At 49.4% G+C, this 70,829-nt stretch overlaps 1 protein-coding gene across 1 annotated transcript; it reads left to right on the top strand.

The window, feature by feature from the left end:
* Positions 1-21,477: 21,477 nt before the first annotated feature.
* On the top strand, positions 21,478-50,143 carry DRGX (dorsal root ganglia homeobox). Its single transcript, XM_044236609.1, has 6 exons — positions 21,478-21,511; positions 25,658-25,755; positions 26,682-26,783; positions 29,674-29,852; positions 29,939-30,051; positions 49,878-50,143. The coding sequence occupies exons 1-6, from the start codon at positions 21,478-21,480 to the stop codon at positions 50,141-50,143; spliced, it is 792 nt and encodes a 263-aa protein (XP_044092544.1).
* Positions 50,144-70,829: the final 20,686 nt, after the last annotated feature.

The raw sequence follows: 70,829 nt of genomic DNA, 5'->3' as shown, positions 1-70,829 counted from the left end.
GGGGGTGCCAGGTCACGGGTGCTGGGCCGCAGGGTGCCTGTCAGCCATACCCCCTTTTCATTCTTTCAAGGGTGCCCCACGCAGAGAATCCGGGTCAGTACATAAATACCTTTAATTTAAAAATATTTCTGTTTTGGGGATCTTGGGTGGCTCAGTTGTTAAGTGTCTGCCTTTGGCTCAGGTCATGATCCCAGGGTCCTGGGATCGAGCCCTGCATTGGGCTCCCTGCTCAGCAGCAAGCCTGCTTCTCCCTCCCCTTCTTCCCTGGCTTGTGTTCCCTCTCTCACTGTCTCTCGCTCAGTTGGTTGGACGACTGCCTTCGGCTCAGGGCGTGATCCTGGAGTCCCGGGATCGAGTCCCGCATCAGGCTCCCAGCTCCATGGGGAGTCTGCTTTGCTCTCTGACCTTCTCCTCGCTCGTGCTCTCTCTCACTGTCTCTCTCTCTCAAATAAATAAATAAAATCTTTAAAAAAAAATTCTGTTTTGAAATAATTTCCAGCTGACTGAAAAGTTATGAGAATGACAGAAAACTCCCATGGACCTTTGACCCAGATTCACCAACTGTTGACATTTTGGACCCATTTGCTATGTGCACTCTCCGCACGTGGGTACGTGCACGCGTGCGAGCACACACACACACACACACACACACACACTTTTGCTCCTGAACATTTGAGAGCAAGTTGCAGGCTCATGCCTCTTTACCCCTAAATACATCTGTGTGTTTTTCCCAGGGAAAAGGAAAATCTCTCAGTTATCCTCAGTATACTTATCAAGGTCAAGAAGTGTCCTTTTGATAGACACTTCCCTTTCACCCAAGGGAAAGTTCATCTTCAAATCTTGTCGGCTGCCCTGCACTGTCCCCCGCAGCTTCCCTGCCCACCTGTCCAGGACCATACCCTGCCCTAGGTCCTCCAGCCTTTTAATTTCCTTCAACTGGGAAGTCCTGTTTTTCCTCTGCCTCCGTGACCTCCCCAGCCCGAACTCTGCAGGGCTTCTCTCCATTGGAGCCTGTGGGGTATTTCCTCACGGTTAGGGGCAGGTGAAACACTATTAGTCGAGCTGGTGTGGTGTCCTCTCAGGGGACAGCAGGGGCGAGCACAAGGAGCCTCTGGCCCCACGGGGGTTGTGCTGACCTTGACCGCCTTGGGGCAGTGGGCTCCTCCATTCTGCTTTACTCTTTCTTTCCCTCTTTGGGCTCAGTAAGTAATTTGTGAAGAAATTCTTTCAGATTATGCAGCCGTTTCTCATCAAATTTGGCCCTGTATTTTTACTCTTCATTGATGGCATTTGCATGGGTCCATGCTGGCTCTGACGGTTGCCAGATGTTCTAACTCTGCCATTCCCTCCGCGTTTGTTACTGGCATTTACTGGAAGGAAGAACTGTCACTGTTTACGTATTTATTCACTGGAGAACAGATTCCTAGAGTTTTACTTCGTTCAGTAGATTATTAGTATCCTCATTTAGTTTGATGCTCAGGTAGTCCCTATCCTGGCCAGCAGCTGCCCTAAGTGAGGTTGTGTGGCCTTTTGAAATGCTCCCAACATTTCTGGCCAATTCCTTACCTCCTGGCACAACGAGATGGTTCAGGCTCACTGTGTGCTCCCCCTGCCTAGCTGGGACCAGCCATTTCTCTGAGGAGATCTGCTCCTCTCTCTTTTTCTCTGGTTCTTTCCTTCTTTCTCTCTATCTTTTCAGAGAGAGAGTGAGAGAGAGAGCACATGAGCATGAGGGGGGTTGTTGGGCTGATGAGCTGATGAGCGAGGCTTGATCTCACAACCCTGAGATCATGACCTCAGCTGAAATCAAGAGTCGGACGCTTACCTGACTGAACCATCCAGGCGCCTCTCTCTTTCTCTCTTTTATTTTTTACTTTTTATTCTGAAATAACTTCAGACTTACATAAGCATTTGCAAGTCGGAATGCTATTTAGAAACCAAGTACTATATTTGCATATTGCTATTGGAATATTGTTTTTATTCTGTATTAAGGCTGTCCTCATGAACAGAAAGATAATGGGTTTAGGATAGTGCTTTAAAATGTTCAATGAAAATAAATTTTGGGTTACCACTATAAGGCAATTTATAGGGAAAAAAAAAGTCAATAGTAAGCCCTGTATTTGTTGTGCCACATTGTAAAGGTGGAATATGAATCAGTGAAGTTAGGAACACCCAAGACCGCCTTGCCATGGACCTGGCTTTGAACACCAAGGGACACTTTGGAGTACAACCCCCCGCAAAAAAAAAACACTGAATACCGAGAAGGCCCCACTCAAGGGAAAGTTGGCTTAGGCTAAGAAAATCAGCTCCTTTATACCAAGTCATATGAGTTAATTCTCTTAACAGACCGTTAATGCCTACACCATTCTTATTGCTATTGTACAGATGGAAAAACTGAGGCACGCAAGGCTACTCAGTGAAGCAGGGTTCCTTGGTGCTGCAGTAATTCAAGTCTATAATGGTGACCAGGGATGCTGAACTCCACTTTCCTAACCTGGGGTGTCGGATGTATGACTGCGTGAAATTTAAGGTCTCTTTTGTTGCTCATATTCAAAGATAAAATGTTCATTGGGATTGTTTTTCCATTAAAAACACATGCTGGCTTGGGTCTGTGTAAGCAGAAAACTATGACTTGCCTTCTTGGTTTGTCTTAAGGGGAATTGGTACATAATAAGGACTTTTTACTTATCTCTGCATACCTTGTAAGTCTCAGCTTCTTCATATATAAAATGGGGATAAATATAGTTCCTACTTCTGAGGTTATTGGGGGAGGTTGGTTTCAGATAATGCACATAAAATACCAAGTGTCTGACACATAGTCAGTTCTCAGTAAATGTTAGTTATTAAAAAAAAAAATCACTCTGCTAATAAGGGCCAGAGTTAGAGTTTGGACCCCGAGCAGTGTGGCTGAAGGACCATCTTGTTTAACTCCTACCTGTGTGGCCCCTGGCACTTGGACGTTGACCCCTGGAGACTGCCTGGACAGAGCGGAAAGCCTCGGCCAGGAGCTCTCTGGTCCTGGGCACAAAGAATGTGCAAGCTGCAGGGCAGCGAAGGCGAGATTGACCAGGAGGGACAGGAAAGGGAATGGGGCTTTTTTGCATGCCACCTATACCAAGAGTAGGGGCAAGAAGCCCCTCGGGGGAGACTGCCAGTCCCTGCCCCTGCTGGCTAGTGAGGACAAACCATGCTCAGCCTGAGCTAGGGAGCATTCCGTTGACATCACTTTGGGTGTCTTGGGGCCCCTCTGACAGGGGAGAAATCCGATGGGAAGGGCCCTGGGTGGGCCAGGAAGGGGGCCACGCGATGCTGTCCGGCCGCGGTCCGTGGGCCGCAATGCACATTCACGAGGCCCTTCAAGAACCCCTCTTGGATCACGCCAGCATGGAAACTGCCAAGAGGTGGTGCTGTCTGCATTTTACACATCTGAAGCAGAGGCACCAGGAGGCCAGTGGGAGGACGGAGTGGTCAGGAACATGGGGTCTGAAGCTTCACTGCCTAGGTTCAAGTTCTAGCTCTGCCATTGACCTCCTGACGATATGGTTAATCTACTTACCTGCTCTAACCTTCATTTCTTTTTGCATAAACTGGGGTCAGGTTGGGGTCCTGTAGGGTTGAAGGAGTTATTTAATTAAGCTCACCCATACCAAGTCAAGTGACTTTAACGTTCTTGGCAGGCAGTATGTTATTATTATTCCTATTGTACAGTGGGGGAAACTGAGGCACAAAACACCACTCAGTTAGTAAGATCCAGAGCCAGAATGTGAACCCAGGCTGTGTGGCTGTAGGAAGAGCCCATTTAACTCCTACCCAGCTGGACCCCAGCATGTGGGTCAAGCACAGGGATCATGCCTGACACTTGACTGTTGTTCATGGCTGCCCAGCCAGCAAGAGGTGGGCCAGCACCTCGGTGGGGGTCCCAGGTAAAGCCCTGCCTGTACTTACCAACCCTGGTGAACAGAGGTGTAGGCTGAGGAGTAGGTGCAGGGAGGTGGCTCACACCTCCATCTCTTGGCTGGTGCCCAGTGGGAGCCACCGTCTCAGGTCACCAGCGGCTACCTGGGTAGCTGTGGAGTGTGAGGAGCAGCTCAGAGGGACCTGTGGCCTGCCAGAAACCCCTCCTCCACATGGGCCCCCAGGATGTCAGGGATGTAGGGGCTGAATCATGCTGCCCTCCGGCTACCAGGTCAACTACTGCAAGGGACAGTCCCTACCAAGATGAATGCGTCTCATCACTCCGCCTTCATGTCCTTCCCCTCCTGTTATAAGGTGAACCCCGATGCCTCCAGCCCCTTCTGTGTCTCCCACAAGCTCAATGCTGTCAGATTCCTCTGTCTCAAGGAGCAGAAGACACAGGTGTGCTGCGGCAGTACACAGACATGCTGGTGGAGACTTGTGGTTGCCAGTAAGACAGGCGTGGGTGGCAGTTCTTCCTGGGGTCTTGCCCTGGCACAAACTTGGCTCCATGGAGTACAGGGAGCAGGAAGCTGGGAGGGGAAGAAAAAAAATCCACTTGGAAGCCCAGAGCATCAGATCTTGTCTAAGGATACATCGAACTCCCTTTGTGACCGATGAGGCCCAGACGCTTCCTAGGCTTCGGTTTCTCCAACAGCAAAGTGATGCTGAATCTTGATTGACCTCACAGGCTGAGCGGAGGACTTGGGAATGGCACTAGCTGGGGAGGAAAGCGTAGCTGGTTCCATTCTGCGAGGGGCTGTTACTGCTCGTGTCATCCTCTCCAGCAGGGTCATTTGCTGCTGGGTCCCTGGGGACCACACAGGCTGGGCACAAAGTCAGCCCTTGATAGTGCCGAATCAATAATAAATGAACTAGAAGCTTCTGTAGTCATTCTTCTCACAAGGCCACGTCTGGAAGAAGAGTTTCACGTCTTCCATCTCCCCCACAGCTTGGGTCTTGAGTCTCAGTTTGGGGCTTTGCCTTCTCCCAGCTGGCTGGACAGTGGATGGTGGCAGCAGTCAGCCTTAGGAGGTGACTGAGCAGTGGTGCTGACCAACCTCAGGGAGGTAGGTTCCTGGCACACCTGCGACCTTACATAGCTGGCGAACCAGGGGCACCTGCATCCTTGTGCAGCTGAGACACTGTGGTAAAGCAGAAGGTATCTCTGATCCTCCCTCTTCTCCTTGACACACTCACCTGGATCCCAGGTGAGATCACCAGAGGTGTAATGAAATCAGAACAAGAACTTTGCCTTGCTAGTAAGCTCCCACTGTCAAGCAGGTAATGGAAAGAGAAGGAAGTCTTCTGTGGTCCACCTTTGATGCATTATGCTGCCTAGATAAAATTGAACCAAACAAGAAAGAAGAGATTCCTGCCAGCGAGTTTTTTAGTGTGTTGTCAAGGAGAAATCATTTATTTGAAAATTTAAGAGTAGGTATGAACTAGATGTCCATCTATAGGGAACTAATGGGTGAAGGGATGACCTTCTTTCCTTCCTTCCTTCCTTTCTTGCTCCCTCCCTCCCTCCCTCCCTTTTTTCCTTCCTTCCTCCATCCACCCATCTTCCATCCATTTTTCTGTTTAAGTTATGGAGAAGACATTGAAGATGATGCCCATAGCAAGATGTTCACAACATCATTGGATGAAAAAGAATTGCTTATAAAACTGGTTACAAAAATTGTTTACAAAATTGGTTCATGAGATCTTGTGGGCTTTTTGTTTTCTTTTCACATATGTTTTCTACCTTTGCTACAATGAAGATATTTGCTACAATAAAGATATTAATCTTTATTAGAAATAAAGATGTCTACCTTTGTTACAATGAAGATATAAGAAAAAAATAACTATTCTTAAAACAAAGCAAATATGCTGTCGATTCGGGCAGCCTGGAACACTGACCAGGGGAGATGCGTGTCTTGGCAGGGAGAAGCTGGGAGGGCCGGGGAAACAGCGACATCCTAAGGCCTTGCCTACAAGCCTGTTGTGGGCTCCTGCCTGGTACAGATAAGGTTCTGGTAACCTCCGAGGTCTGTCACAACTTGGGGTTCCCAGATCAAATTAAGATCCCATTCAAGGATTATTTCTCAGTGACCTGCAGACTTACAGATGAAGGAAGGCTGTTGGCTTCCAGTCCTTTGCACACTGAGAATGTGGTCAAAGTCCCATGTTTGAACCCGGGTTTACCCCTGGCCAGCTGGCTGTGTGACTTTAAGAGAGTCCTCCAAGTTTTCTGAATGGCAGACTCCTTATCCGTAAAAAGCAGAACTGCTACATCTCTCAGGGTCAGTGGAGGAGTAAATGCACTGTAAGGAAGTTAAAAGTAGAGAGACGCTCTAGCGAGGGAGCTGAAATAAACACTATTCACATAAAAGGTGGCAGAGAAGATGGTGCTGGGCCAGGCTAGAAGCATCTAGCTCTTTCCCTGGGCCCTCTTCTGAAGGACCAAGCCTGGCCCAGACCTGGGGTTTGGGATATGTCTGCTACTTAATGAAGATGTGGGGAGACCATGGGATGGAGAGGAGAAAGCGACGGCACCTCTGTGTGCCTGGGGGAAGGGAGGCTCTTCAACAGAGGGGTCATTAAGGCTGTCCCTCTTAGCACTCGGTGACTACGTAGATGCTGGAGGAAGGGATGGATGGGTGAGCAAGCTGAGTCTGGAACAGGGTTTCTCAATTTCAGTACTGTTGACCCTTGCGGCCAGATGGATGATTTTTGGTTGTGTGTTGGGGGGAGTCCTCTGCATCATAGGAAGTTTAACAGTAGCTTTGGCCTCTCCCGCTAGATGCCAGCAGCAACCTTGCCCCCCAACAGGTTGCGACAACCAGAATCATCTCCAGAGGTTTCCAAATGACCCCTGGGGGTAAAGTTGCCCCAGTTGAAAACTACAGGTCTAGAGGGATGAAGAGGAGCTCCCAGAGGTGAGAGGGGAGTGGGTGCCGTGGAAGGAGTGCTCGGAGTCTTCCTCCCACAACCCTGGGCTTGGTCCCTCTCTGCTCTCCCAATCACCCCCACCCCCCACCCTACTCAGTCCTACCTACAGGGCCCACTGGAGAGCCAGCGTTCCATCCCCGGCTGCTTTCCTGCCAGTCCATCCTGATGGGGTTGGAGGCCACTGGCAGTGCCTCACCCTGGCCCAGCTCGGTCTGTCCCTCCCTAGTCCTGTGCTTTTACCCTCCTGTCCTGCCTTCTGTGAGTCTGGGGCCAACCACCAGTGTCCCTGAGCCCCCATCCCAAACAGAAGCTTCATGATCCTGCAGCAAAAGCCCAGCTGCTTGGAAGGGAGTCTTGGGGCTCACTGGCCATTTGCAGAACACGATGGGGATGGACCTCCAGAGTCTGCTGCTGCTTCATCCCACTGGTACCAGGACAGTGGGACACCTCTGGGCACGTCTCAGACCCTCTGGCTTGGTCCAGATATTCAACTGGTTGGATGGCAGGACTCATACCACCCGCTGTCTTCAAATAATTCCCTGGCTGTGGTTGGAAGCCGGACAAGCCCCCAACTTGCCTCAGTGCCCCTTCAAGGTTTTGGGTGCTCTGGACCAGTGGAGGGCTGTCCCTGGAAATCCTGTGTGTGGGGGCCTGCCCTTTCCTCTAGGACTCCAGCTCCAGGACCTGGTGTGGCTCTGGAGATCCCAGTGTCCCCTGAGGCCTTGGTTGTTTCCACAGTTTCCCCAGCTCCTCTGCAGCTGGTGCCCCCACACCTGCACTCAGATCTCACCTTTGAACACTGTCTTGTGGGATGGCAAGGACGGAAAGGGGGCCCCATTCTTCCATTTGCTGACGGGCTGCAGGGTGGGGAGAAATCTTTCTGTGAGCACACAGCGAGGACCAGCCATCATCTTTCAGAGTGCTTCCAGGGCTCCTTGCTCTCCTTTTTCTGGGTGTTTCCTTTCCCCCCTAATTCTCTCACTGAGCAGTTGGTTGGGATTGTGAGTGGACACACGGCCTGCCACTGGCTCATGATAAACAAAGAAAAATGTTTGCATAGTGGATACTGAAGAGAAGAGTAAAATCTTAATTGCATCTAGAGTTCTTACAAATCGTTAATCCTCCAGGACAAATTATGAGCCCTCCAACAGAAAAACAGACACCTATGAGAAGACCCCCTATAAAAAGAACCCCAAAAGAAATACAATAGAATAGAAGTGATATGGGTATGGTAAATTGTTTAACCCCATAAAATGATTAAGAGAGAGAGAGAGGGACGCCTGGGTGTCTCAGTCAGCTAAGTGTCTGGCTTCTTCTCAGGTCGTGACCTTAGGGTCCTGGGATCGATCCCTGCATCAGGCTCCCTGCTCACCGAGGATTCTGCTTTTCCCTCTGCCTGCAGTTCCCCCTGCTTGTGCTCTCTCTCTCTCTCCCTGACGAATAAATAAAATCTTTAAAAAGAAAGAGAGAGAGAGAGAGAGAGAGAGAACACAGAAAAAGATGTCTTTTGTGTGTGGCTTGTCAGACTGTCAGAAATTATTTTGAGAGTTGCCTGCTGCCTCCCTGAGTATGGGGGACACGCCCAGGCACCCGGCCCAGGGTGAACTTCCATTGTGCCCTTGGTCCCCGTGTTCCTGGTTGCTCTCCACGAGGGCGGACATCCTGCTGGGGTGGCGGGCTCAGAGCCAAAGGCAGAGAGGGATGAATAAGTGATGGGTTTCTGGGCATAGGGAGGCGGTCGGGATTACAGTAAATGAAGTCGGAGCAGCAAGGCCCTCACTCCCCAGCAGCTTGGTCCCGGCGCCTGTTCTAAATGATCTCTTTTCGTGCACCCTCGCCATGGTTTCATTATGGCCCATTAAACAGCAATAATTAAAACAAAATATATTGGATTTGTTTATCTTGGACTTCATACGGCTCTGAGGTTTGCCATGGTGGTGGTGCAGAGCTAGGCCTGCAAGGGCTTATCATTAGCAGGATAATTAAGGAGATGTTGTCTTTGCGGGAAGAAGGTACATTTCTCCAGGGCAACAAACTTCTGGTGGTGGGAAGTTCTGCCTGGGGGTGGCCGAGGGGCCCGGGAGCTGCCTGTGGCTGGTCCAGCCTGGGGACGAGCGGGGTTTGTTCAGTCGGCAAAGTGCTGTGTGCCCGGTCCTGTGCCAGAGGCTGGTGGTGCCATTAAGTTCGTGCGCTCTTAGGGAGAAGACACGAAGCACGTGCCATTAAAACTTGTGAGAAGGCGTTGATGGCTAAAGAAGGAAATTAAAGCGGGAGATGGGCAGAGAGTTGGGGAGAGTGGGGTGGGGGCACTCTGGTGGCCCTGGGCATCTCTTGAAGAGATGACTTTGAGTTGAAGATGGATGAAGTGTGGCTCAGAGTCCTAAGCCTTCCCACCCAGAGAGAAGGGCAATGACAAGGGCGGGAAGACGGCTGGCTAGGCTGGGGCTGGGAGGGTTTGGAAAGGGCTCTGCTGACGGACCAGGAAGCTGACTCCCACCCCCCACCCCCCGCCCCCGCCCTGAGGAAGGAGCTACCCTCCTCTGCGGTTTGGTGCCACCTGATGGCCACTGTTGGTTCTGGCTGACATGAACGGGCGATTCTGGGTTGGGGGGGGGCTCCATGTGACTTCAGGACAGCAGTCATTTCAGAAGTCGCCCAGTTGCTTGGTAACTCTTTCTCAAGGAAACCAGAAACTTGAGAAAATTGGGCTGGAAGAACTAGGCATGCAGAGAGAGCCCTTCCCCATCCCTTCCCTGCTTCCCAAAGTGGGCTGCCAGGATTTCCTCCACCCTCCTTCCTTCCACTTCCCCAGTCTTCTTTTGGGGCACCAGGAGCTAATCTGACTTTAGATTTTCGTAGAGTTTGCTGTGCTGACCAGTGACCCAGGATGTAGGGGTGCAAAATAGAGAGCCCCATCTGCTGGTGGCAGCCCCTCTAAGACCCACCAGAGTTGTGCAGTGGATTTAGGGGAAGTCCTCAGGACCACTGCTAGATGAACCTGTCTTGGGGAGAAATGGGACGGTGGCCTGGGATCTGGACTTCCCTGGTATTTGATCTTGTAAATATTTCTCGCCCCAGTCCTGGGAAAAAAATGCTCTAACTTCCTGCCTGTTTCAGGACCTGCCTCTCCAGCATTCTAGCCCACATCCCACTGTCCTTTTGCCTAAGGTTTCCTGCTTGTGACCTCTGCCTCCAACCAGCCTTTTTACCTAAGAGCCTGTCCAGAGGATCAGGGTCTCCATCCAGACTTCCATCCCTTGGCCTAGGACTTTTCACCAGGAGTGCCTGACATTCCAGACTGCCCCTGAGACCCTGTGGGCCTCCAACTTCACCACTCCCATCTAGAGGGGGCTGATGGATGTGGTTTTCAGTTGGGGGCTATGCTCACTGATGTTTACCACCCATGTAGGCTGGTCCCCTTTTAAAAGGTGGAGATCTGAAGTGTGCTCAAGGTCGAAGGGAAGCCAGAAAGCAAAATATTTATGAGTATGACCTTTTGCAGAAATGGGAAGAAGTGTGAATGGCTCTTATGAAATTTAAATATGCTTATTCTTTGATCAAAATAGTTTGTCTACTGAAAATTTATCATGGGTGTGGATATCCTGTAATAGTCCCCAAAGTAAAATAGTAGCAGTAATGGACAGTTGTCCCCCAATATCTATGCCCCATAATGATAGAACCCGTGATATTTATCTGGCACATAGATGTCAAGATAAGAACTGTTTCTAAGTCTCCAATCAGCAGGGCGTGGCCACAGTTCTGGCCAGTGGGTTGGGAGCAGAGGTAACAGGTGCAATCTGTAGGCCCTGAGCCTCCAGTGAAGGCTGGATTATCTGCTCTCCTTTTCTATCCTGCCTGGCGGCTGCACTGCTAATGTAGTGAGGGGTCCTCCTGGGCCATGTGGACAAAGGCCACACCAAAGTGACAGTGGAGAAAGCAGATTAAGGGAAGTCTTGCTTATCTCCTTGAGCACAGCCACTATACCAGACTGGCTGTCCACAAGGGAAAAAAAACTGTCTTGTTTCAGCCACTATTTTAGGTTTGTATTTCAGTACCTGGACATAAGTCCTAACTATGTATAGAACCTCAAAGAATATTGTGAAACATGCAGTGACATGGAAAGATATTCACAATAGATCTCTAAGTGAGTAAGACACTAAAAAACCAGATAATGGTATGATCCCATTTTTTTTTCTTTAAAAAGTATGCATACAGTAAATTCAGGTAAAATATCACAAGCTATAGAATGACATATTAATAATGGTTATGCTTAGATTGTGTGATTATTGATGGTTTGGGTTTATTGTCTTATGAGCTATTTAGAAAACATTTTAATATTTAATTTATTGATGGATTGATTTTTTTCCCCTTAGACAACTTTTTCTGAAGAATACAGTAAAAGGCAAGTCAGCCATAAGCCCACTATTTAAAAAAAAATTTATCCAGGGGTTTTAAATTCAGATGCCTTCAGAGGTCAGACAGAAATCATCACTGTGTGAAGGGGTGAGATGCTATGAAGGGGCAGGGTCTGGACCTTGGCCAGTTGGATTCTGTACAGTTGTTTTCACATTTTAAATAATATAAAATGTAATATAAAATAAAGCCAATATCAATACTGGTCAAATACAGAAACTCTTCCAGTGATAGACAGGTGGCAACCTCTGCATCATGTAAGACACCAGGGTTTCCCTCCCCTAAACTCATTCTCTATTTCCATCTCCCCCACCACACCACTCATTGCAGCTGAGGGAGGAGGAGGTAGGCATCCTTTCCTTGCACAGGGCAGGGTTCAGCCTCGGTATTGCCAGGGGGAGGCAGGACTTGGGGTGGGGGGCAGGAGGCGGGGGCAAAGTCATGCTGGGATCTTGGCAGAAGAGCAGGAGAGAAGGTTGTGACTCGCTCCCCCCCCCCTTTAGCTTAATGAGAGGGAGACCGTGTGTGCTGCCATCACCACATTCACAAGGCGCTTTACCCCTTCATAAATGGCTTCTTCTGCGATGGGAATCATTTTCTTTTGCAGATGAGAACATGTTCAAAAAGTTCAGGTGACTCCAGAGCTGGAAAGTAGCGGCAGGGATTTTGGACACAGAATGCCATGTCCCTTCTACTACCTCAGGCTGCATGGTGGGGAGACGGAAGGCTCTAGCAGCAGGGGTGTGAGTGAAGGTTGGCAACACAGCCTAGGAGAGCGCTCCCATACCGTCGTAGCCGCTTCTGCAAGACTGGACAAGGCATCCGCTTTGCCCTGCAAACTGTGAGCCACTCCTGACCACCTTGGAGGTGACCGCTGGGACTGCTGAGAGGTTTGCAGCATCATCTGGTAAGAGATACGAGAGAGAAGAGACGATTGATTGGCTCTTGACTCATGTACTTATTTATGCTCCGACTTGTCCCGGAGAGCATCGAAGGACATAAGACTGCACTGCAGGGAGAGGCATTGATCGCCAAACGTCTGTTCATGTCTCTGCCCTCTAGACTTGAGCCCGAAGATCTTGCCTTATTCATTTATGCACCCAACAGATCTTTCCTGCCTGTCTGCGGGGTGCCAGGCATTGGGCTAAGTGCTTAGGATATCATGACGAACCCACACTGACCTGCTCTCTACCTTCACGGCATCTACTTGATTACTATATTACTATTACTATATTAGCAAATAAAACAGCGACCACCACCACCACATACATCATATTAAAAGTTTTTAAGAATGGTGAAAGAAAAGACATTTATTTTCTCTCATTCCTAGCATCAGGCTGACACAAGCATGGATTTCAGTGAGCATCTGTTGGAGGAGAACAGGAATGTTCGGGCTATAGGAGGGACACTGGGAGGTGAAGAGCTGTACTGGGGACCACCACCTTCCCAGCAAAGGGGACGCCTGTCCGTCTCTGCACCAGTTGCCCTTCTGCAGCTGCCTGAGCTCATTCCTCCTGGCTGGGACTTTCTGGACTGAGCTGCTGGAGATGGTGCGGGCAGTTGTGGGCACCTGGGGTCCCTTTTCAGGGGTGCAGCCTGTCTCCTGGAGACCTGGCTTTGGCAAGCTCTGCTATAGGGCTTATGAGAGGCTTTGCTGACATGCTAATCTCCTAGGTCTCTGGGGTCTTGTTTTCAGGTGCCTTCCCTGAAGGCTACTTGGCACAAAACTGGTGCTCTACAGTTATTCGTGGGATGAATGAAGAAATGAGTGTCTAGACAGGTAAATAAGGAAGGCTCCTAGTGTGTCTCAGTGTGTGGTGCTGAGCTTGGCCCCTTACCTGGTTGGTCTGCGGGGCGCTGTGGGCTACACTGGTCCCGAGGCTGAGAGGTGGAAACTGCCGGCACCAGCCTTGCTCAGACATCGGTCAATTTTATTCAATAAATATTTATGTTGGGATTGAAATATACCCTGAGAGCCTGCAGTTGGATGAAACTGAGGCCGGCAAGAGAAAAGGGAGGCAGTGAGTACCTCATTAGTGTGTGCAGAGAAGTGCACCAGCTTGTATACACATGGCCTGGCTGTGCTAGGCAAGGTGATGGCAAACCAAGTCACGAAGAGAGAACCAGAGAGCACAGATGGAACAGTGGGGCGGGCATGTTGGGGGACCAGCATCCTGGAGGCATGGGTTCTGATCGTGGGTAGGAGTGGGCTGGTCGAAGGGAAGAGGTAGGGTCCGACGAATCCAGGTTTGCAAAGGTATCACAGGGAAGTCACAATTATGAGGTACTTACTTTGTGTGTGTGGGTGGTGGAAAGTGGAGAAGAAGCTACAGATGGCTGGGACAAATTAACTGCAGGGTAGACCCGGTCAATCCCACTTTGTAGATGAGGAAAGAGGGACTTAGGAAGAAGCCAGATTTGACACCCGGTCCACCTGATCAAAAACCCACTCCCCTCCCACTGGAGATGTTTACATAATTCAAATCTTTCAGAAACTGGAAGGTTTTCATTGTGTTTACTAATCATTCATATAGCTAACTTATTTCATATCTTTGATATTACGCTACAGAATTACATTCTGCACATTTTTTGAGCGCTTAGCATGGCAGTTGACTGTGTGTTTTGTTTCAAGAGAAGCCTGTCTTTTTAAAGAGAATGTAGCGACCAGCGCTGGTGCTTGGGCTGGGAGGGTGGCCTCCAGTCGTGTTTCTGCTGGTTGCTACCTGCACGTTGTTCATGCTCTGCTCCCACTCTTCTTCTACAGCTCTGTTATTCATTCTTATGGGGAATTGTTTTGCACCAAAGAGCTGACCTTGAAAGTTATTTTTCCTAGGTTTATTGGTGAGATAATGTAGACTTGGAGACTGAGATCGTTCTTCTATTTTTGGCTGGATCTTATTTGAGATTTCCCTGGATTGGTTTCATTTTCTTGTTTGCAATTCATTATTACATTTTTAATAATAGTCAGCTAGGCTTACCAACCAAATGTTTATTAAATGATTTTGCTCCAAGCCAGGAACTCCAGGAGATCCATCAAAATAGTCTTGGATGTTGGGATCTTAAAAATTGAAACTGTAGGTGCACCTGTAGGACATATCCCAGACAGATGTGTGATCCAGTCCCCCAGGGTTCTCACTGCAGCTGGAACTGAGAAGCAGGGAGCTGGAGGCTGATGCTGAGGTTTGCCAAGACTTCTGGGTCCCCTGAGGACAGAGGGGAGATTATCTGTGGGCCTTGGGGGAAGGAGGGCACTTCTCCATCCGAAGCTGCATGAGGATACATGAATGTGAGGATCCTTCCCCCAGTGAGGGTTAGGTTTAGGGTTAGGGGGTAACCTGTATTCTGAGAGCTGCCCTTCCAGAAAGGTTTCTAAGGCAGGGGAAAGAGGGCCCAGGGAATCCAGTGGCTTTTCCTGTGGTACCATATAGTGTCAGATTCCTTTCTTCCTGCTATCTTATCTCCTTTCCTAGCCAGAATCTCTGGGGGCTGGCTCCCAAGGCCCCAAAAGTTCCTGTCTGTGTTGTCTGCGCCTAGCACAGAATAAATGCTAGATATAGGCTTGCTGAATTGTACTGAATTAAACTCTGGAACTCAAGAGGCTACGGACTTTGTGTCCCCTCCCATCCGAACACTCAACAAGAAGTCATCATCAGTCTGAAAATCATGATAGACTCATGCAGAATTTATGTGAGAAGTAAGAAAGTCAGATGCCTACAGGAACCAGGTGGGTCACACAAACGCAAAAAGTGACATGGAGGACATGTGGAAGAGTAGGGATTGTGGCTAAGTAGGGTTGACATGTTTAGTCTAAGGCAATCCACTGGAATTTCTTTTCTTTTCTTTTTTTTTTTTTAAAGATTTATTTATTTATTTATTTGACAGATAGAGATCACAAATAGGCAGAGAGGCAGGCAGAGGGAGAGGGGGAAACAGGCGTCCCACCGAACAGAGAGCCTGATGTGGGGCTTGATCCCAGAACCCTGAGACCATGACCTGAGCCAAAGGCAGAGGCTTAACCCACTTAGCTACCCAGGCGCCCTCCACTGGAATTTCTAAAAAAATTTCTGTTGGCCAAAGAAAATACCCTTGATCCAGTTAGGCCCTTGGCTTAAGTTTTCTAGTCAAATAGCTTTGTACTGAGTGCAACTCAACAAATCTGACAATGAGGAAGGAAGAAGGAAAAAATACAAGGAAGCAAGTGTGGCCGACTGCTAGGTAGGTAGGAAGGGGAGCTGCAGAGAAGCTCTCCCCAGGGTGGTGCCTTTTGGCCCAACGTGGACTCATCCTGGAGACAGCCAGAGAAGGCATGTGCCATCTATTAGTACTTAAAGCAGCACCGGCGTGTCCCTCTCCATGCACATGTCCCCTGCTAGGTATAAGGAGTGCCAGGGCAATAATAATAATGATAGTAGAACCATCATAGCTCGTGTTTACTGAGTGCTTACTACGTGGTGGGCATTGTTTTCAGCACTGTCTTTTTTTCCTTTTATTTAAAAAAATAGACTTTATTTTTTGGAGCAGTTTTCAATGTACAGCCAAAGTGAGTGGAAATTATAGAGAGTTCCCATCTATTCCTTGTCCTACAGGTGCACAGCCTCCCAACTATCAACACCCCTCACCAGAGCTGTGTATTGACATGTCATAATCGTCCAGAGCCTTAGTCTATATTAGGTTTCCTTGCTGGTGTTGTCCATTCGATGAGTTTTGACAAAAGTATAATAGCATGTACCCACTGCCACAGCATCACTCAGGATAGTTTCACTGTCCTGAACATCGTCTAGTGCTGTTTTGAACCCCCTCACCAGCACTTGATGTAGACATTTTCCAAGTCCTTTCTCAGAGGAGGTCACGGAGTTCCTGCAAGAATGAGCGGCCTTCTCAAGTGTGCCCTGTTTATGAAGCTAGTATGCAGGACTCTGCAGGGACCCCGTAGGTGTTGGGGTTGAGTCAGGTATGGTGCTTTGTTACCCTGGGAGGATTAGACTGCTTTGAGCTGAGCAGAAAGGCTCCCTGGAACCACATGGGAATATGCTTGGTCCTGTGGTCATTGTGGATGAAGCTATTGGAAGTTGGCTTGCATCTTAGTGGTTGCTATTACTTTTACATGACAGTAAAACTAATGAATGATAGGAAATTTCCAAGATAATAAATGCATATCTATCTCTTGTTGTATGTATATTTTTTCTGTTCATAGTTCCCTATTCATCTGGAATTTCAATTAGCTGCTGTTTTTCCCCCCTCCCCCCCACATATCCTATCATGTTTAGCTAACTCAAGTGTTCTTGGCAATTTCCAAAACTATAAAATGACAATAGATTAGCTGACAAGTAGAGAATATGTGATGTCCATACGGAGCACGCTTACGCTTCATGTTCTGCCTTGGGAGAGCTGGGTGACCACTGGGGATTACACCAGGGAGGCTTTAAAAAAATTTAATAATAAAACAACATTACAAATCACCCAGATCCTTCCAAATCACATAATTAGGAATTCAGTGTGGTTTTTTACCCCCTCCCTGAAAATAGAGATATTGTTATGGTTTTAAACCATGTTTACTGAGATTGTTTCTGCTAAACCAAATTTAAAAGGAAGGTTGGGGAAAATCTCTTCTGAGCATAACTGAGATGTCAAATCCAACATATGTTCATATATCCAGCTCAAAAGATGTTGACAGTGACATCTTGAAGTGTTTCTCCAGTTTCCCCAAAACAGAACAATGGTAAGAAATGAGTACCATGTGTGATGGTTGAGACATAACCTGGAGTCTCAAATCTCTGCATTTTCTAAGGATTTGGGATTCTTTTCAGGAATCAATTTAAAATAACTCATAATTGAACTGAAAGACAATTTAGGGCTTTCAGGTATAGATACTCCAATTTCTAACATTTTATTGCTGCTCTTAGTATTTTTGAGATGACAGTTTTCCCTTCACAGAACAAGCTTAAAATTAGAAAAATCAAACACCCATTAGAGAAAGCAGATTTACTCTGCTATTAATTGATGTAAAGATGTAAAATTTCCATCACCCAGGCGGGAGCCAAGCACATCCCCTGCAGACATTTTCAGGGGGCAGTGGGTCAGCAGCAGCCCACTCGGCCTAAAGGGGAGCTGTCTGCTTTTAGGAGTGGAGGCTTGAATTTTCAGTGGTAGAGACGCACTGGGAAGAGGGGTGCGGAAACCACATCTGCACACAGATCTTAGGGAGTGTGTGACACTCTCTTCCCACTTTGTTTTATTTTTTAAAAAGTGAACAACCTTCAAAGCTGAGCAATCCACCCTATTCTGGCTTCTCTGTGCTCTGCTGGACAGGAGTAGCTTGCCTGTTTAGTAACCAGAAAATGACTCAGAAGGAAGGGAGACTCTGTGGCTGTTGTGAATTAAATAGTGAGAAGAAGGAGCGTTGAAGACCAACCACAGAACTGTCTCCTTCCAGAGGCTGGAAGCAACCCAGGTGGGGGTGGGGAGGGCCAGCAGTGTAAGAATCTGTTGAAATATGACCCGTGGTTTTAACTTTAAATAAGCATTTCCGTCCTAATAGAAGCCCCATCTAATGTCTCCTGCAGCTTTGATTTTGGGACACGTCACATTCCTCATTAAAGCAATCACTGTTAAAACATAAAGCAACACAGGATTTATTTCTTCATTAAACTGATGATCCGTATATGAAGCCAATTAACATTATGAGTCTGGTGAACATCAAGTGTAAAGAGGTTAGAGAAAATTAAAAGCAGTCACCTTGGTCTTTAGATAAAGAAAGTACACTTTTAGGTTGTAAATCATCAGAGTGTCCAAGCGGGACAGATCGGTGAATTTGGTTAATTGAAAAATACATTTTACCGCACAAGAATTAAGGAAAAATAACCTTTTCGTTTCAAACGCCCTTTTTGGTGGGGGAGGGGGACCGTAGCGAATACATATTAGTCACCTTTGGAGGCCGAGTGTCGGAGACAATCGGAATCAAAAAGGGGGGTCGCGTCATCAAAGTTTGCAGTAGGCTTTCGTTTCTACCTTGCTTGGCTGTTTGTTTATTCGCTGTTTTGCCAACAGAAAGGAGCCGGTCTCGTGGCTCAGCAGAGGGAAGTTGGGCGAGGCGAGGCGGACGGTCCTGAGCTGACTACAAGTCCCGCGCGAGGTGGGTGTTTTCCCGCAGCCTGGCTAGTTGTCCCTCCAGGGGGACGACGGCCAGGCTCGCGTTGGGGACGCTCGTAAGGCTAGGGTCAGGCGGCGACCCGCGGCCGGCTCCTTCCCGGCTGGAGCCGCGGGGCAGGAGCAGCGCGTGGGGCTGCGGCGCCCAGAGTTCGGTCCTTCTCTGAGCGCGGTGAGCGCGTCCCAAGTTAACTTCCTCAGGTTTGACTCAGGACAGGATTGGGATCAGTCCCCCGAAGCCTGGGATCCGGCAGGGCGGGTCCCACTGCTGCGTAGCCCAGAGCCCCCGGGGCCTTGGGGACCCGCCTCTTTTCCCTCCGCCGCCCTGGAGGGTCCGGTGCCGCTGTCCAGGGTTCTGACTGGTCCGTAGGCGCGGGGAATGTGCTGCCCGTAGATCCAGGATGAGCGTGTCCAGTTTCCGGGACATCTCTGAGACTTGTTGGGCATCTGCTCCGGCGGATGTGAGGGATGGAGAGCTGAGACTGGGGCTTGGACTTCTTTAGCTTTGGGGGCCAATGCGGCGCCCCGGGCGCCTGGTGCTGCGGGTTCCCGCACAGATACCCAGGTGCGACTGGAGCATCTTGGCCAAGCCCTCCGGGATACCTTCCTCAATTTGCCTGACGAGCACCCGCTCTTGGAGCGCACAGGGTGCGCAGGCGGGGAGCTGCCGCCTAGGGCAGATGGGAACCTGAGGGAGATTTGGCAGACCCGGGCATGCCAGGGTAGCCTCAGGCTCTTTGAAATAGCTCCAGAGGATAGGGTCCTCTGAGTGACACAGGGAGGGACACAGATAGCGCGCGGAGCCTCTTGGCCTGGGTTGACACAGGGTCCGCACTTGGGGCTCCAGCTCTCTCTGGATGAAGTGGAAACGGCGCTCTCTGCTGCCCGACCAGCCCCTCCTGATACCGCACCGGCCTCCTAGACCTGCAGGCGTGTTCCCCGGGGCTCGCCGCCTGGACTGGCGGAGTCGGTGACCCTGGCGGAACTGGCAGTGCGGGCTCTCTCCGCCTTGAACTGAGCCAGAGTTTCCAGCGGTTTCTTCCCTATGTCGCCGCCGACTCCTCGCGCGGGGCTGGCTGAGCCCAGGAAGGACAGCTGAAGTGCCCCGGGCCCAAACTTGCCTCTGCTGGAGAAGTGCCCCGTCTTCCTCTCACTGGTTTCGGGAGGGCTGTCCATCGGCCGCCCAGTTCTGAGGCACTCTGCCTTTCAGCTCCACAAGCCTCGCCAGCGGCGGTGTCCACGTGTGGGCCCACCAGGCCTTTTGTTTCCAACACGCTGTGTCTTTAAGATCAAGGCTGGATCCCAGGCGGTGCAGGGACCCGACCCACCGCCTCGCCAGGGCTCCCGAACGCAGCATTAGAATGTTTATAAAATATTCAATTTATGCAGTCTGTCCAAGAAGCCATCGTCCCAAAATAAAATCAGCAGTCTAGACGGAACACAGACACCAGAACTTATCAACAGTTGTCTGACTTGCATCTTCTGATGCATCTTGAGTGGGTCATAATACCAACTTTATTTTCAGTGGTGCATAAATTAATTACACGCATTTAATAACCAAAATATCATTATATTCCCCCTTTAATATCATAAAGGCTTTCCGCCAGGGAAGCACTTAATAGTGCAGGGGGCCGTAACGGGCTATTATCCTGGTGTAATGCTATTACAGAACCAATTATGCGCCATTAGACTTGCTTTTTTTTGCAGTTTATGTGATTTGATCCAATCCCGCGCCCCTGACTTGAAAATTTCAGCCCGGTACTTTAGAGTTTAATTTTCACCCAGGCAGAGGGAAGGGCGGTCTCTCTCCGCTGAGTGTCTGCCTCGGATGCATTTTAAAAGTAATTGCGAAGGGTCCCACCGCATATCATTTGCATTGAGAAACGAACATAAATTCAGGGACCCCTTGCTGAGAACAAAATCAAACTTTCCTTTTGTACGGTCGCCTGGAAAGGGAAGCCGTGTGCAGAGTCCCCCCAAAAACCCATCCGCTGGCTACAATTAGCAGCGCTTTGTCAATTCGCAGCCCGAGAGACGCGGGGCCTTTGACAAGGGCGAGCCCAAATCCAAGCTTTCACCGAGAGAGAAGGTTTGAGTCAGATGGGACGAGGGGTGGGTGTGGGTGGCGTGTTGAAAAAATAACGCCTTTTTTGGGGTGGTGGCAATGGTGTTTGTTTCTATCCTCTTTTAAAAGAAGAAAAACATTTCTGATGTTTGCTGAGAAATGATGGATTTTTTTTTTACACCACGTGGGCCATTTGTAAGGCCCAATAGACCTATCCAAGTTACTCGCTGTAGACAGCGCTGGAAATAATCAGATTAAGGCCAATTATGCGTGAGATTATAAAGGCGAGTGCTGAGCGGCGGCGCGCGCTGTAGACAGACAGCAAGACATCTGGCCACTTCCCGAGTCACTTTCTGGTCCTGCGGGCGCCAGCCGCGCCGAGCCCCGCCCGCTTCCAGCCGATCCCGGCGTGAGGACCGGAGGCGGTCACGCTCTGGCCTTCCTCGTCCGCAGCCCGCCGAGGTACGCACGGCTCCCGACCCACTCACCCGGCCCAGCGCGCCCGGACTTCGGGCTCCGCTGCCTTCCCGGCCCCAGGCTGCCGCTCGCACAGATGGCCTGGCGCGCTCGCTGGACCCGGCTGCGGCGGCCTGGGTGCCGGGCTTGCGGCGGGGACCCCAGAGAGCGGGGAGCCAGATTGCCCGGGTTTGGTGTTGGGGCCAAGGTGGGGGCATCGCTATCTGGGAGGTGGACCCGAACCGATGGGCTGTCCCACGGGGACCGGGCTTGAGACGGCGTTGCCCTGTCGCCTCCAGTCCCCACAGTGGGTTTAAGGCATTGGGGGGAGGGTGGCTTCCGGGAGGAGGGCGCCCAGTGCTCACTAGGGCCAGTCTGGGGCGCGGGCAGAGGGAGACTTAGACTCTAATCGCTGTTTGTTTTGCAGTCAGGCCGGAGCTACGCGCGCCTTGTCGGTCTAGCGGGCACCCTCCCCAGGCCCGGCCGTCCAGCTGACCCGGCCGTCGGCGATGTTTTATTTCCACTGTCCGCCGCAGCTAGAGGGTGAGTAAGCGCCGCGCCTGGGGCTGCTCCGAACCGACCGGCGCTGGCCAGAAAGCTCCCGGGCGGCTGCGTGGCGGGTGGATGGTTGGGTTCCCGCTCCGCGAGGGTTGCAGCCGCGGGGCAGTGGACGGGTGCCCGTGGCCTCTTTCCTACATCCCACTCCAGCCTTCCGCCCTGTCGCCACCTGCCTCCCACCTCCCTCCCCGCCTGGGCCGGTTGGCCCCAGGCTATTTTCACAGCAGGGACCCGCCGGGTCCTCCCAGCACAGATGCTGGTGTCACGCCTCTAATCGGGTCTCCCCCGCCCTGGGGGCCGCATCAATCTTTCACGGTGTTTTGCAAACATCCAGAAAAGCCAAGGTGGACTAGGGAGTTGGGCCTCGTCGTCCTGTCACCAACCATGAACTATGAAGGACCCATGACTAGACTGCTCTGGCTTGGAGGACGGAGCTGTCCTGCTCAGGAAAGCTTTAACATCTGTTCTGGGCCACCACTGCCCTCTGGAACTAGGTGGCCCTGCCCACCACCACCCCCAAGTGCCCTGGCCTGGCTCCTCCCCTGTGACTCACTGGGTTTCTTGAGCCCAGTGGCCAACCACTCCCCGCTCCCAGGGGAAGCCCCATGGCCAGGGTTTGAGACTTTGAGGGTCCCCAGGCCTTAGAAGGCATTTTTGCCTCAAGATCCCTCATGTGGTGTTGGCACTGGATTGTTAGGGGGGAGTAGGTTTGTGAGAAGGGGACAGCTTGGCTCTCTGGTCTCCCCCACCCCAGGACCTGGAGGGACCCCTTGCATACGCACGCATCAGACAAATGCAAAACCACACCTTCCGGACTTTTAATAGCATCTTCCTCAGAGCAGGCATCTCAGCAGTGGGATATTAGAACTTTTATACCTGGGAGCCATACCAGGACTCGGCTTTGATAACCTACTCCTTTGATTTATTTGTGGGGTGGGAGAATTTGGGAGGCCAGGAAATTGAGGGAGGCATGTGGGGGGCAAAGGCGGTGAGGCACTGTCCACCTTGTCTCCATTTACCGGGAGTAGTCGCTGAGCCTCGGCTGGCCAGCATGCCCAGGGATCTCAGGAAGTTTGTTTTTGTCTTAACCATGGAAGCTTTTAAGAGTTCAGTAGAATTTTCTAAAGGAGGCTAAGGATCCGTGTTTAAGCCCTACTAGCTCAGTCAGCATTCTGAAGAAGGCAAGACCAGGTATTTGCCTGCACTTCACCTCCTTTAATCTTGAAGGACCCATGCTGCCCCGTTTTATGAGGCACCCCAGGCCCAGAGGGACCTTTGCATATGTGGAGGACACACCATCTCTGTGCTTCTGAACCCAGGGTTTGGACTGATGGGTACGACATAGCCCGCTCTTTAGGTTAAAGGGCTGGGGCGAGGCCAAGAAGTGAATATTTAGCAGGTGGTGGGCTGCTTAGATAACTTAGGGGAAAAGCCTGTTTGCAGGGTGGGTTTGCAGAAGTCACTTAGGATGAGTCCTGGCTTGGCTGATCATGGTCCCAGGGCACTGAGCTGTTGGCTGCCCACCTTTCCTTCCCACACCCCAGGCACCTTCCTCCCTCAGTGCTGATTCTGAGCGCTAGGACCAGAAGAGAAGGAGATGGATCTTTACGAACCTTTTTATCCCTCTGCAAATGTGTTTCTGAGCTAGTTTTGCAGAAAGGGTTTTTTTTGTTGCTGTTGTTGTTGTTTTGTATCAGTTTAGTGGTGCCGAGGAGGAGGTGGTCTGCTGCACATGGAAAGGCTGAGAACAGCCCTTTGGAATATGACATCTCCTTCAGCCCAGGAGCTTTTTAATTTTTATTCGTTATTAATCTAGAGAGGCATAAAGAAGAAAGCAAAGCATGGTTCATCATCTCACTTCTCAGATAATTTTACTAATATTGAATTAAAAAGTACTACCCATACCTGCTTAGGAAATTCAAATAGAACAGAGACCTCCACATTGAAAAGTGAAATCCTCCTTCCTTTCCCCCTTTTTTCTAAAGATATTCCCTATTTTTGGTTTCTTGTGATTCCTTCAAGAAAAACACACTTTTTCTTTCTATATATTATGCATTTTTTTCTGCTGAGATCATATGCCATGTCCTTTAGGACTTTGCTTTTTTTACCTTGTAACATAGGTTTTGGAAATTATTCCATATCAATATATATACACACAGATCTACTGATTTCTTTTAAACAGTTGTGTAATATTCCATTATATGTTGTACTGGTGGGAACTTCGGCTGTTTCCAGTTTTTTTCTTCTTATTATCATGTTGCCAGGAATGTTCTTTTTTTTTTATTTTGGCACACTTTATCTAATTCATAGATTAAATATGTATATGTGCACTTAAATCTTTGATGAATCCTGTCAAATTACCCTCTAATAAGGCTGCAGCCATTAATGTGCCTACAGAAGGTTAATGGACACACACATTTTCTTACACTCTTAACTGTATTAGGTATCATTATGTACCTTATTTACTTATTTATTTTTTGGTTAAAATGTTGAAAATAATAGTTCATTGTTCTGTTTAATTATTGGCAGGGTTTAACATTTTCATACTATCAACATTTCTACTTATTTTTTAATTTTTTAAAAATTCTACTTATTTTAAAGTAAAAAGCCTCTTGTCATTTTTTTTCTCTTTTCTGTTTGTTCTTATTAATTTGATGCCCTATCAGCCTTTTTTAGGATTCAATTTGGCTCACAGTGTTTCAATTACAGATATTATATTGACACATTGTAGAAAAATTTCGGACCAGCGGGTATAAGTTAGAAGGGTGAGGCAGATAGAATGTTTGGAGCATCTCAGAGTCTGCATTCCATCCTCACCAATCAAAGGGAGACAGTTTGGTTTCCTGCAAAATAATGGAAATAAGGCTGCTTTGAGGCCATCCCTTTGAAGTTGCCAACGAGCTGGAGAGAAATCTTTGTAACTAGGGTTTTGAAGAAAAGTGCAATTTGGACAAGAAGCTGGAGGGGAAGGCTTCAGGAGAGACTGGGGTATTGTGGCAAAAGATGGGGCAGTGGAGAGCAGAATAATAAGCAGGAGGGACCCCCTTATTCAACAGAATTTTTAAAAGCCCAGAGGACTCTGCTTCTTTGGGATGGAGGTCTTTCTGAGGGAGTTTGCCTGTGTGGCTTGCCAGGTCCTAATGCCGAACCTACGGTCCTTCTGAGACCAGAGCGCATGGCAGGTACAGCATTCACTGGTTAATGGGAACTTGCTCATTTGTTTTTCTAAGAAGCCATTGCACACTGTCGAGTAAATGGTGCATATTAGGAAAATGACCTGAATGCACATTTGGGGCCAAACTCTGTTCTGGCTTTATACCAGTTTTGGAGGCTGCTGGGGAGGATGGTGGAAAGGATGCCTTTCTTTTCAGGGAAGCGAGAGCAGTGGGTCCTTTATGAGCCTGGCCAGAGAGGGTGGGGTGCCCTTTGAGAGTGGCCCTGCCTAAGTCTACTTGGAATTCAGGACACTAGCTTCTCGGTGCAGACCTCTTGTTAATTGACATCTATATAACAGATCCACTATGGTGCTGATGAGCTGTGACCAACAGTAATTAATATTCATTTATAAACTTCTTACCTCCTTGTGTCCTGAAGTTCTAGGAGAAATGTACAGTGAAAGCTCTTGGCATTTTCTTTCCTCTCCCTCCCCCAGCCATTCAGCTTTGTTGTTTATAGAAACAAGGGAAAGCAAACGAACAGGTGAGCAAACAGGAGATGTGGAGGTTTCTATGAAAGAATCCGAGGCAGGGGATGGGATCAAGGCACACTGGACGCAGGTGCAGCTGGAAGTCAAAGGACAGGGGAACGCACTGCCCCAAGCCAGTGATGTTTCCTGGCCGAGAGCCCAGAATTTCACAAGAAGCAGATTTGGCCTTCTTGGGGGAGAAGGTTGCCACCTGCCCTACAAAATAAGCATAGTTGGGCCTAAAATCAAAGGTTACTGGGGGGGAGAGAGCATGAGAGAGTGGAAAAGGAGGGGCTCCCAGGACTGCAGCAGAGGAAGATGCTCTGGGAGAGGCAGGACTCTCCCTGGAGATGCTTCCCAACGAACGTGTGTGTCCATGTGTGTCCAGGGTCGGTGTGAGGCCAGGGAGGCCCTCTGGTCAGGCTGACTCAGTTTACTCCCAGTAGGCACTGCACCCTTTGGCAACCACTCTCCAGGAGATTTCGATGATGGGTTTCTGCGCAGAAAACAGCGCCGGAACCGGACGACGTTTACTCTTCAGCAGGTAATGACAGCGCTTCCTTTCTGAGAATCAGCTCCGTCCTGCCTCCCAAAATATCAGAGTTTGAGCAGCTCTTTTTGTCTTTTAAAATAAAGCCAACTATGGAAATTGGATCTTTCCATTTTCTTGCACACTGTATGTGTTAAGAAATCTATTTGGGGAGAGGGCAGATGACTTGGACCTTCTGATCCCAGATAGGAAGGGAAGGGGCAATAGTGATCGCTCACATTTGCCTTAGGTTGGTAGTTTGGGGGAACATTTCCACACCAGCAATATCATCTGAACCTTGGGAAATGCAGACAGGACATTCTTAATCCCAGTAGATAAATGGGAAGACTGGCGCCCAAGAAACTGACTGACTTGTAGAAGGTATTGCCATCCATAAATGGAAGGGCTACAAGGGGGACCCTCCTACCGTGTTTCCTGGACCTGGGCTCTTTCCCTTAGATCTGTGCAAACTAGAGGAGTCAGGAAGGTGGCCCAAATACCTCTTGGTAGTTTCTGTGGGACTGACACAGTGAGGGCGTCTGCAAGTTGTTTCTGTTCTCCTGCATTCTCTGGGGAAAGCTGTGTGGATTGCTCTGTCTCATAAGGCCACCCTGAGAGCCTTTGATTCCTAGGAATCTGTTTAAATGCAAAAGCACATAAATATTTGTGCTTCTCTTCTACTTCTCATTTCTTGGGGGAGCACCGATGTCGACGGATGTCTGAATATCGATGGCGTTAGCGAGTCTTAGCATCTGAGTCATCCGTGGTATAATTTGTATTCCGTGGGATCTTCTCAAAGAGCTCTCTTCTTCCTCTTCCTCCCCCATTTGATCTGTGAAGCTACTTCCTCAACTTCTGCTCATCGCAAATTTGAAATAGGCATCTGCTTCCTCTCACCTCACCGCAGCCTCTCACCAGTAAATATTTTTCCCTTTTACTAGCTGGAAGCTCTTGAGGCAGTCTTTGCCCAAACACACTATCCTGATGTCTTCACCAGAGAAGAGCTAGCCATGAAAATAAACCTCACAGAAGCCAGAGTGCAGGTAAACCTTCTTTTTAATTATTTAACTCTCTAATATTAAAACTGGCAAACTTTTTTTTTTTGACATCATGACTGCAGAGTGCACATTTGGCCAAAGAAAGCAAATGAAGACTATCTGTCATTTTCATGATGCACTTTAATAACATCAACATAATGTGGAATATTAGATTAGGTTGATTAATCGGTCATTCATAATTAACTAGTGATAATGTTCTACACTAATTTGTCCGCGTCTCTAAGGTACTAAATTACATCAATGCACATCCATTTCCTTGCTTTGGAAAAAAAAAAAAAAAAGAGCTGAGATGCTGTTCTCAAAGCAGCTCTGACCGCTCTGGGGTAAGGCCGGTCAATTGCAGAGAACTGTGTTTTCAGATGGGAACAGGGTAGGATCTGCTTTCCAGAAATTGCATCATGTCCAACTTTTCCCCTGGACGCGGACTCTTTCAGTGAAGTGGATCCGAAGAACATGCGCAATTTAAAAATCTTTAAAGGGCAGCGGCGAGAGGGCTGCCTCCGAGCCGAGCATGGCCCGCGGTGACCGTCTCTAAGCAGGAGTTCTTTTTAGAAGCCACACGGTGATTACGTTTAAGTGCACAAACCCGTCGAGCCCAGCAGATGTGCCCGAGTGTGGGAGGAACAGATTCATAGCACCGCCTCTCCGGGAGAGCTATTCTTTGAGCACAATTATATATTCATTTTATTTATGGGGTTTCCTCCATGCTGTTTCTGTTGTTTTTTATGTAGGGGCTTGGGGTTAAGACTATGCAAAGATCTAATTGTAGGAAATATAATAGTTTGCTTTCGGTTCCCCTGGGTCATGTTAGTATCTCTTAAAAACCAATGGCTGAAGAGAGATAATGGAATTCTGAGCAGTAAATTGGGGGTTGTAAACAAATTATTTCCCCTATAATCAGATTATGTGATCCTGATTATTAAATCTGAACATGAATCATTGGTCATATGCGGGCAAATTAAACTGATTATTATTTGGAAATGAAAATCTCCTTTGGCCAGGATGTTGTCTATCCCTTCTTTTTTTAATGCCAGCTTGCCAATAGCTGCCTAAAGACCGAACTGCAAATTGAGATAAATGACACAATTATTGAGCATTCAGAAGTGGAAGATCATAACTTCTCCCTGAAAGGTGCAAGGGTGAGATAGGGGTGGTAACAATTAAGTCTGGGAATTGTTGTTCAGGCTGTTGTTGGCTATTATGCAAACAGACAATGGCTGTGAAGCATTTGTTTAGTGAGCCTCCGTGTGGGGACGCGGGCTTCGGTGGCGGGAAGGGAGATGTGTTTACATTTATACCCCTTGCTCATTCAAATATGATTAATGTTCTATAAAGCAGGGTCTTAATCGAAGCTGATGTTGTCAAACAATAACTAAATAGGGAAATAAACGACTCCATCATGCTCTTTCCTCAGAAGCAGGCGAACTGTCAGTGCAAAGTCATTAAAATATGATAATGAAAAATAGCTCAATTAAATGTTGTTATAGCTGTGACCTTCATTCAATTAAGACACAAGAAAGTGTCTGCATTTTGCTTTGCATTTAACTGCCCTAAATTTAGAATATAGATAAAATCATTATTCAATGGTTGCTGATATGTGCAATTAAAAGCCAACTAGATTAAAAAAAGAAAGAAACCCAGTTAAAGGAGAATGAAAATTCGGAAGCGCGGTGGGCTGGCGGAGGGCTCAGCCCCAGGACCCAGGCTCTCTCCCGGGCCAATGTGAGGAAGGAGGAGGAGAGGCTACCCCGGGGGAGTGGGAGGCAATCTAGCCCAGCCTTTTTTGAAAGCCAAGAATTCTCTCCCAGGAGAGGAGGGATGGGGTTCTGCTGGGTAAAGAGCAGCAGGATTTCACTGACCTCTGGGAGCACCTTGGGCCCCGTTGTGCAGCTCTCATGAGGGTGTCCTTCCGCAGATGCCGTCCTGATTGCCAAGGCTTGAGCAAGTCCACACAAGGCTCTAAGAAGGCACTTAGGGCAGGTGAATCGTAAGCGTCCTCCTAACCAGAGGGTGGCAGGGATAAGGCTGCTTAATATTGACCGAGGGACTGATGGCTGTGTGTCAGGCGACAGTGCTCCGCATTTTTTGTGTGTCTCTGTGCTGACAGTGCTTGGGGGTGGCCATCGTTATTACTCCCAAGGAGTTTGGAATTGGTTCCTAGCCAGGCCACCGGTCTTCAAATCGTGGGTCTGCCACTTACCACCTGAATGACCTTGGGCCGTTTAATTAACCTGTCTGTGCTTAGCAGTCTCATCTGTGAAATGGGGATAGACCCACCTGCCTTCCAGGGTTGGGGTGGATTCTAAACCAGACCAGGCTGACCCCAGAGGCGTCGTGCCTCGTGGGTGCGCTGGGCTGCCAGTCACAAGCTTCATGACGTGTCAGAGACGATTTCATGGGTCTCAGGCCAGACACATCCCCGGCTAAGGCAAACCTTTGGGAATAAGGAATGAGTATTTCTGATGAGGAAACCCCAGGACGGTGTTTTACAAACTGCTGCGATGATGAGTCCGCCTCCCTCCGACCGTAGCAAATACGTTTCACATCAAATAAATGCACTTGGATATGTCAAAACTTTCCACACTTGTACCTTTACTGTGGGCGATACATTTGGGTACTTTCTATGATTTAACGTTTATTTAAGAAAAATGCCTGTCATGCCTTCTACACTGATCTTCTGACCCATCTTTGGGTCTGAAGCTGCAGTCCAGAGGGCACTGTTTTGGGAGATCTTTCGGAGAGAGGAGGTGGGTCCCCCCACGCAGCTGCTGCAAGGTGAGCCGTGAGCACAGGGGCAGGGAACCCAGGCATTTGGGTTTTTGCTCCTGTCTGATTTTCTGCCTCCCTGGGATGTGCATTTCCATGGGGGACTCAGGTTTGGTTCCAGAACCGAAGGGCCAAATGGAGGAAAACGGAGAGAGGGGCTTCCGACCAAGAGCCAGGAGCCAAGGAGCCCATGGCAGAGGTGACGCCACCGCCCGTGAGAAACATCAACTCCCCACCCCCGGGGGACCAGGCCCGGAGCAAGAAGGAGGCCCTGGAAGCCCAGCAGAGGTGAGGTGGGAGAGCCCCCGGGAGGGTTCTGGAGACTTGGTGGCTACATAGGATTGGGAACTCAGTGTGATTTTTATCTCCAGCAGCCTGGGGAGAACTGTGGGTCCCACCGGACCTTTCTTCCCCTCTTGTTTGCCGGGGACCCTCCTGAACACGGCCACCTATGCCCAGGCCCTGTCCCACGTTGCCTCCCTGAAAGGTATGTTTTGCTTCTGCTGGCTGGTGGGGTGGAGCTGGGGTTTCTCGGGCACGGCACTGTCCTTAAGGTGTCGCGGAGATGGTCTGGCAGTCCTGGTTTCTCAGTTCCGCCCATCCTTGTACCTGGGGCAGTGCTGCTCCTTGTTCCCTTCTGTCAGTTGCAGCCAGGGGCGTGAACAGTCTCAGTTCCCCCACACGCTGTCCTGTTTGACTTCTGCATGACCTAAGATTGTAGGCGTCACCGCACCAGCCAAGTGGTTGTGCCACGAGGGACCACTCTGCCTTCACAGGTGGCTTCTTCTCATTGGTAACGGTTTTAGGTGAAGCCTTGTGGGAGATGCCTTGATGGGCGGTTGTCCAGCTTACAAGGACCCTCTCCATCTGTGCAGCGTGCCCACCTGCCTCCCTGGGGACTCCTGACGTCAGAGTTCTGAAGGACTAGGATTGGTGATTTTTCAGAGTTTGTGTTCTTCTTAATTGCTGTTGTCTGAAGGATGCAAACCATTAGGGTTGTTTGGTCAGGCCCAGAAAGAGGAACTCCCTGGGGACTTCTGGGGCATTCCCCACTGGATGAATGTGCCCATCCGCTGTTTCTGCTTTCCTGGCCTTGAACTCACTCCTTCTGGGATGAGGCCAGGCAGCTGTGCTGGCCAGGAGCGGGGCTGGCGTCCACATGGGTTCTGGGGCATTGAGGGGCAGTGCTGTGCTTATTAGGGCCTGTCTGTCACACGGGGCCTTGGAGGGGACACACAGGTGTAGGTTGTAGGCTTTTGCCTGATAATAGGCAGTGGGAGAGGCCCCTCCTAGAGGGTCCCCTGTTTGTTCTGTGTTAGGATCTGGGGTCTCCTTCCTTTGAGGGGGTCTCCCTCCAGCTGGTAAGTCAGACACACACACACACACACACACACACACACACACACACACACAGTGGCAATCCACAACACAAATGTGGTTTCTGGAGGCTGTATGAGGGCATGAAGTAGCTTCCCTGGGGAGCCTCCAGAAGGGAGAGAAGGGCATTTTAGGCCTAGGGAACAGCACATGCAGGGTTCCAGGAGAGGGCAGGAGAACCAGGTTTGTCTGGAGATTGGCTGGTATGGGGGGGTGTCCCTGGGAGAGTGCCCAGAGATAAGGTAGAGATGCTTGGCAGGGGCCAAGGCTCTGGAAGCCGTCCTCCTGGGGTTGGATTTTCCCCCTGTAGGAGGTGGGGCCTTGAGGCCCAGAACACTTCTGAGCCGTCCAGGTAGCTGGGCAAGTGCCCTCGCTTAGACAGCTGGTATGAGTGGGTGAGGCTCACTTCTGTCCATCTCTGGGCTCAGGGCCTTCCTCATGCTTCCTTCAGCTCCAGGCCCAGGTGCTCCAGCGGCCAAGTACAGCCACGCCCCACCCCCACCAAGAGTGGCCTTGGAACACATTCACAGGACACAGTAGGCTGATTGGGAACAATAGAGGTGGAGTCCCAATTGGAAGACGCTTCTGGAAGGAGATTACCACTGGGGCTTGGGTATCATTTAAAGAACCAGTCTGGGCAGAGGAGCAATTCCGTGTCTCAATCCTCTGCTGTGGTGGGGGCCAGCTTGGTTCCTGAGAGCAACCATCTCTTTTAGAAATGTTCTTGCTTGCCCCTTTCCAGCTTCATGGGTTGTACGTGACTCCTGTGTCTCTGCCGTGGCCACCTGTGGCTGGGCTCTCTGGCCAGCCAAACTGGGCCCCGGGAGGGAGGAGGCCTGCAGTGGCTTGAGGGAGGGTGAGGGGGCAGCTGACTGAGCAGGGAGGGCATAGCGCCTGCAGCTGGGAGGCCCAGGGCAGTGGCGAGAGCGAGACGGAGCAGAGTCTTGTGTCTTCTGAGTTATGATCCAGGATGGAGGCAGGGGCTGGTGGCAGGGGCCGGTAAACGTCAATGTGTCACCCCTCTTTTCGTCTGTCCCTGATGTGTACTCCCCTCTAGCGCTTGCCTAGACTTTTCCGGCTGGACTGTGACCCCTGGGCCTGTCCTGTGTCGGCCTCATTAGAAACTGGCTTTCCTTCGATGCTGCCCTTGCTGAGGGGACCGAGAGGGTGGAGCCTGGGGTGAGCGAGGGCTCGTGGCTGTGACAGAAATCGCAGTGTGCTCACCAGACTCGGGTGTGTCCTTGCGCGTTGTGGTGGCACTAGCTCGGGCAGCCTGTGTATGCCATGGGAAGTCTTCCTGACTGCGGTTACGTGCTGGGGTGGGTGGCAAGCTCAGATGTCGGGCAGACAGCGAGTGAGGTGACTGGGTGTTGGCCCTGTCTTCACGTCACCATATACTAATGAGCTATTGCTCCCTTCTCTTGAGGTACAGAGCCCTCTTGAGATTTTTGAGAAAGACAAGGGGAAAGGACCCATTACTCCACTGTCAGAGACAGTGGGGCTGGGCACAGGTGGGGCTGGGGGAGGATTCGATCACTCAGGGGTCAGCGGCTGCTCAGGCCGGCTGATGGCGGCCAAGCGGGTGTGCGGATGCAGCATTGCCAGCGCTGCTGAAAGTTCTGGAGAAGCTGGGAAGCTGGCTTTTCATTTGAGATAGTCCCATCTTTTAAATGTGGTCTCTCAGTCTTCAGGCCACACTGGCACACAGTTGGTCAGAGCAGTCCAAGGCCTGCCATTCTGCTCTGAGAGAACAGCTGGTTTTGGTGGGGGCATCTATGCCTTCCGAAGGGGCCTAACCCCATATGGTGGCCCTTCTGGGAGCCGGGTGTTCTGAGCTGGAAGTCTCAGAGTCAGAACGCCCGGCTCCAGTCCAGGTGGGCTCAGCTTTCCCTAGGAGTGTGCTCGGGGCTCGGGACCTGCATCGTAAGTGTCTGCCCACGAGTCAGTTTCTAGATACCGTGGGGTTCAACATCTGACTGTTCTGTGGAACCTTTGTTAAGTGGTTGAGGGATGGGGCAGGGTTTTTTGTTTTTTGTTTTTTAAAGATTTTATTTATTTATTTCACAGACAGAGATTGGCAGAGAGGTAGGCAGAGAGAGAGGAGGAAGCAGGCTCCCTGCTGAGCAGAGAGCCCGATGTGGGACTCAATCCCCGGATCCTGAGATCATGACCTGAGCCGAAGGCAGAGGCTTTAACCCACTGAGCCACCCAGGCACCCCGGGATGGGACAGCTTTTTGTCTTTTGCAACCCACCTTTTCTTCCCAGGCTCCCCCAGGCTGCAGAACTTAAGTCCACGGGCCTCAGAGGAGAGCGGCCCCATTTCCTATCACCTGGCTCAGTGCAGGGACTTCTGGGCCGTGACCTTGCCTCCCTTACCTTTGTGAATCCCCACAGGTGACTGGGTAAGCGATGCTGGTGGAGCTGGTAGCCTGAGCCTGGCTTCCCAGGGAGGCGCTGGCCAACCTGGGGATGGGCCTCACGTAAGTGGGAGGACCTTCGTGTCTGTTGGTGCTCGAAATCACCTGTCTGGGCTTCTAGGCCCATCCCTCTGGTCACAAATGAGAAACTGAAGCTCAGAGGAGAAGTCAGTTGCTCAGACATGACTTATTCAGCTAGGTTTCTCCTTCAGGGTCTGGGCTGCCCTCCACAGGATCCTGAGGTGCCCTTTCCTCCAGACATCATGTAGTCATGCATTCCTCTGCATGGACCCCTGTTCTTGGTAGGGCCTTGGACCCCTACTCTCCTTTTTCCCCCACAAGAGAGGACAGCTATGAGTCTGCTGGGTGTGAGCCCTGGTGAGGGGTCTAGACTCATCCAAGACTATCAGAGACCAGGACCGTGAGCTGAACACCACCGTCTCTTCTAGCCCGGAGATCCCAGCCCACTTCTCCAGGGCCGTGGCAACGGGCAAATAATCCAGAAGAAAGAAATCAAACTCAGTCAGCTCCCAGACTCAAACCAGTGCTCCTTTCTTTTTCCCTAGGCTCTGTGGTCCTAGTGGGGTCGTATGGCCCTGGGCTGAAGACCAGGCCCCGGCCTGGGTAGGCCACGGAGGTTCTGGCCCAACCGTAGACAGCACCAGGTTGTCCCCTCCCCAGACCAGGGCCCGAGGACTTAAGCCCAAGCTGCCGTGTGCCACAGCCAACATCTGGCCAGAGCAAGACGAGCAGGCGGGGCTCCCAGTGCTCCAGGGCAGGCTCGGTTCTCCCACAGGGCCTATGGAGCACCTCAGCCACTGCTCCCAGGGCTAACAGGCTGAGAAGGCCAAGGACTCTGAGCTGGGGTCCTTGTCTTTTGGTTCCAGACATTGTTGTGACAGATGCGGAGTCCTTGCCTGGGAAATGTTAAGCACCCCTCCAGGGGTGTTTGTGGGAGAGCTTGTGGGTTGCTAAGGTACAGTCTGCTCAGTTCCTCTCAGTAGTGGCCCTTGAGGGCTCTTTGTCCTTGAACGAAGCTTTATGGCTATTCCCTTGCCTGGAAATTCTTTGACTTGGGATGTGCTCTGAGAACAGGAGTGCTCTTGGATACTGGCTGTCAGCTCCTGGAGCAGGCTGCACTAGGGGAAGGAAAAGGGCATGCAGGGACGTCCGTTGTGCAGGGAATGAGCTCCCAGGGCCCCTGCAGTGCTGGGCTCCAGGAACGCAGAGCTCTGTGGTAACACCCAGCCAGGTCCCCAGGGGGAGTGGGGAGGACAGGCTGGGCCCTGGAAGCTCTGTGGCTTTGGCCCAGAACATGCCAGTGGTTGTAGACTGCTTCTTTGTCTGTGGATTATGGGGGGAAGTGGCCCAGAAAAGAGGAGGGGGAGCTGGTCTCTCAGCCACTTTGCTGAGCTTTGGCCACAGACTGGGAAGTCAGTAGCAGAACACTCTGAAATATGGTTTTCTTGGAAAATTAGAAGGACTAGTTGTCATTCCTTGGAGACGCCTGTTGAAAGCAGGGGTCTGGATTTTGGAAGCACTAGAGAGCCAGGGAAACCAAGATGAGATTGAAAATTACCCCGGTATGTGGACAATCCACACGGCTCAGAAACAGCCACGGCACTGAACCTCGACTTGGTGCTTCTGCCTCAGGCCTGGGAGAGAGCAGAGACCTTGCAGAGCCTTGCCCTCTGCCGCAGTCATCCTGTGTTGAGGGTGGGGTGGGCTCTTCTGCCAGTCTGGTCCAGGGTTGGGGTCCTGGGGGTGCTCGTTCAGCAGGCTCAGTGTTGGGAGTGCGTGAGGTGCTGTGCGCAGAGAGGGCTATGTCTGGAGAGGTCAGCAGGGCTGCTCAGGCACTAGGAAGCCAGGGGAGTGGGAGGTGGGGGTGGTCCCCTTGAAGGGCGGGAGGTCACAGCCTCTCTGAGGTGGCAGATCAAGCAGAGTGTCCTGTCCGTAGGTGGATGAGTGGCCGACTAGCCTCCAGGTTGCCGGGCAGGGTCCCGAACAGGCAGGGGACTGTGCCCACAGGGAGCGGGGCAGCTGGCTACCTCAGGCCCGGAAACTGCCTAATGGGGACAGAAATGGGGGCAGTGCCTTGAAAACCAGGCACTTGTGGGGGTTTCCTCCTTTAATTATCCTTTAATTATCAAGCAGCTGACCAGCACAGTGGCCTCAAGCAAGGACTCTGGGGTGGCCTGCCTAGTATGAACCCTCATCCTTCTGTTCCCAGGCTGTGTAAGTCTTGAGTACAGCACTGGGGGTCTCTCTCTTGGATCTTGATCGAAACAAGACTGAAGTCAGAACTGGATGAGGGGCACAGGAGCTAGAACATCTGAGGCTCTTGGAACAGTGTGGCATGTGAGAGGGGCTCAGTAAATACTGTCGTCATGAACCAGATCCCTTCGTTCCCGTTTCCAAGTCCCTGGGTCCCACTTACCTTTAAAGGAGCCCATGACACTTCCGCATCTTCCAAAGGTCTCCCATCTCCCTGACCTTTACGGAAGTTGTTACTTATCTTTTTCTTGTACCCTCCTTCATTCCAGATTTGGCCATGATGAGGGGGTTCCTTCTTGCCCCTGGTAGGATTTCCCTGGGCAGGACACCCATTCCTTCCCTGGGGCTTCATGGGGCACTGATGCATTTTGTACTTCGGGATGGTCAGAGAGGACCCCTCGTGGCCAAGCATGCCATTCGTTCATGTGTTTCCTTATTGAGTATTCCATGGACACTCTCGAATAAAAAGGCGGCAGCACCCTCCCTACCCCATGCAGGGAGGGTTTGTATCACAGTAATGGGTGTCCAGAGAAAAAGCCTTTGCAACGCAAAGAATTTTCCTGCTCTGTCTTAATGGCCAGGCTTGTGTTCACAATTCATTAATGCAGAGGAGGTTATTAATGGCTGAGGGAGGCGCTTGGGTTTGTTCTGGGGAAGTGCTGGCCACACGAGGAGCGTGATGGGGGCAGGCGAGCCACAGTCCACGGAGGCCCCCTCTCCCTGGTGCACTTAGCCGGGCTCCCTCTAACCTGTGATTGGGAGAGCGGGTGTGCGGTGGAAGCTAATTACAGCCGCCAGCAGAGAGCTTTCATAACTCAGGCTGTGCTCACGCTTGGGGCTCACAGTCACTCTCCTGCACTGGGTGGGGAGGGCGGCATCCCACCCAACTTTTCTGAAACTGGAGGGGGCGGGTGGGAGGGTGAGGAAGCCCGAGGGCAAGGCGGGCCGTTGGTCCTTAGAGTCAGACCTGAGGGGTGGGCATAGCAGCGGAGCAAGGGAATGAAGTCTGACCTCTTCTTACCCTGCCATCCCATCCCCTCCTGGGAAGCTGAGGTGGCCCCAGCCGTCCCATGCTGGAGGGGCTGGAGGCAGACAGCCGGCTCCACCTCCCAAGTGGAGCTGCTGCGTTCAGGCCTTGCAGGCTGGGAGATTTGGGAGCTGCTACGTGCCAGGGACTTGCTCCGTGTTGGCACGAGGTGGGCACTCAAAAGGTGCTAGCAGCTGGAGTAGAAGTTCTGGTCCCGCATTGTGTGTACGAGGAACAGGGGAAGGCAAGGGGCAGGGTGTCCCCTGTGGGGGATAGGGTCTGGTCATATCCTTCCAGAGAGCAAGGCACCTTCAGTAGTCAAGAATGTGACTTCCCTGCCTCACACTGGCCTTGGCCTTGGGCTCAAGCCAAGACAAAGTGTCTGGATTCTGGGACTGCAGGGTCTTTATGGCCCAATATACATCTGTCCACCAAGGCTAAACTCTGGGCTTTTCCCTCTCCAGCATCTCCCCACTCCTCCTCCTTAATCTCTTTTTCCTTTGGGTTGTGGCAATGAAAAAAACATTAAAATTTGTTTTATTATGAAATATAATATTCATGAGAAAAATTCATAGAACATGCAGCTAGAGTTTAGTGACCTATTTCAAGCACCTATGTAAGGACCCTCCGGGACTTTGCCTGCACCCCCAGAAGCTCTCCAATCCTGGACCCATTTTCCTCCCCCCAAACGAGAGCACTATGCTGACTTTTGCCAACCACCTAAGCAGGCATCCTGAAACATTACTATTTAGGCTGGACTTTTTTGAACTTTCCATATAAATGAAATCATAGAGAACAGATTCTTCGTGTCTCCTTCTTTGGCTCCACGTAATGTTTGGGAGATTTATTCTTGTAATTAGGCTTAGTGGTAGATTCTTTATGATACGTGTATGAGGAGGCCATCTGCAGATAAAGACAGCTGGTCTCTTCCTTTCAAATCCTTACGCCTTTTATCTCTTTCTCTCGTCTGTGCCAGCCAGAACCCCTAGCACAGCACTGAATAGAAGCGGCGACAGTGGGCATCCTTGCCTTATTCCACTTCTTTTGTAACAGCTTTATTGCGATACAATTCACACACCGTCCCATTCATCCGCTGAAGTGTGCGGCTTCATGAATCTTAGTATACTCCGGGAGTGGGGCAGCCGTCACTAAGATCAACCTCTGAACATTTCCATCACCCTGCACCTGTGAGCAGTTACTTTCCCCTGCTCCCAATGTCCCCAGCCTCGGGACACCATGGATCTCGCTGTCTCTGTTGGCCGTGAACATTTTTGCAATTGCTACTGTGGACTTTTTGTAGGAATGGAATCATACCATATGTGGTCTTCGTGATCGACCCTGGCCTATTCTTGATCTCAGGGTTTCACAGTCACGTTTGTTGTCTTTTCGTTTTGAGTTTATCTTTGTGTTGTTTTGGTTTAGATACCTTTTATCAAGTAAGGATAGTTTCTTCTCTCCTCGGTTTCCTGAGAGTTGTATTTTAATTATTATTTAAAAAATCATGAATGTGAATGAACGTTGAATTTCATTGAATCCTTTTTCTGCTGCTGTTGAGGGGATCACGTGATTTTTTTCTTTCTCAAATGTATTAAGACAGTAAGTTACACTGATTGATTTTTTTAGCGTTACTCCAACTGTGCCTTCCTGGAATAAGCCCACATTAGATGTGACATGTCGTCCTTCTTAGATAGAGCTGGATTCCGTTTGCTGGTTCTTTGCTCAGGGGTTTTGTATCTATGATCTTGGGGAGATTGGCTTGGGATCTTCTTAGAATTTCTATTCCAGATGTCAGTGTTGTTTTTCTTTGCCCCCAAACCAAGTATAATGAAAGCAGTAGTAGGGCCGCCTGGTTATTTTACTCTCTGTCCTGATTCCAAGGACTGGCGGGACTCAGCCAGGTGGTTTTGCTCCTGCTTTGGTCGGTGCTCTCGCATGAGTCTGTGCTCACAGGACTGCTGCGGCTGGCACCTGCAACATGGGGTCACCCTTCCCTGTCTGGGGCCTTGGTGGGGATGCTGGGAGGCTGGGTGCTCTTTTTCTCTCTCCACCTGGTGAGCTTGGAGTGGGGTTGAATGGTGGTTGATTCCCAAGCATGGAAAAGCAGAAAATGCCAGACCTTGTTGAGGCTTACATCCACAACAGGCACAGTGTTGTTTCTGATGCATTCTATTGATTTAAACTGGTCACAGGGCCAATCCAGGCTTGAGTGGAGGGGCTTGCACACAGGTGTGAATGCTAGCAGGTCACTTCCTTGAAGGTCCTCTTTGGAGACCGAGTGACACAGAGATCAAGAATACTCTGGTATCGTGATTTGAATCGGGGTGTTTGTTTTTGAGCCTACCTTGCTTCCAATCCCGACTATAAGCACTTTAAGGGTGATGGTCCTATCTGACTCACTTCTAAGTCCTTCCAAGCCACTCACCCTGGCCCCAAATATAGAGTCTGGTGCAGAGTAAATGGTAGAGAGGTTTGGCTAAAGAAGGAAAGCAGGTGAGGCTGCTCTAGGTGTGGGAGACTGACCTCACCAGCCTGCAGTGCTGGCCATCTGTTGGACGCCAGAAAAAACTGGGCCCTCCTGTTCTTCATTCAGCACCCACTGAGTACCCCTCTTTGTCAGACTCTAAAGCAGAGGCCAAACCTCTGGTGATTAATTCGACACGTCCTGACTTCAAGGGAGTGACAGGCCAAGTGTGGGCTTGGAGAGACAGTCAACAAAGAATTTCATCTCATGTGACAGTCATATGCTCTCATAGAGACCAATAAGGGCTGGGAAGGTATGGGGGAAGCCATGATGGGAGAGGACATTTTTCCCTGTAGGAATGAGGAAGCCTTTCCAGAAGCAATGTTTCAGTTGGGCTTGAAGGAAGCATAGGAGTTGCTTAGTGGGTGAAAGAACCCCAGGCAAGGGAACAGCATGAGCAAAGGCACTGAGGTAAGTAGGCCTAGTGTGTTGAGGAAAGGGCAAAGCATGAGGTTGGATGGGGCCACATTCCCAGGAGAGGATGGCATGGCCTCAAGGTGAGCCCAAGTTCTGGAGTCAGACTGGCCATGGTGCAGAACTTCTCAGAATTGTTCCTCAATGGGAGAGCTTCTCAGCCTCCAAGGCATAGTTAATGAGTTCTAAGGTGTGTGCAGCTCCAAGAAAGCAGCACAGCCTTCCAGGGCCCTTGGCTTGTTTTTAAGGACATAGGTATTTGGGGGGAGTAGAGAACCCAAGGGGCAGAAGGTAGCCACTTCTTATGGGGAAAGTGGTTGGTTCAGCCCCAGCCCTCTCCGTGCCTAGTTTATGTCAGGAAGACAGGGGTAGAGAACCGCAGCACTAAGATTTGTAAGGAATCTTCTTAAAGAGTATGTTACCTTTCCTGGGTATAGTGGGGAAACTGAGGCCCAGAGAGGGGAAAGGACTGTCCAAGGTCACATAATATATCTGTCAGAAGTAGGACAAGTCAGGGACCCAGGTGTCCCATCGTCCAGCTCCCCACACCCTGTATCGATTCTGTTCCTTTTACAGGCACCTGCTGTCATTCTCTGGCTTTAAAAGCTGCAACTCACTTTCCAGAAGCCATTTCCTATGGGTGCTGATGGGTTTGCCCTTCCTGCTAATCAATGGGGCCCTGGAGTGCAGGGAGCTGAGCAGAAGGTTTCTGGCTTGTGCCCAGAGGCAGCGGGAGAAGCAGCCTGCCCGTGTCGAGTTCTGGCTGCCACTCGGAGGAGGGAGGGCTAATTGGCATTGGGCTGCCCAGAATGCGTGTCCCTCTGCTCCTTGGGCTGTTCCAGGCTTCTCGGATCTCGGTGTTGTCATTTTTTGTTTGCCCCTTCAAAGACGTCCAAATGGAAAGGGGGCCCTGGTGCTGGGTCCTGAGACCGTCCCAGCGCAAGGAATGTTTGGCTGCTGTGCCTCCCATCAAGGAGCATTTGCTGAACAGATGAGCAGATGTCAGGAGAGTGGGTGTACAAGTGCTAGGTGGAGTTCAGGCAGGGGTGGGACTGGGCGTCAGTTCTAGCAGAATAACCTGCAAAATTAACCTGGGGATTTTGACATGAATCAGATTGAGCAGCTTTGCCATGAACAATGTTTCTCTCCACAAGGTACTAAGGAAGTTTAGAATCTATGGGATGGTAACTCTGAGGACCTATGATATGCCAGCTTAGTCAGGAAGGAGAGACTTCTCCTCTTTTTCTGCCTTTTCCAAGTATTCAGTCTTTATTTTGTACCCAAATGGTACATTTCAGTTCTGGCCTCAGGAGTATAGGGGTGAGTGTGGGGGAAGGGCGCTTATAGCAAGTTTGGGAGGTGAGCTGGGTACAAAACTCAACATAATAGTAATAATAAAAATAATAAAATAAACACAACTCATGGTGAAAGGCAATACAAACCATAAAATGGAGATGGGACAAAGCACGTCAGGCCTTTTGAGGTAGAAGATATGGGGGTATGAATTTGACCTTGTGCACTTAATTATCGGGGAGCATGCATAGCTATAGCATCTAAAAATCTGTGTTTAAATGTGGTAGGCATCTACCAACACTGCACTCATGCCCAGGGGCTGTTATTACAAATCACAAAATATATTTACCATCTATCTATCTATCTATCTATCTATCAAAAGACATCAACAATGGTATTGTGTTAAAGGAGTCATAAATCCACACACTCAGTTCCTTGTTCAATTCTGTTACTCTTAACCTGAACTTTCAGCAAGAAATCAGTGTGCGAGAGCTTTACTTGTAACCAACATTGTAGTTCTCGTGCCTTTATGAGGAAAATGTGCTATCGACAGAGACGAGACAGAACTAACTTAATTTTTCCTGTCAGTCTCTATAGTAGATCAATTAAACTGCCAAGGAGATCAAATATTTCAGACTGTATTTATTACATTAAGTATTTATGTTCAGGCCAAGCCTTTAAAGCATGATGTCATGTAGGAATGTAGGCCGATTAGATCAATTCAGCAGAATTTGCTGTAACTTAATGGAAATCTAATTGTGTGTTTTAATTTAGTGTCCAGGAGTAGTGTGTTCTCCAAACAAAATCATTTTCAGGCTGTGTTTTAGGGTCAGATGCTCTCACACAGACGCTGGCCATGGCACATGTTGGTAGGGCCAGAGGGGAGAGGTTGTGGTCTTTTGGGGGTTCGTCTGTTGGCGGGTTGGTTGTACCCCATGCTTGGGGTACTTAGGGACTTGCTAACCTTGGACCATACAGAACAGGAGACTGACTAAGTGTTCCTGGTGGGTTTTCCAAGGCACTTCGTCCACCCCAGTTTCACTGGTCAGTGTAGACTCAGGCCATTAATAGTTATGGAACTGCACATGGGTGCCGAGGCCATGGCCCTTTCCTTGAGAATTTCAGTCAGACTCCGTTCTAAAGGAGAGCATCCATTCTCATCATCTGAATGGAAGAAGGCTGGAAATCACAAGGCACAGAAGGACACACCATTTTCATGACCTTCATACCTGGCCAGGCTAGAAAGAGTGGAAAATACGATAAAACACAAAGAAACATATAAAATCACTCATACCCTTAGTACCCAGAATCAACTGCTATGAATATTTGGTATTGGTACATTTGTTGTCTTCCCATCTATAAATATATATCTCTAATGAATTCATATATTTTATAACTTATTTAGAAATTAAAAATTTTAAACCAAAAAGTTTAAACTTATCAGTATTTTCTGCTTATAAATTTTCACATGTATGATCCTACATGGATACGACATATGGTTTGTACATGGATATGTACACATATACACACAATGTGTATATATGTATGTATTATATACACATGGATATGTACAATAACACATACATATGTATACCAAAATGGAATCCTATTGACTTAGTTGTTTCTTAACCTACTTTTTAAACTTAATATTTCATTATTATATGTCATTACGATTAATTTTTTCATGGTGCTAAGTATCTTCCTATAATATAATTTTGTCATAGCTTTAGCATGTTCTCTGTGGGTGACTCCAACTTACTCAACTCCCTATTGTTGGGCTATGAGGTTGGTCACAGTTACCATCACCGTATGCCACACTGGACTGACTTACATTGTAGCTAATTTAATTTTTAGCCTATTCATGATTATACCTTTTTGAAAGATTTAAAAAAAAGGGGGGGTACCTAGAGCCCCAACTCTGGAAATCCAGTAGCTAAAAAAAGGACACTTTTAAAGTTCGTTTTCCTCCTCAGGATTCTGTTGGCAGAATAAATTATTTTGGTTTTTGGTCTGATGGGAAAGGCTCTGCTGAGGACACAGGACATCCGAGGACACAGTGCGGTGGTCGGTTGGGCCTCTTTCAGGCCTGGGAGCAGAGCTGGTAGGATGGTCCCCCCACACTCCCCAGCTGTGGCAGAGCTCACGGCTCATCCTGGGTGTCCCTGGGGAACGCGCACAAGGTCAGTTCCTCAGCGGGTGACTAAAACAGATCGGTAATTGGAATAAGTTGTGAATTGTGACTTAGAATTACCCTTCAGTTTGAATGAGGTGAGGGAAATAGTGATTGTTAGAGGCCTTAGTACTAGGTGTGCTGTGGAATGTCTCCCAAAGGTGGGTGTATCACCTCCCCTCACAGATGAGGAACCTGAAGAGTGGATGGATGGCGAGAAACCCCATGACAGGTGAACAGTGGGGCTGGGGGCCAAACTTCAAATCCCCCTTTCTTCTGCCTCAGATACAGGCTGCATCCGGCTTTCAGGTCCCAGAGAAGGCCTGTTGTGGTTCTCGTTTTATGGAAACTTGTTAATGGATGACTCGATTTTGGGGTAAATATTTTCTTGAGGGTCTTGGTTACCTCCCTGACATAATAAAGGGGGGCGCCTGGTCCTTCTTGTGGTTGGCTCAGTGTCTCCCCATCACTCACAGTCACAGGAAGCTGTCAAAACATTTTCAGATGTCATGTCTCTGTGGCGGTTCTTGCTGTGTGGGTCAGAGCTGTCAGACTATCCTGAGATGTCCCCCTTGGCTTGCTTGCCCCGGTACTAGCTGGCTCCAGGTTACTGTGCATTTTGAGTTTTTTGGCTGTCATAAGTTTGTGAGCCTTTTCTCAATATTACCAGTGTGTCTGCCATTAGCAGGCACATTTCTCTTTAGTTTGTGGTAGTCTTTTAAACCAAACCATTTATGTCAGAAGTGCACTTGAAGGGATCGTTAAATACTCTAGTGAGGGCCTTGAGTATGGCTTTTCAGGGACAAAGTGCATGCGCTTTGGGGTCTGGGTTTTTACTTGGTAACTGTTGGTTCATCTGCCATCCTGCCGTCCTGAGCATGCCAGAGGACGAATCTCCATTTTGTTACTTCTGGTTTTCAGTCAGGGTCCGGGTCGCTGAAGTTATTTGGGCACGAGGCATTTGGGAAAATCTGGTGATGCCATTGGTACTGTGGAATCATGAAGAAATCAAGAGTTAGTTTTATGAGAATCCTATTTGTGGAAATCATTTTTTTTCTTTGTTAAAAAATGGGTGATAGGAGCTAAGGGAGATGCTGGTGGTTGGACAATTTAAGTTCTATCACCATGAACTGAAATTCTGAAAACATGTTAAAGTTGGAAGGACTCAACTTTATAATTCACCTTCCATTCTAAAACCACTTTTTTTTTGTTGAAAGGGATTTAAAGCCTTTTCTTGTCCAATAGCCCATATTGTGCATGAAGATTCTCTAACATCCTGTCGGGGGCTTCAGGGTCTGATGACCAGGAACTTAGTGAGCCCTCTGCATATGTACAGCATGTGATGGTAAAGAAAGAAAAACTTCATTTTTCTCATACTTTTGGCCATTTCTTCTCTTTCACCCCCGTCACTAAGAGAGAGATAGTCAGAGACAGTTACTTCATGTCCATTGTGCCCTGAGGTCAGCTCAGCTAAGTAGCCCCATTTCTTCCATTTTTTACTTCTCCCGCCTCTCTTTTTTCCTTCCCTTCCCCCCTCCCCTCCCTCTAGTCTGATGGTCTGACCATGACAGAGAAGAGAAAGAATTTATCCTCCTTTTCCCCACAGTTTCTGCCTCTGTGAAGGCAACCCATAACCATATGGTGTCACATTGAGCTTGCCGAGAAGTCATGTTGACCACATGCTCCACTGAGCCCCACCCCCTCGTACAGTTGGACCCTTGGGCACAGATCATAGACTTTACACCTTTCCCTGATAAAACCTGGCACATTAGATTTGTCTCTTTGTTTGATTTTGATCTTGTTCTGTTGTACAGATTGCCTCTCTGTCTTGCCCATATCTACATTCTGGACTGGCACATCTTCCAAGTTGTCTTCCAAGTTTTCTTCCAAGTAAGGATAGGGCAAAGAGAGTGAATTCCAATGGTTCCTCTGCCTCTGTTGGCATTCCTCAATGTGGCTGTTTGGATGGGTAGGAGTTTACTTATAAACATCGACCCCTTTCAAAGGACACTTTCACTATAGTTCAGACTTGGGGTGTAGATGAGGAAGGAGGAAGACATCTGCCAAAGAATTTTGTTGGCCTAAATGCCTGTCTCAGGGTCTGCCACCCTGCTGTGGAAATGCCCACCCCACAGGCATGAACTGGAGTCTGGGGCAGAAACCCAGCTTAAGGAGGTTGTATAATCCATGAATTGCTTCCTTAGCCAGAGACACGTCTGGCGAGGTGGATTGAGGGCATTAGCCCATGGATGTGAGGTGATATGTGGCTGGTGTGGGAGTGCTTGGCCCGAGGGACTTTGGAGGTCCTCATTTACTGGAGGAGCCATAAAGAAGTTCGAGAGCCATGGGCAGTCCTCGTGATCCTGATGACATTGACCTGAACTCTCTTGTGGCTCTTATAGTTTTATTTATAACAATGTATTTTACTTTATTTTATCTTTAATTGTGATAAAATATGTGGAAGATAAAATTTATCATCTTAATTCTTTCTAAGTGATAATTCAAAAGTATTCAATACATTCCTTTTGTTGGGCAACGATCACGGCCGTCCATCTCCAGAACTTTTTCATCTTCCAAAATTGGAACTCTGCCCACTGAACAAGAACTTCTTATTTTCTCCTTTCCTCAACCTCTGACAACCACCATTCTGTTTTCCATCTATATGAATACACCTACTCTGGGCATCTCATGGAAAGAGACTCATGCGGGATTTCTCTTCTTGTGGCCGGCTTATTCACTTAACATAACGTCCTTGAGGTCCATCTATGTTACAGATGTGTCAGAGTTTCCTTCCTTTTTAAGACTCAACATTTCTCCTTTGTATGCATAGCCCTGAGAGATAACCACAGAGCGTCCCAGAGTCATTGGGTTGCTGGTCCTCAGTTTCCCCATCCATCTGGTGTGGGGGGTGAACTAGATGATGGGCACAGATTCTGCCCCTTCCCATAGCCTTCGTTCTATGAGTTAATGTATTTCTCTTATGGCTGAGGCTGGATTTCGAGGACCAAGAGTATAGTTATCGGTGGCTTTCTTGGGAGCCCACTGTGTGACCTTGTAGGCTGTGGATCCCAGGGAGAGAGGCTCTGTTTTGTCCCGGTGGCCCTTCTTCGTTCCGTAGGTGGCATGTTCCTCACCGAGTCACAGACTGTTAAACTCCCTGCTTGATGCTTACATTGGAGCAAAGCCTCGCTGGAGGCAAGAAGCAGCCTGACCCTCTTGGGCTGCTCTGATGCGGGGCAGGCTGCCTGGGGCAGATCCTGAGGACTGTGGTCCCTCTCAGGTTGCTGACGGTCCACAGCTCCAGGCAAGGTCCCCTCAGACTTTCAGTACAGACCCGGCTCAGGCTCCCCAGCCTCCTCCTGGGCCCTCCTCAAATATGCCTCTTCCTAACATTCATTTACAATTAAAAGTAGTGTTTCTGATTTTTAAAGAACTTCACTTTTCTTGTAGAAAAATGAGAAGGATTCTAAACAGACACAGAGAGGAAAATGCCCAGTATTCCCATCGTTCTTTGTGTATGGTCCCCTCACACATGAGCTCCCTTTGGGAAGGAGACCTGAGGGGACCCCAGTCCCTGCAGGGGTCCTGGGGCTCATGGCACAAACACTGTCCCCCAAAAGGCTGCCCCTCCCCTGCTGAGCCGTCACTGGTGTTATCAGTGCGTGGCTGTGCTGAGTGAGGGCTGTTGGGAAAATGGACTTGGGACTTGACCCAGTGTGACTTTCTGTTTGTTTCCTGCTGCTGGAAATAATGCGAGGCTAGAAGCCCACCAGGGGTGTGGGGGCTGTGACCTGGAACCTGGGATCTTTGTAAAGTTGGCCTTTGTGATTTGTCCTATGCTCGTCCTAGGGTCTGCTACTGGCTGTATTGACTCCCAGTCAGAACGGAGGTAGGAGGCTGCAGCTCTGTTTCCACCTCCTGTTATTGTGCCAGAGAGATGAAACACCTCTCAGTAAACTGTACAAACTCAGGCCTGAAGTCTCAGTGTCCTTACCTGGAGAGTGGGGATGAGTAACGCACACCCCTCAGGGTGGCCGGGATGGAGACAGGGGGCCACCGTGGGGGCTGGTAAAGGTGAGTGTCCTTCTATCTCTGAGCAGGCTTGGAAAAGAAGAGAGAGATGCCCCAGTGTGTTTGAGGGGAGAGGAAAGGGTCTGGCCCTGGCATGGGGAAGCCTGTCCCCATGAAAGGAGGTGGGACCTTCCCCGTGGATGCCTCATGAGAACTGATCCTACAAACGGGCGCTAGGGCTGAAGGCCCTCCCCGACTTTTCTTTCCCTGGCCTGTTTCAGGTACTACGCCAGGTGTTGGGGACAGAGTGCTGAATGAGACAGGAAGATACTTAACCTGTTGGGCGTCTGCAGTGTCTTGAGGGGGGAGAGACAGACAACAAACAAGTCAAGAAACCATCAACAATCCCCCTACCATTTGTGGCCAATGCTGTGGGATTTGAGCAGACGGGAACATGACCGGGAGCTGTAAAGAGAGAGAGAGGTGTGAGGAGACTATTCCAAGGCACAGGGCGGGGCTCTTCACTCACAGGCTGAGCCCAGGGAAGCGTCCGAGCGGGAGCGGAATGAGCGCTCTTCTCAGACAGAGGGATGCAGTGGTTGAGGAGGAGGCCCCCTGCCTGGTGAGGTCCCACTTGGCCACTTACTATTCACCCTCAGTCTCCTCATCTGAAAAAGGGGAGAACTCTGGGTAATACAGCTTTCTGTGGGTTCTGCTGTGATGCTCAGGGAGCTTGTGAAGGAAGTCCTTGCCAGCGCATGGGAAGGAGGAGAACACAATGCCGACCCAGTCATGCAAGGGCTTGGAGGCCAGTGGGAGGAATTCAGATTCATTTGACAAATAGGAATTTTGGTTCCCCGGTACAACTGATCTCTGGGTCTGCTTCTTCCAAAGCCGGTGAGCACTTTCAGAAAGAGGTGAGGGACAGGATTTGTGGTGCCCTCCCTTGTCAGAAGGTTGCCCGCCCACGTGCAGCCAGTGGGCATGGTGGACCCAGGTCTCAGGCCTTAGGGATAGGCACTAACCCCCAACTGCCCTTGGCAGGGTCATGGTGGTCCATCTCTGGCTCCCCTGGGGGACTCTGGCTTTGGAGCTGGCCTGGGGTGACTGGGTGGGGAGGGGCATGGAGCTGTGGGCATGGGCCTGTCAGGCAGGGATCACACAAGGCGGCCCACCACTTGTCCTGTGTTGGGAGCTCAGAAAATCTCTCAAAGTATGTCATGCTGCCAACTGAGTCTACCCATCAGGTCTGGGGGCAAAGTCTGTGTGACTCCTGCCCCCATACCTGCCTGGAGTCGGCAGGTGGAACACATGGGTGTCCCTCAAGGAACAGGGGTGGTGCCAGCCCTGCTGAGCTCTGCTCACGTCTCCCCTCAGAACTCAGATGGGGCAGCAGGACCACGAGGTTCCAGACTCTCCCCATCCTCCTCTTCCACAGGCATGCCCCCTCCCCCCACACAACATTCTCTGCTTGCCCCCATCTTAGGAATGGCCCCTCTGTTCATTTGCATGTGGAGTTGAGCTAAGCCACTCTCCCCGAGGACTGCTTTACCCCCCAGGCTTCCCACCCTGTCCCTGATGCAGAGAAGCCCGCAGCACTCTCTACTCTGACCTGCTGAGGTTTCCTTGCCCTGAATCCTGAAGTCTGGTCTTGATGACCTTGACCTTGCCTGCTTCTGCCCTCAACTGTGGTCTCTGGCTTCGGTCAGTCTAAACACCCTGTTATTCCCTGAACTGGTGACTTCTAGTTCTACATCCGTGCCTTTGCACTGCTCTTCTCCTTGGCTGCGGGCTCTTTCCCGTGGCTGTCACCCTGATGAATTGCCCTCAGGTCTCTGCCAAGCACCATGCACCAAGCTATGTTTTCCATAGCATGTGTCACCACCTGCCTTTGTATCAGGGACTCAGGGTTCCGGTGTGACTCTCCACTAGACCTGCACTCCGTGAGGTTGAGTCCTGCTGCGTTGTTCTTGGTGGTGGTCACTAGGGTCTAGAAGAGCGCTGGGTGCTCACGGAGTCGTTGAATAGATGCATGGCTGAGGATGACCCATCAAGAGGGAGGACCCTCAAACTGAGCCTGGCAGAGGGGTGAGCTCAGTATGTGTCTGGGCTGGTTTATACCCTCTGGCCAGCAGGTTGGGGGCCACGCCATTGCTCCCAAGCCCCCCGTTCCATGCATCGGACCTATGCTAAGCGCTTTCCAAACTGATTCCTTTAGAGGTTCTTAAAACTCAGTTCACAGTGCCCTGAGGGTCTCTGTTAATTTTTCATGACTCTCTTGGGCCCTTGGAAATACCTAACAGTTTTGTTCATTAAATGATTAGGTCTAAGCAGCTCAGTGAGTATTAATGTCCTGGCTACTTAGGAGCCGCTTGAAAAATGGTGGGGCTCCCTTTTGTCTTCAAAGGTTGAAAACATCCCTACAGTGCCCCCGTGAGTTCTCATGGGTGCTTCGGCACCTAGTTTGGGGAATGTGGGATTTCTTCACTGGCTCCTCATAATGATCCTGGGAGGTAGGTATCTTCCCATTTTGCAGAAGGTGAAGCCAAGACATTGGCCTAAGGCCGCCCAGTTGGTCTGCGAGGAAGCAGGACTGGTCAGGTCTCCCCAGCGCTCTGATGATTCCTTGGGTTATCAACCAGATTTCTTGCACTGGGCCCATCTCTGGGGTCCTGAGCCCCTGTCATGTCACCTCTCCCTTTAGGATCCTGAACCAAAACAGAATCGGTTGGCCCCCTCGCCCCCGATCATGTCCCGGGAGACGGAATGTAGGCACTGATGCCAGCCTGTTGTTTTTCCTCCTTTCAGGGGGCCCGCTGTGCTCTTGCTGTGTCCCAGACCCTATGGGGCTGTCGTTCCTTCCCACCTACGGCTGCCAGAGCAACCGCACGGCCAGCGTGGCCGCCTTGCGCATGAAGGCCCGCGAGCACTCTGAGGCCGTCCTGCAGTCAGCCAATCTCCTGCCCTCCGCCAGCAGCAGCCCCAGCCCCGCGGCCAAGCCGGCGCCCCCGGATGGCAGCCAAGACAAGAACCCTCCCTCCAAGGAACACAGTGAGGGGGACAAGAGTGTATGAGGGTCCCGAGTGTCCAGGCCCGAGGCGCCCTCCCCCCACCCCCTGCTTCTTCCAGCCTCAGCCCCTGTGGAAAACTCTCCAAAAAGCAAAGGAAGTTGCGGCCCAGGGCCTCCTCACGGACTCAGGAAGGGACGTGAGACCCACAGCTCCCTTGGCATCTGCAGAGTGTCTCTGGAGTCCTACTGGCGGGGCTGTGTTGTCCTGGCTTCCGGTGACAAGTCCAGATGGAACTCGTGGGCACCGGAGATCACTCTGTGGTGAGACCCCTGGGGTTTCCATCTGGGCCCAGAAGTGTTGGAAGGAAGTAGAGTTGCTCACCCCCTCACTTTCCTGTCCCTTTCCTGGGCTGCCTTTGAAGGTCTTAACCAACCCAAAGAACTGTGGCGTGGGTCATCCTTGAGAGATGCCCCAGGCTGAGTCTTGTGCTCTAAAGTGGGACTGTGCCCCTTCCATGAAGAACCAGGAGATTGGTGTGATCCCAATGAACTCTTATGGCCCTCCACCGAGATTAGCAGCAATGCTCCCCCTTTCTCTTGTTGAAGGATATTAGTTGTAGGCTGAGTTAGTTTATAGAGGGTGAGAAGACATAGGGTACAGAGGGGTAGGCACAGCCTGTCCTGAGGGGCGCCCAACTGGGCACTTCCAGCCAGGGAGGCTGGGCCAATCAGACAGGCCACGAGCTCTGTGAACTGGGGCCACCATCGTGACAAGCAGGCACCGAGCCAGTGTGGGCTCCCACAATGAAGTCCCCCTGCTGGCCCCACCTCTCTGGACCAGACCTCTAGGTTGGTGGACAGTTAACCAGTGGAAAGCAGTCCTCTGATCTAGAGAACGCCAAGGGTCCTTGGAGCAGGAGAAAGCTCCCATCAACATCTCTGACATCTGTACACATCTGGATGAACGACCTTTCCTCAGGTCCCTGGCACATGGAGGGGCTTCCCCAGTGGTGTTATTTATTGATTTATTTTTTTTTACAGAAGGAAAAAAAAAAAGGTAGGAAACAAGAGGAGAATGGTGTATGTGGAGAAATGGAGCACGGGGAACAGGGCTTCCTTGTGGTGCGAAGAGAATTCATTCCAAAGGGCCACATTTCGTAGAGATTTCAGTTTCGGTCTCCTGGGTGTGTTTTCTCTCATGTGGATAGTAAACTCGAAGAGATCCAAGGGAAAATGTGCAATAGCGTGAGCTCTGTCACTCCCTGTCAGGGGGTTTGGTACCTGAAAGGTTGCGGTCTTGAATGGCTTACTGATGGCGTTTCCATGCAAACTGTTATTGGTTTTATGACAATTATTTTCCTCTCAGTTATTATAATCAACATGTTCCACCTTCGGACCGCCCTGCTCCCCTTGTCACCCCCCCACCTAGAAGCCCCCCACTGGTACTCCCTGAGTGTAGTGTGCCTCGTTTCTGATGACCGCAAAGCATTTGATAAAATACACTGTCTCTTTAAAAAGAAAAAAAAAAAAAGTCAGATCTTTCTTCCTGCTGTATTTTGCTTGTTGAGTACCAAGATGAAACGATTTGCCAAAAAGCGGCAGAGTTGCTTCCGTTTCCCTGTAATTACGAATGTTGGGTTGAATGCTGTAAGCTCAAGCCCTTATGTACACTAACTCTTCAATCTAATTGTTTGATTAAACTCGTATTTCCTCCAGAAAGGTACATAAATAAGTGAACTGTTGAGCAAATTAAGAATACTTAACAGCATTGCATCTGAGAAGTAGTTACGCTGATTAAATTTTGTGTCCTTGAGGACTTTCAGGAAATTACTTTTGATCGTCAATAACACAATTAAGTAAACTACACACACATTAGCATGAATAATTGATAAGAAATTATGTATTACCACGAAGCACTGATTTAATAATTCATGAGGCGACACTCTAGTGACTGTGCAAAACTGGATAACATCGAAAAGTCTGCCTGATGTTACTGAAAGAAAGGAGAGAAATCAGCACCAGACCTCTGCAGACACACCGAGTACTTAGTTTTGTTGTACAAAGGCAAAAAGTAACCATGCATGATGTAGTTTCTGTTTGTTGAAATACCCGAATAAATCTAGAAGAGTTAAAAAGAAAGTCAGAAAGAGCCCAGGGTCTCTCTCTTTGTTCCTCCTGGCCCTCGGACTGCAGGCCGGAGTCAGAAAGTGTCTCTGCTTTGGCCTGCACGCAACTGGAGATCTTTCCGAAGCTTCCAGGCGGAGGGCTCTGTGGCCTTGGCTCAGGAACATTTGAGCAGATGCCAGGACAAGACCTGGGCTCTGTGTAGGCCGGAGCCTCCCCCTGAGGGCCAGTGCCTGGGGGACTCTGTCCTTCTATCCTGGGGCAGACGGACCGATGGATGAACACGGCCTCGCTGGATCCCCTTCCAGATTGTCCTGGGTGACGTCTCCTTTCTGGCAGTGAGAACGGCCGTCGATGGAGCCCCTGCAGGTCGTCCCATCTGCGGAAGTTCATAACGTGACTACAATAAGGCCGTTGGGCTTCAGGCTGGGAAGGAGGCATGGGTCCCTGGGATTGATTGATTGATTGATTATTATAATTCATTTATTAGTTGCAGCCCTTTGAAGAGCTTTCCTTAATGCACTTCGGGTTATGGGAAAGGAATTGAAGTCACGACAGGGTCAGCAGCCCTCCTCGTTGGGAATGATGAACTGCTGGGGTGCGGATCAGCCATGGGAGTGGCAGGGAGCTGGAGGTGGGCAGCCCTGGGATAGGACAGGATGCTCAGAGGCTCCCTTCTCTGTCCTCCCGTTGCGCTTTATTTAGGAATACCCAGCGCTTGGCCTCTCGATTGCATTGATCTTCCTTATTAATAAATAATCCCCATTTATTAAATTCTGCCACCATCTTATTGCCTGGGAACTTTTCAGAGGTTCATTCATTTAATCCCAGTGACCAATCCACAAGGCAAGTAGCACTATCCCCATTTCACAGACAGGCACGGCAAGGTTGGACAAGATTTCCAAAGTTACATGTGTGGTGGCCTCCAATGAAAAAAGAGAGAGCTTGGCTTCCTTCTCTGTCACACAGGGAGAGCTAAATCAATGAGTTAAAGAGATTAACTGGGCTCAGTCTTGAAGCCCCAAGACGGGGTAACTAGGGCCAGTTTGTGCAGGTTTGACAGGGAGAGTTGAGGTCACTCAGTTTTGCCTTTGCTTGCTGTCTGTGGGCTTTATCCTAGGCTAGCCTGTGGAGGGGAGAACAAGCCACCCAGCATCTCCCTCTCCTGGGTCCATCCTGGCAGGGGCAGATGTTAGCCTGGCCCCATTTTATCTGCCCCTGTGCTAGCATGCTTGGCCTTTGCCTCTGTACCATCCTGTCCAAAGGCAGGCCCAGCAGGGATTCCCAGTGTTGATGGTGCCCGGAACTTCGGGACCCCTCAAATGGCTTTTCCAGCAAGAAGGGCATCAAGAAGGGACCAACCATTCCCCATCACAGAAACTCTCTCTTAATTTTCTGGCCTCACCAGGAAAAGAGAAACTTTTATGACTTCAGAACCTAACTCGAGTGCCCTAGAGAGCTCCTACTTGTTCAAAATCCCAGCTCTCATTGGCTGTGTTATCTGGGCAAGTCATTTAACCCCTCAGTGCTTTGGTTCTCCCTTACGGAAAATGAGGATGATAATGGAACCAGGCTCATAGCATTCTTTGACAATGACATGAGTTAATTGCTCAGTGGTCACGGGCACGGAGGAAGTGCAGTATGAATGCTAGCTCCTGTCCCATCAAGCCCGACGCATCTCAAGGGCTAGAAGGCCTTTGGCAGGTAGGACGCTCATGTTCTCAAGAAGGAAACGGCCAGTTGGCTCTTACCTGAGGACACGCCTTCCCCTGGAGGTCTTACTCTCCCACATCCCACAGAATTCACTAAGGAGGTGGGTGTGTATCTTGCCGGCTGGGTCTTGGGTCCTGAGAACTTGGACGGGAACCCGTGGTGCCTGGAGGCCGATGTAGGCAGCCCATTGTGGTGGGGGGTGGGAGTGGGGGTGGTCAAGGGAAAGAGAACGTCTCCGTGAGGGCTCTATCATTGCAAGTAATAGGAACCGCTGAAGGCAGTTTAAGTCAAAAAGTGATCTTATGAGGAGGATACAAGGAATGCCATGTAGCTCAGGATGGCTCAGGTTCTGGCCCTGGGCTCTAGTGGGCCAGGCGCCAGGGACCAGGGGCCATCAGATCCGCCCTTTTGCTTCTCCCTGCCTTTCTCCTGCAGCTCTGCCCTCACTGCTCTGCGGCTCACAGAGCACCTGGCTCAGGCTGGCCCTGAGGCAGAGGTTCACTGCGGTTTTGGAGCCTCTGCTAGATCCCCAAGAGAAGGGATCTGCTTGAGCCGGCTTGGGCCAGGCATCCACCTCGGGTCCTAGCAGGTGTGGCTAACTGTGTCTGCTTGGCTGTGCCCTGGGAGCGGGGACAGCATTTTCAGATGGGAGGTGCATGATCCGAAGTGTGCCCGCTCCCGGGAGACTGTGCTGGAGGCACACAAGGGCACGTGTGTGGCGGAAACAAGCCCGGCGGAGGCAGGTCAAACCCAAGGATGAGACGGGGGCTATCAGAGACTTATAATATTTGTTTTAAAAATGATAACACAGCTCCATTTCTTGGCCCCACTCTTGGACACAGCCAGACCTCAGAGAACCCAGCATGTGTTGGTTTTCTCTCTGGGACTTGGCCAAGCACCCTGGCCGTGATCTCATGTCCAGCATGAGATACTGCAGGGTCAAGGTGGAGGGTGGGCGATGGGGGCGATGCCTGGGCCCCATACCCAAGAAGCTCGTGGATCCCAGGGCTGTGGAACATTCCAGGTGTTCCCTTGTGCCATCTCCAGCTACCTGCCCAGGTCTAACCCGCCCCCTCCAATCCGCCCCCGTCCTCCGCCTGCAATGACATCAAAGATCTGGACTCTAAATCTGGGCCCTGGGGCCCTAACACCCTGCAGTGCTATACTAGGACAGTGAGCTGAGTGCTGTCTGGTAGGCCCCAGGCATTTCTAGTCTTTGTGTTCAAGAGGAGTAGGTGCTTCCTTCCCCCCAGTCTAAGCGGTTCTCCTGGACAAGCCAGGCCCAGATGCTCCCTCAGTCCCATGGCAAGAACCAGGATCCATCCCTGAACCCACCAGGAAGGACATTTTAGAAAAGGGCCTGCTCTTGCTTGTACATGGACTTTTTTTTTTTTTTTTAAGATTTTATTTATTTATTTGATAGAGACACAGTGAGAAAGGGAACACAAGCAGAGGGAGTGGGAGAGGGAGAAGCAGGCTCCCCACTGAGCAGGGAGCCTGACATGGAACTCGATCCTAGGACCCTGGGGTCATGACCTCAGCCAAAGGCAGACGCTCAATGACTAAGCCACCCAGGCGCTCCTGTAGATGGACTTTTAAACCACCCTTTTCTGAGTCACCTCAAAACAAAGCAAGGCATGCTGGTGGAAAGCAGCATCATCTAGGTATCCTAGAAGCAGCTAGGGTCTTCTCTTTGCATTCTGTCGGACAGGACCGGGGAGGCTGGGACTCAAACTGGAGCCTTCTCTTGCTGCTGCTGCCTGCCATCTGCTCTCAGCCTTCGGAGCTGGGAGGTTGGCCCCCGAGGGACCAAACACCTTCTCTTCAGAGCCTGGCTCTGTGCAGGAGATGGGCTCCTGCTTGTTAGTCCTCTTCCTTAGGTCTTGGCGGCCTGCTGTGGGTTCCCTCGACTCTGCTGGCTCCATCTGGGCTCCAGAACTGGGCCAGCGACCTGGGCACATGGCAGTGCTGGGGCTGTGGCTGCAGACCCTAGCCTGGGTCGGCTGGGTGCCCCAGATGCCATGGAAACCCGTATCCTGGGATGCCTGTGCTGCTGGTGGGAAGAGGCTTGCCAGCTGTTGAATGGCTCTGAGGTCCCACCTGGGGGCTCCTCCAGCTCCAGCAAAGGATTCAGAGAGCGTGGGAGGTGCAGGATGAATTGACCCAAACTGGGAACCTACAGGGTCAAGGGCTGCCTGGGCAGTGCCAACAGGGCACGCGTTCCTAAGGGGCAAGGCCGCATCCTCTGGTAGCTTTGTGCCTCCACTCGGCAGAGAGGAGCAGCCCTGGCCCCACCCCCTGGTTCTGGAGACTCTGCTTTGAGGCCCAGTGCCCCATACATGGTAACACCCCAGTGGGGTCATAGCAGCGTGGGGCAGGCAACACTATTTGCTGTGTGACATCGGGCAAGCTACCTAACCTCTCTGTGCCTAATTTCTTTATCTGTGTTGTGGAAATAATCATCCTAATTTCAACTTCATGGGGTTGTCGTGTGGGTCAAGGGAGGTGATGCTTATGAAGGCCGTCCTCGAACAGCTCTCAGGAGAACAAGGTCATTGGCAGCACAGCGAAACCATACCGCCTGAAACCTCCTTTTGTTGCAGCAACTGGGGCCTGGCCAAATGCAGCCTAAGGGCGGAGAGGAAGCCTGTGGCCAGGAAGTGAATCCTGAGGATCCTCCCCTGAGTTTTGCGTGCCTCATGGCCCCTCCCTCTCCCAAGGTCTGGATGGGGCAGCGAGAGGGGCTAAGTGATGGTGTAATGGTTGTATCTGTCAGCACTGGCCAAATGGTTTTTCCAAGAGTCAGCGAGCTAATGGCCCTGCAGCTTGGAGAGAGCTTCTCCTAAGTGGAGCACTTTATCTACCGGGGAACATAAGAGCGGCATGGCCCCAGGCCGCTGGGACTCAGAGAACAGCTGCTCCCCTGGCAGCCTTGAATGAGCGCCCCATCCCCACTGGCTTGCCTCACACCTGCTGCCGCTTGTCAGTCTGCAGGTGGCAGCTGAGGTGGCCGTGGGGGGAGGGGCGTGGGAACTGGGGGGCGTCATTGCGCCTGGCCTTGAATCCAGAACCCTGTAGCGCCCACGGGCTGTGGGGCCTTGGCCTTTGGTCTCTTGCCCTCCACATGGCTCAGTTTCTTCATCTGTAAAATGGGGGCACTGAAGATTAGGCAGGATGAGGCACCGTGCCTGGCACTTGGGGATTACTGCTACAAAGGGGGTAAAAAAAAAAAAAAAAAAAGTTTTTCTAGGTGATGACAATGAAGAGGTTCAGACTGATGAGGGAGAAGAACCCTGTGGTCTGAGGGAGAAGCCCTTGCAGGTGGAAAGGGATGCAAGACCGCCTGCAGGGAGCCTGGGGCACCAAGTGTGCTGTGCAGAACCGCCCTGACTTCTCCCTGGAGGCATCACGGAAGGCCCGAATGTCCTGCCTACAGAGGTCGAACTGCAACTTACACCTTATAAAACGGGCTCTGTCTCCAGACAGCTACACTACAGCACAATTTCTTCGAGTACTTTGAGACTTTTAAAAAAGTCTTTTTGTTATAAACCAATTTTAGACTTACATGCAAGTTGCAAAAGCAGTCGAGTTCCTACGTACCTGTTGCCCATTTTACCCCGGAGACACAGTTTACATAACCCTTGTGCAATGATCAAAACAGGACGTTGATATTGGTACTATATTATTAACTAAATTACAGACCTTGATTTGGATTCCAAAAGTTTTTCCATGTACTAGTATTTTTTGAGGGGGTGGCTACTGAAATCCCATCACCTGTGTATTTTCCCGTCACATACTACAGTCCAGTACAGAACTACCCCATCACCTCGGAGACGGTTCCCGCCCCTAACCCCTGCAATCCCTGATGTTTGCCATTGCTATACTTTTCTCCTTTCAAAACTGCTGTATACATGGATTCACAGAGTGACTGCATGTGTTTTAAAAACCAAGAGTTAAACATGATATGCTATTCATGATGATTTAAAACGTTACACAGAGAGAGTAAACATTAGCTCGATACAACGTGTCCTCTCAGGGGCTCCGTCAGATAACATATAGTGACATTTATGAGAGGAAATGTATTTTTATTAATTTATTTTTATTGTGGTTAAATACATGTAACATAAAATTTATCATCTTAACTATTTTGCAGTGCACAGTTCCATCGTCTTAGGTATATCCCCACGGTTTCGACATATACTTGTGCAAATAATCTCTAGAAGTTTTTCATTTCGCACAGCTGGAGCTCTATGTCCATTAAACAACAGCCTCCCTCTTCCACCAGCCCCTGGCAAACCTGGTTCTACTTTCTGCTTCTTTTCTAAAGATTTTATTTTATTTAATTTGAAAGATTTTATTTATTTGACAAAGAGAGAGAGAGAGCGATCACAAGCAGGCAGAGAGGCAGGCAGAGAGAGAGGGGGAAGTAGGATCCCTGCCGAGCAGAGAGCCCAATGTGGGGCTTGATCCCAGGACCCTGAGATCATGACATGAGCAGAAGGCAGAGGCTTAAACCATTGAGCCACCCAGGCGCGCCTAAAGATTTTATTTTATTTATTTGAAGGGGAGAGAGAGATTGAGAGAACAAGTAGGGGGAGAGGCAGAGGGAGAAGCAGACTCCCCACAGAGCAGGGAACCTGACATGGGACTTCATCCAAGGACCCTGGGATCATGACCTGAACCAAAGGCAGAGGCTTAACTGACTGAGCCACCCAGGCACCCTACTTCCTGTTTCTATGAGTCTGACTACTCTAGGAACCTCATGTAAGTGGAGTCATGTGGTCTGTATCCCTCTGTGGCCACCTTACTTCACTGAGCATAATTCCCTCAAGGTTCACACATATTGTAAATGTAGACATAAGTTCATCCATATCGTAGGTCTGTATTGGAATATCCTTCCTTTTAAGGCTGAATAATATTCTATTGTATGCATACATCACATTTTGTTTGTCCATCCGTTGATGGATGGGTACTTGAATTGCTTCCGCTTTTTGACTAATGTGAGTAACACTGCTACCAACACAGGTGTTCAAATGTCTTGTCAAGACTCTGCTTTCAATCCTTTCAGAGGTACGTCCAGAAGTGGGATTCTGGATCATATGGGAGCACCAGGTTGGATTTTTTTGAAGAGCCACCGTATTGTTTACCACAGTGACTGCTCCATTTTACATTCCCTCCAACAGTGCACAGGGGTTCCACTTTCTCCATAGCCTTATCATCACTTGTTAATTTGTTTAATTGATGGTGGCCATCCTAATGGGTATGAGGTGGTGGCTCACTGGGGTTTTGATTTGCATTTCCCTAATGATTAGTGATCTTGACCATCTTTTCATGTGCTTGCTGGAGGAAATTGTCTTTGATGTGAAAAAGCCTTGCTGATTGGGATTCTGGAAAGGATTGAGCAGGTGAATGTCAAGTTGACTTCGGTGATATTTTATTAACTTTTTGGAATAGTTGTCAAGAGGAGATGGAACACCAGTCTGTTTGTCTGTGGCAAGCTATGGGTGCATACATTTTCTCTGCATTTGGATCATTATGCTACAACTTACAATCACATGGTAAGAAAAAAAGGAAGCGAGGTACATTGTATTTCTCCCCCTTGCCAACTTTTCCTCTACAGTTTCTCTCTGTAGAGGTGCCCATTGCTACCTGGTTCTGTGTCTCCACCCAGAGATGTACAGAGATATGCAAACCTCTTTTCACATAATAGTCATGTATCCTACACACTGTTTAGTCTGCGCTTTTTTTCTCTTAAATACATATTTTGGGGAGAATCATATATTAGTGTGTATGGTTCAGCTTCTGGAATGTGCTTCTGAAGTCAATCCTTACGTCTGTATTCCCTCCTTTCAGCACCTGACCAATGTTTTTTTACTAGTTTATTCCTTGCACAGATGGATATCCCATGCCTTGACTGGCCCAAGGAAAACCAGTATGAAAGGTGAGGTTTGTTGATAGTAGTGTGCCTGGTTTTGATCTTCTCCTGTTTTAATTCCAGTTAGAAACTTGATTTTCCCCCCTCTACACCTTGTTTTTGGAAGATGATAAGGTCCAGTGCTCCAGTATAACACAAATATTGCTGTATTTCTAAATATATGCTATGACATCGACTATTTAGATTAAAATATCCACTCATCAGCTGATGTTCCAAGGTCCTACCTTGGGCACAAGAAAGTTGATTTAGGAGGTTTACAGTATAATGTGTGAAAATTCTGCTCACGGGAGTGTTGATGTCTTCATGTCAGGAGCCAATGCAAAGAAGAGCAAAGCCGAGAGGACTAGAGTGTTGGGAGAGGAGTGGGGAACACAGGCTGAGAGCGGACGGGAGGGACATGTGAGCCAAGGTCAGCTTTACCCTGGGCAGGGAAGTCTTGGCATCTGAAAGTTTGCTGGGTTGACGTCTGTTATTATAAAAATAATGATCACTGGTGGATACCGTCGATGAGCCAGGAAGTCTACCAGATGCGGCCCATATATTATTTCTAATGCTCACATGGATTGACAAATCTTGTCAAGGTTTGTTTGTTTTTCTCACATGACATTTGAAAAAAGCAAGGAGGTGGGGGAAGGAGAGCATCCTGCCGGCTGCAGAGCTGGTCAGTGGATTGGACAGTGCCCTTTCCAGGCAAAGGTGGGCCCTGAGCCCTGCCCACTCCAAGGCAGGCAGCTTGATTCCCTCTCAGCTGATGGGGGGACAAGGCACCCCACTTTCCATCCCTCTGAGGCTACTGCGGGGATCATGCCCCTCCCTGGGAGCAGGATGGGTGTCCGAAGCATGGATCTGAGGGGCTTCCCAGAGTGTGGGCATTGCCATGGCCCCAGCCTGTGAGGCCACAGGACACGTCTGCACAGCCATCGCGTATGCCTGGCTGCCTCAGCCCATGGTCACCAGGGCCTTCCTCTCCTCCGTCCAGTTATCGCTCTTGCCCCATGGCCACGAGCTCCTGGCTCTTGGCCGACTCCAGCCCCTGTCAGAGTCAGCGTCCAGCAGGTACCCTGCCATAGGTGATGGGGGAGAGCCGAAGAAAGGGACTGTTTTCAAGCATGTAGGCAGTGTAAAGGGAAGCCAATAAGAGGTGGTGAAGCCTGGAGGGACTGGTCCTGCCCCTGGGCCTGGTGGGATGGGAGGGCACTGGAACCAGTGGGTCCTGTCACTTGGAGAGTGCAGCTGGATAGGAGCACTGGGCCTGGGGAGAGGGGTCCAGATGCTGTCCTCCCTCGGTCTCCCAGCGAGAGAGCCAGGGGAGTAAATATTCCTGGCCTACTTTCCTTCTGCTCCCCATCCCTGCTGGTTCTCCACCACTCAAACAGAAGTCAGAGGGCGAAGGAGCTCCTCGATGTAGCGGTGGAAGGATGTTGGAGGGCAGCGGGAGACCAGGCTGCCCGCCATCCCTCTGGTGCCCTCGACATGTGGGTCTGGTTCCGTCTTCCACTGCCCCGGGTGGGCCACCTGCTGTTTTCACTGCCACAGGGAGGAAAACTTGACCCTAGCCAGCCATTTCCTGACTTTCTGGGAGGCATATGTATGTAGCAAAATGAGGACAAGATGTGGAAGAGAGTGTGAGATTTCTGGGAGGTCCTGAGCAGAGTAAAAAGGGCCTTTGGGGGCCCTTCTGTCCTATCTTTGGGGCACACCGAGGCTGTCCAGCACCCTGACTTTGTTGCTTTCCAGACCTCCAGCTCGCTCTGTCCTTCCCTTGCAGTTTAAGTGGTCATCAATTGCTCATGGAAATGGATGGCGTGACTATTCTCTCGCTTTCGTTAATGTCTATCTCTTTCTCCAGATGTCTCTTCAGAGCTGACTCCCCATTGCTAGTCCTGGGCCAGAGGACCATGTTCCTTCTGAGCTCCTTCCTCCCAGGAACCAGGTAGAGCAACGGTTGCTCTGGGATGAGCTTGGGTAGGGAGGGGGAGCCCTGAGGACAGAGAGGGACCCCAACTGCCATCCAAGTTGGGCTGGCTCATTCTCGTCCTGAAAAATGTGGTCTTTTTCTCTGTTGCTCTGTCTCCTCGGGCCAACCCCTCTTGTGCATGCAGGGATGGGGACATGGCTGGAGGAATCCTGGGAGAGAAGAAGGTCAGGGGACGATAACAGGACAGGGCTGCTAGCCACATCCATTGCCCCATTTTCTCCAAGGATCTTCACTGTTTTTTTTTTTTTTTTTTTGGAATCTACATTTCCATGTTTATAGGAGAATTCAGGAGCAGATGTGGGGTTGACACAAATTCCTGAATTCCTTGTTACTTTCTGAGCATTTTGTATGGCTGGGGGAAATAGAACACATCTTGGGAGAAAATATTGCATCTTGTAAATGAACTTCTTCCATCCCCCTCGCAACCTCCCTTTCTTCCCCCCTCGCTCCCTTCCTTCCTCTCTCCTTTTTCCTTTACCTTCTTGGCTCTCTGGCTTCCTCTCAGTCAGCAGGATCCTCTGCCTGGCAGCCCTGTCTTGTTACCCCCCTTACCCACATGTAGGGGGTATAGCAAGCAGCTTCTAAATAGACCCCCAGGGATCTCCACCTCCCATTTAATTCTCTTCCCTGGAGTGTGGTCTGGATTTTGTAACTCATTTCTAATGGATAGAAGTTATGGGATGTGTTTTGGTTTGTCTCTTTTTTCCCCATTGTTCATTTGTTTTGTTTCTTAAATTCCACATATGAGTGAAATCACATGTTATTTGTCTTTCTCTGACTGGCTTATTTCACTTAGCGTAATACCCTCTATCCATCCGTGGTGGTGCAAATGGGAAGATTTCATTCTTACTTATGGCTCAATAATAAACCTGTGTGTGTGTATCACATCTTTATCCATTCGGCTATTGATGGACACTTGGGCTGGGATGTGGCTTATCAGATTAGGCTATGAAAAGATGGTGTCTTCCATCTTAGGAACTGCTCACTCAGGGTGTGGGGTGTGTGTGAGGAAGCCAGCTGATGAATCATGAAGCCATCCTGTGGAGAGACCACATGGTGAGGAACTGAGGGAGGCCCCAGGGCAACAGCTATGAGGTTCAGAGACCCCTCTAGTCACCTTGCAAAAACCCTTCCCTAGGAGCCTTCAGATTAGACCACAGCCCAGGTTAACAGTTTGATGGCAACCTCATGGGACACCTTGAGGCAGACACCAGCCAAGCCATGCCCAATTCCTGCCATACAGAACTGTGAGACAATAAATGTTGTTTTTAGCTGCTAAGTTTTGGGGTAATCTATTGCACAGCAATAGTTGGGGAGGCCCATTAAGGCAAGGAAAGGAGGGCCTGGGTGTGCATTGGCAGCAGGATAGCAGGAGTCCTGCCTGCCTTCAGGAGGGGGACAAGGGAGCCATGTGTCTCTCTCCATGGCTGTGGCATCATCTGACAGCCTCCCCTGTCTCGGAGCTGATACCAGCTAGAGCTAAATGCCAAGGCTGAGAGATGGTGGATGACTTTATTGGGCTGGGGGAGGCTGGGGTCCCTTTCCTTTTATTATTGACGGAGCTCAATGTCTATTTTATTAATAATACATGCCTAGTGGTGATGTCTATGAATGAATGTTTTTCTCCCACGTATAATTGTTCTGTCGGGCATCCCTCCTGTAGATTTATCATTCCATCTTTTCTTTATTTGGTAGTTTTATTGCCAGTGATTAGTAATGGCAGCAGTTGGAGTCCTTCTTTATGGGAAAGATTCATCTCTGTTTACTAATGGGATGAATCTGGAATGAGGAGGCTTGTCTCTATCCCTGCCTCCATTTAGGAGAACCTAGAGTCATAATACCCCTGGGCTAACATCCCTCCCCTTCTCCCAGCACCATCTTGTAACATCACATTCTTAGGAGACTTTCCAAGCTGGGGAGATATCCCTGTCACAGACCAGGATTGTGGGCCATTTGCTGGTGTCCCAACACACAGTGTGAGATTCCTTGTTGCCTCTCACCCACAATTGCTGCCTGACCATCCCATGTCCCAGGGAGCGTGCTTTCTAACTTTCAGTGAAGCTGACCTTCTGGTGCAGTGCCCTTGATGACAGCCATGCCTCCAGGCATGGCCCAAAACCTGCAGGACTCAAAGCCGGGGTCCAAAGTGGGCTTCTCTTCCCTGGCATGACCTGCCTGGGCATGGTGCATCTTTCCCAATGCCCTCGTTCCCCGTCAGATTTCTGAGAGCTGAATGAGTTATGAAGTGAACCTCTTCTGCTTTTCTGAAGGAGGGGGAGAGCTGCAGGTGTGAAGCAGCTTGAAAGTCTATAGGAAGAAGCACATTTCTGTGGGTGAATGTAGTTATGTCTGCTTGCGGGGAAAGTGGAGGGGCTCCCACTGCTGGGCAGCGCACTGACCTTGCCAAGGCTGGTTCCCCAGAGGGCATCCAGATGCCTTTCCAGGTTCCTCCCGGTCGCTTCTGGTGCTGGTGCAGCTGGCCCAACATGTTTGGGCTCTTCCTTGCAGATCCACAGTGTTGATGGAGTGGCTCTGGCCTCGGAGCTGGACCAGTCTGGCACTTGGATCTCAGCTCCACTCTGTGCATGCACTGAGAGGTTTGGACCTTAGATTTTTCTTCATCACAATGGAGAGAATAAGAACTTACATGTAAAGGGCTCATCAGGCTCTTAAAGAGTGAGCCCCACTCTTCAAGGGAAGGAGAGGTGGCTGGCCAGAGCTTAGCGCTTTAACACCTGCTCCCCGGAATCTCCCCTGCTGCTCTGGTACTGACCAGCCACCTCCTCCATGCTGCCTCCCAGAGGCAGACACATCTCCCAGAGATGTGTCTCTAACCCAGTCACAGATATTCTGCCTTTCCCTCATCTCTATTCCTTTCGTCTTCCCTCCCTCCCTTCTCTCTTCAACACATATTCCCATCTGTGTACATCCACACGTCTGCTATGTTCTAGGTGCTTTGGAAACAGCCGAGAACAAAATAGAGATCCCTGTTCTGTGGCTTATATTATCAGAGAGGGGAAAGAGACAATAAATAATAACCATGATTAAAACCTAAAGCACATGGTATGTTAGCGTATGAGACACATGAAGAAAAAGCAACAAAGAAGAATAAGGGAGAGGCCCTGGCATGGGGTGGGCACTGGGTAGATTTTGGTGGTCAGCAGGGTAATCAGAGTAGGTCTGATCCAGGAGGTAAAGCCTTGAGGGAAGGGAATGAAGAAGCCAGATGATCTTCTGAGGAAGAACATTCATAGCAAAGGACATTGCCAGTGTAACCAGTGCAAAGGCCCTGGGGTTGCAGCATTAGAGGAGCAGTAATAGGTCACTGTTGCTGGGGAGGATGGAGGAGTGGAAGGAGACAAAGTCAGAGAGTGACATCAAGGGCTGAGGAACCCTGGTTGGGGGATGGGGTTTGGTGGGAGACTGAATCCTCCTGGCATCTGGCTTTTCTCACACCAGTCACTGCAAAGTCCAGGGCCTGTGCGAGGAGCTTTGGATACAGCACTGGTCTGCTTCCTCCGTGACTGCTTCTCACAGGGAGCTTATGGAAGTTCTCTGCCTGGGGCCTGAGCTCGAGGCCGGGACACCATCTCAGGAGAAGAGCTCTGGCCGGATGGCAGATCCTGCAGCATCCACAGTTCTGCATCGGGAGCAAGGCCGCACTGGGAGGTCATGGCCACCCCTGCCATGCTGGCTTCTCTGATTCTGGTCTTGGGGTTGGCGCAAGGAAGGAGGGAGTAACTTTGTTCCAATTAAACTGCATTCGCTTTGTCATCTGAATCCAATTCCCCTTCAGTCTCGCAGTCTAGGAATTATCCTTTATTAAACTTGAGCTGTTCCTGCGTGTGCAAGGCTCGAACTGCAGCCGCAGCAGAATCGGGAGCGGTCCCTCTGGTGCTGTGCGGCCCTGCACTCCTGGAGGTTTTCCTCTCACAGCTTTTTCATGCCTGCTTGATGGGAGGAAGCCAGTCAACGAATGACCTCAGCATCCAGGAAGGGGTTCTAGTCCCTGGCCCAGCCCGGTCGGCTCAGCCAGGATCATAGGGGGATGCTTGCTGCCAGGCCACCCCTAGACTGCGGGACCTCTGCTGAGCAGTGAGGGGTTGTGACAGAGGGAACTGGAAGGGTGAGCACATAGTAGGGGCTGGTCAACGGGCTAAGTGCTTTATAGGTACTAACTCACCTAATCCTTACTACCATTTTATGAGGCTGGGATTAGAATGATGTCCATCCTATAGATGAAGATACTGAGGGTCAGAGTGACCTGCTCAGTCACTGAATAAGTAGTCCTGTGGGGATGTGAATCCAGGCAGCCTGATTCCTGGCCCTGCCTGAGCTCCTCATGGGTTGGGAGGGGGACTCTTCTCAGTAATGCCTTTGATGTGTCTCTATGGGTTGGGGGAAGGTAGTGTTTGGCTACCCTGACATGCTTTCATGGAAGGTCTTCAGGGGTTCCCTTTGAGGTCGGGGGTCGGGGCCTCTACCTTCTCTTAGACTCCTTGACTGAGGAAGGTCAGAGGAGTGTAGCCCTAACAGACATCTTGCTCAATTTCATCAGAGAAATGTCACTAAGCCATGACTTAACTCCTGCATTTGTGACCCATGATCTCAGTGAGAAAATAAATGTTTGTTGTTTTAAGCCACTAAGTCTTGTGGTGTTTTGTTATACATCAGATAACTAATGCCGTGTTTGTAAGGATTTGTCTTCTCACAAGCTGCACATGAGAATTGCCATTGCTCTGTGTCCTAGCCAACGCCTGGGATTGTTGGAATTTCTTCTTCTGCCAATCTGGGGGGTAGGTCATGCTATTTCACTGTGACTTTAATTTGCTTCATTTACTTAGAGTTCTTTTATTAGAGGCATACACATTTGGGATTGTTATGTCTTCTTGATTAATTGGCTCCTTTATTACTATGAAAGATCCCTATTTATTCCTTATTCTAAAATCCACCTTGATTAAGATGAATATGGCCACTCCAGTTTTCTTTTTTCATTTTTTATTCCTCTGCCACTTGATTTTATTCCTGTGAACATTAAATCACATCAAGTCATTTGTGTTTCTATGTGTAACTTAAGTTTATTCATGCTTCTTGGCATACAATATTCATTCATTTTACTCTTCTATTGGCTTATTAACTCTTCTCATTTTATTTTTTAGTGGCTGCTTGAAGCCTTGCAATTCAATCTTTAATTCAAAATAATAAGGTTATTCCGGGGCGTCTGGGTGGCTCAGTTGGTTAAGCGTCTGACTCTTTTTAAATTTTTATTAACATACAATGTGTTATTTGTTTCAGGGGTACAGGTCTGTGAATCATCAGTCTTACACAATTCACAGCACTCACCATAGCACAGACCCTCCCCAGTGTCCATCACCCAACCACCCTCTCCCTCCCACCCTCCTCCGCTCCAGCAACCTTCTGTTTGTTTCCTGAGATTAGGAATCTTTTATGGTTTGTCTCCCTCCCCGGTCCCATCTTGTTTCATTTTTCCCTCTTTTTTTTTTTTTGTTAAGATTTTGTTTATTGATTTGAGAGAGAGAGAGAGAGAGAGAGAGAGAGACAGAGAGACAGAGAGAGCGCAAACAGGGGAGAGGCAGAACGAGAGGGAGAAGCAGACTCCCTGCTGAGCTGGAGCCCGACAAGGGGTTTGATCCCAGGACCTGGAGATCATGACCTGAGCCTAAGATTCTCCCTCTCCCTCTGCCTTCCTCTTGCTCATGGGTACTCTTCTCTCTTTCTCTCTCTCTCTCTCAAAAAATGATTATCCTGCTTCTTCTATAACATAAGAACGTGACAACAAACATTCTTCCTTTTACCTTCTTTCACTCTTTGTGTTATTGTGGACATGTATTTTACTTCTGTTTATGATGGTGCACTCCACACAACACTGACATTATTTTTGCTTTAAACAGTTATCTTTTTCAAAAAAAGGTTTTATTTATTTATTTGAAAGAGAGAGCGAGCAAACACAAGTGAGGGGAGGGGCAGAGGGAGAGAGAGAATCTCAAGCAGACTCCTCACTGAGCACAGAGCCCTGCACTCTGTGGGGAGTCTGATCTCAGGACCCTGAGTTCATGACCTGAGCCAGAATGAAGAGTCGGCCACTTAACGGATGGAGCCACCCAAGTTCCCTTTAATATATTAAATATAAGACAAAAGTCTTTTAAATTTACCCACATATTAATCAGTTATAGGGCTTATAATTCTTTAGTGTAAACCCAGATTCTTAGATGTCCATCTGGCTCCTTTTTTCTTTCTTTTCCTTCCTGGCACAATTTCCCTAAAGATCTTGGTTTTAAAAATTATCTCTTGAGGCATGGAGTTCCCAGGGATGTTCTTTCAGCTTCTTGTCTGAAAGCCTTTATTCAGCTTTCCTTTTCAAAAGATATTTCTGCTGGGCAAAGAATTCCAAGTTGGGCAGAGTATTTCTGTTGAGAGTTGGAAGATGCTGCCCCACTGTCTTCTTGCTTTCTTAGTTTCTAGTGAAGTTTGTGATCAAAAGTCCTTGATCTTTTCAACATAATGTGCCTTTTTCTTGCACAGCTGTTTATTTTTATTTTATTTTTTAAGATTTTATTTATTTGATGCATAGGGCGAGCGAGACCAAGCAGGGGGAGAGGTAGGCAGAGGGAGAGGGAGAAGCAGGTCTCCTGCTGAGCAAGGAACCCAATGTGGGGCTCAAGCCCAGGACCTTGGGACCATGACCTGAACTGAAGGCAGGCACTTAACCAACTGAGCCACCCAGATGTCCCATTGTACAGCTGTTTGAAAAATTTTCTCTTTAACATTGGTTGGCATGACTGTGGAAAAAAGTATGGGGTTTCCTCAGAAAGCTAAAGATAGAGCTACCCTACAATCCAGCAATTGCCCCACTGGGCAATTTACCCCCCAAAAAACCCAGAACATTAGATCAAAAGGATAAATGAAGCCCTATGTTTATAGCAACATTATGTACAATAGCCAAACTATGGAAGCAGCCCAAGTGTCCATTGACTGACAAATGGCTGAGGAAGGTGTGGTGTATATAATGGAATATTATTCAGCCATAAGTAAGAATGAAATCTCACCATGGGTGGAGCTAGAGAATATATGGCCAAGTGAAATAAGTTAGAGAAAGACAAATACCATATGATTTCACTCCTACATGAAATTTAAGTAACAAAACAAATGAACAAAGGAAACAAAGAGAGGGATAAACCAGGAAACAGACTCTTAACTATAGAGAACAAACTGATGGTTATCAGAGGGGTGATGGGTGAAATAGGTGATGGGGATTAAGGAATATACTTGTGATGAGCTTTGGGGGAAATGTATGGATTCCATGAATCACTATTGTATGCCTGGAACTAATAAAACACTGTATGTTAACTAACTGGAATTAAAATAAAAAAAACACCATTGATTGGCATGGTTTTCTTTAGATTTATTTTGCTTGGGGCTTGTTGAAGTTCTTGGATCTTTGGGTTTATATTTATTACCAAGTTTGGAAAAAGGCTATCATTATTTCTTCAGTGTTTGTCTTCCCTCTTCTCTTTTTTAAAAAAAAACTTCAGATAAATGTAAGCAAACCTCTTGATATTGTCCCACAAGTTGCTGATGCTCTGTTAATTTTTTAAAGTTTTTTCTGTGGCTTATCTGGCATAGTTTCCATTGCTATATCTTTTAGTTCACTTATATTTTCTTCTGATTGTATAATCTGCTTTTAATCTCATCCAGTACATTTTTCACTTAAGCTGTTGTATTTTTCAATTCCAGAAGTTCCATTGGATCATTTTTTATATCTTACATCTCTCTCCCCTTATTATGCTCATGTTTTCCTCTGCATTCTGGAATGTGTGTGTGTGTGTGTGTGTGTGTGTGTGTATGTGTGTGTATTGTCTAGAGGCTTGTCTAGAGGCAATTTCCGGTCTTAACAGTTCAGGGAGCAGAAACCCAAACAGAGCCTAGCAGAGTGGCTTTGTGGATATGGAGATTAGAGTTTCAAGAGGTCAAGAGTATCAGAATTTTCAGGGCAGAGTACTTGCGGAGGCTGTCTATATATATTTAAATAAAATTATATATGTATAATTTAGAATAGCTGCTTAGTTCCCTTGTCTGCTCATCCATTAGTCCTTTCGTTTCAGAGTCTGTTTATATTGAATGATGCTTCCCACACTCCTGTTATGAACCATATTTTCCTGTTTTTTGTATGCCCAGTAATATTTGATTGGATAGTGGACATTTTGATTTTTATATTGTCAGCTGCCTGGATTTTGTTGCATTCCTTTAAATAGAGTTGGGTTTTATCTGGTAAACAGCTAAGTTACTTGGAATCCATTGGATTCTTTAGAATTTACTTTGATGATGAAGTGTTTTGTAATTTGTGTTCTTCAAAAGGGTAGGTGCTACTCACATGAGGCTCTTAACATGGTTTCTATATGGCTAGTGAACAGACATTTTTGGCTGGTGGCTATCACATTGGACGCTGTGTCTTTAGAGGCCTGCCTTCTAGCTTTTTCTTTTTTAAGATTTATTTATTTATTTTAGAGAGAGAGAGCATGCTTGCGAGAGAGAGAGAGAGAGAGAGAGAGATTGAGAGCACAGCAGGAAGGGCCAAGGGAGAAGGAGAATCTTCAAGTATGGAGTCCTGCTGAGTGTGGAGCCCAATGCTGGGCTCCATCCCAGGACCTGAGATCATGGCCTGAGCCAAAATCAAGAGTCAGCTGCTTAACTGATGGAGCTACCCAGGCACCCACCTTCCAGAGGGCAGATCTAGTGAGTCTTTATTCTAAGATGTGTTTAGCTCCATTACTAAGCTGATGCTCCCCTAAAGATTCGACCTAATGCCCTGTGCACAGGAGGCATTTCTATTCTAATTAGTGGGAGATAAATTATTCTTGACTTTGCATGAGCTCTGGGAATTGTGCCATCTATGCATTTCTAGTGATTCTGTCCTGGCATTGGTGGTTCCCCCTCAAACATATGTATATTTATATACAGAAGACTCAAGGGGTCCCTTTT

Source organism: Neovison vison, chromosome 2 (genome assembly GCF_020171115.1).
Source record: "Neovison vison isolate M4711 chromosome 2, ASM_NN_V1, whole genome shotgun sequence".
NCBI classification, from domain to species: domain Eukaryota; kingdom Metazoa; phylum Chordata; class Mammalia; order Carnivora; family Mustelidae; genus Neogale; species Neogale vison.
The sequence above is the reverse complement of the archived record's forward strand: the minus strand, read 5'-3'. Positions and strand labels throughout refer to the sequence as shown.

Bases quoted from the DNA above. Each gene is read 5' to 3' on its own strand.
- DRGX (XM_044236609.1), top strand. From the start codon at position 21,478: ATGTTTTATTTCCACTGTCCGCCGCAGCTAGAGG. The intron at 25,756-26,681 runs GTAATGACAGCG...CCCTTTTACTAG, and splicing joins CGACGTTTACTCTTCAGCAG to CTGGAAGCTCTTGAGGCAGT. The intron at 29,853-29,938 runs GTGAGGTGGGAG...TATCTCCAGCAG, and splicing joins GCCCTGGAAGCCCAGCAGAG to CCTGGGGAGAACTGTGGGTC.